The sequence below is a fragment of the Phyllostomus hastatus genome, unplaced genomic scaffold (genome assembly GCF_019186645.2).
Source record: "Phyllostomus hastatus isolate PE091 unplaced genomic scaffold, TTU_PhHast_1.1 phas_scaffold_78, whole genome shotgun sequence".
Taxonomy (NCBI): Eukaryota; Metazoa; Chordata; class Mammalia; order Chiroptera; family Phyllostomidae; genus Phyllostomus; species Phyllostomus hastatus.
In genome coordinates, this window is record NW_025334041.1 from 65518393 (window position 1) to 65579340 (window position 60948).

A 60948-nucleotide genomic window follows, 5' to 3' on the forward strand; every position below is an offset into this window, starting at 1 on the left:
GGTGGGGGGTGAGGTACTGGCCAGCCGCCCCTGCCAAACCTGGCCCTACTGCTGGTGGGCACCCTGCCTCATGTGGTGCCCTTGCAGGTGACCGGCCGCCGTCTCTGGAAGAACGTGTATGACGAGCTGGGGGGCAGCCCAGGCAGCACCAGTGCGGCCACGTGCACGCGCCGCCACTATGAGAGGTGCGGCTGGGGCAGTGCAGAACAGCTGGGCCCCTCCCTCCCGGGGGTGTGGGTGCAGGACCATACGCAGTTGTGTACAGAGGTGGGGTGGGATGAGCAGCAGTGTGCGGGGCATGCACTCTGCCGCCCACCATGGCCAGAGCACTGGCAGCCTCCTGGACAGGACGAGAAAGAGCGTGGCCCTGGCTACAGGCACTGCCCAGAGGTGTTTGCATTTGTGGGGAGGAGCAAGAGGAGTGGGGTGGAGGTGGGAGGGCTGCATGCGCCTGCTGGTCCTGGCCTCATGGTGGACATGCCACTCCCTCCTCAGGCTTGTCCTTCCATACGTGCGGCACCTGAAGGGAGAGGATGACAAGCCACTGCCTCCCTCCAAGCCCAGGAAGCAATACAAAATGGCCAAGGAGCCTCGGGGGGATGATGGGGCCACTGAGAGGCCAAAGAAGGCCAAGGAGGAGAAACCAGTGGGCCAGGTGAGCTCCAAGCCCAGCCAGGGCCACCGGCTGACCCTGGGCCTTCCTGTCCCCTGCATCTCGCAGCTGCCCCCACCTGCCTTCACTATGGCATGGCCGTGAACTCCCCACCCAGAACACCCAGAATCTGCTGGTGTCAGTTGTTCACCATTTGAGGGCCCATGTGGGACCTGAACTTCAGTCTGTACTCCGTTCCCCAGGCCCTGTGCCCTGACCCCAGGCTGTGTCCCTTCAGAGGACGGGGCTCCTTTCAAAAATGCACAAAGACACCAGGAAGGCTAGCAGAGGCTACCAGGTGCCCCTGGGGCCCTGTGTCACCACGTCCCCAGGTCAGGGTGCATGGCTGATGCATAGCTCTGAGGCCTGTCCCTTCCTTACTCTAGATGATGCCAGGAAAGAACAAGATGGACGTGGTCGATCTGGTGAGGCCCTCCAGCCAAGAGCACCCCCAGGATGGCACTGAACAGCCAAGCCCAGCTCTCGGGTCCTCTCTACCCTTCGTGGGTGTCAGCGGCTGCCCTGAGGCCTACAAACGGCTCCTGTCCAACTTTTACTGCAAAGGGACCCATGGGATCATGTCGCCACTGGCCAAAAAGAAGCTCCTGGCTCAGGTGAGCCGGGCAGAAGCCTTGCGGTGCCGGGAGGAGAGCTGCTGCCACGGGGCAGGCAGCCCTGATGGGGAGCCCCAGGTGTCCCCAGCTGCTTGCCCCCCAGAGAGTCCTCGGAGCCCAGGAGGGCCACCTGAGAACCACAGGCACCGGCTGGCCCCTCAGGAGGGACCACAGGCTTCTGGTGGCAGCCTCAGGGAGGAGGCTCAGGAGGGCCCCCACCCACCAGCCCCCATCTTCACTGGCTGTTTCCATGCCTATCCCACCAAGGTTCTGAAGCCCATCAGCCAGCACCCCCGGGACTTCTTTCCCCATCTCAAAGATGGGGTGCTCTTGGGGTCCCCTGGCAAAGAGGAGGGGCTGCCGGTGAAAGAGCCATCGTTGGTATGGGGTGGGGATGTCAACCGTCCCTCTGCATTCCACAAAGGTGACTCCAGAAAAGGCAGCCTCTATCCCAAGCCCAAAGCCTGCTGGGTGTCCCCCATGGCCAAGGTTCCTGCTGAGAGCCCCATGCCCCTTCCCACCTTCCCCGGCAGCCCAGGCCTCAGCAAGCGCGGCCAGGAGGAAGAGGGCTTTGCTCCTGGTGGCAAAAAACTGCGGGCAGTGTCTCCCTTTCTCAAGGAGGTGGATGCCAAGGAGTGTGGGGTCAAGCCCATGGGGCCGGGCTTGGCTGTCTCCTGCCTGCTTAGTCCAGCCCTGGGGCCTGCCCTCCCAGATGCCTGCAGGGGCACCATGCTGCGCTGCCCACTGAACTTCACCAGCACCCCGGACCCCTTAAAAGGCCAGGCTACGCTCCCCTTCAGCCCCCTGGTCATCCCAGCCTTCCCAGCTCACTTCCTGGCCACTACAGCACCCCCACCCATGGCCACTGGCCTTATGCACTTTCCTCCAGCATCCTTTGACAGTGCCCTCCGCCACAGACTTTGCCCAGCTTCGTCTGCATGGCACATGCCACCTGCCACAACCTATGCAGCACCCCACTTCTCTTTCCACCTTAACACCAAGCTATAGGTCAGAGTTTGCCATTCTGCAGAGGGTCTGACACAGCCCGAGATGGGCATACTGCCAGGGGACTCTGGGCTGGAAGCCCATTCTGCAAGAGAGCTTGGCTGTGCCCAATGCAGGAATGGGCCCTTGGCAGGGCAGCCTGACACAGGGAGGCAGTGGGAAAAATGGGTTTGTCTCCCAGTCACAGCCTGAGTCTGGGGGCTGGGATCCAGTTGTAGGAAGGCCTTGGGAAGAGACAGTGCAGGGTTGGCAGCTCCCAGCTGGGGCCCCCAGAGTGGAGGCCAGTAATGGGGTGAGGGGCTGAGAAGCCAGATAGCAGCTTGGGGCATCCAGGTGCCCACAGAAAATCCAATAAAATGCCAGTGTGAATCTACTTTCCCTGAGGTATGCACAGTGTGATCTTCCTGAGGGCTGGTGAGGCAGGGTCATGTTTGTGCATGGGGCTGCCAGTGGGACAACCTGGGGAACCAAGGAGAGGTACCTCCTAGCACCCACTCAGAGAGTGGGACCGAAAGCAAAATAGACTCCTGCTCCCACTTAAGCAGGCTGTGACATTCGTCCTATGCCTTCCATCTGCCTTCCTATTGGATCCTCAGGATAACTGCTTGTTACCTTCCTCACTGTACCTAAGGCCTGACGCCCAGAGAGGGCAGTGACTTTCCCAGGTTATCCCAGCAGGTGAGTGGTAGAACAGAGGGGTGACTCCAGCACGAATATAAGCTACAGGCCTCAGGCAGAGTGATGCACCCTGCAGCTATTAGTCTTCCTGAGGCCTGAGAATCCAGCCTGTCTGCCCTGGGGGTGCTGCAAACTCCCAAGGCCTTGCCGCTGGATCTTCCCTGAGCCCTCACCCATCCACCCCCACTTGCCTGCCACCCATAGGTGGGCCAGGAGGTTCCCACTGGAGGCACCTGTGGGGAAAGAGAAGAAGAGGGGCCAGGAGCTTGGCTTGGGTGTCCACACTGTTTCAGATGTGTTTGCTGCAGGGGCATTTCATACCCTACAGCCCAAGGCCTTCCTTCCTGTGGGCTCTGTGGGGCAGTAGGAGCCCCTGTCTCAGTGGGAAGGAGGAAGAGAGGGCCCCTTTCAATGCTGCCTATCCTCAGGAGCCGGCAGCCACCTGCAAACTGCACACATGTTCCTGGGTAGTCAGGGCCACTGTTAGGCAGTCAGGCACCAGGGTGGCAGGCATCTGACTTCTGGCCTCAGGTTTGTCAGAGGGTGGCCTTTGATAGCATCACTGGAACTCACCCTGCTCTCTAGGGTACTTGCAACTTCAGGCCATGGGAGAGGCAATTAGCGTGACCACCCCTTAGTTAACAGGTGAGCAGGCTGAGGCCAGGAACATGAGCCCATCACTGAGTACGACAGAACCCAGACCTGGGTGCACTAATGATGTCTGGCACCAGGGGGTGGGCTGCTGGGGCTGAAGGCTATCCTTCAGCCTGTCCAGCCTTCAACTCGAGCTAAAATGGGCACAGGTGAGGCAGCTGCCCTCCAAGCTGGGGCCAGTGATGGGGAAGTTGGAGGGCGATGGTCACTGCTGTTGGGAACCAGATCAGGCTCAGAAGGGGGGAAGTTTAATTCTCCATCCCCCTCCTGGGAGCTGCCCAATGCCAGTCCAAGTAGCTGTGTGGCCTCCAGCCCTGTGCTCCAGCTCCTGCACACACCCATGTACTGCCCACCTCTCTAAGCCTCTGCAGTCTCAGTGGTTGACAAAGAAGGGTGCTGGGTCAAATACCCTGGGTTGGAAGTGTGTGAGTCCCCTTCATCTGCAAAAGTGCAGCAGCAGCCTCCCCTGGCCAGGTGTACCTGGTGGTAGGACTTAGGCAAAGGCCACTCAGAGCTGTGGTGGTAGTGCCCTCTAGAGTCTGCTCTTGGGACTACCCCTGTGGGTTTAGGGCAGTTGCTCCCTGAGCTGGTCCCTGGGCATAGCACTATGGCCCTTGGTTGGGTGTCAGCAAACACTCAGGGCTTATTGTGAACATGCTTCCTTGAAAACCTCTGCGCACTGTGCCCTGCAGCTCTGCAGTGCTGGAAGCACAATTTTCTCATGGTTCCTGGAAAGGGGCAGTCCTCGTTTATAAATGGGAAAACAACTCTGAGATCTGGAACTTCAGGCGCCAAGCTGGGCTGAGCTGAGAGTAAGGGGGAACAGGGCTGACAGGGGACTGAGGCTGCATGTTTAGAGCCTTCCAGGTCTCAGAGTGAGCTGGGAGCAGAGAAGGGTTCTGGTCTTGGCTTAACAAGAGCCCTGAGCTTTTGGGTGGGACTAGATACTAGGGTTGGGGGCAGGGAGCCCACTTATAGTGGCACAGTCCCTGTGTGTGGGCTCAGGTGGGAAGGGTTGTGAACAGCAGGTGGGAACCAGAGGTTGGAGTTTTGAAGTGGGGGTGAAGGGGAACTAAAGATCTGGAGAGACGAAGAAGGCTGCACTGGGCAATGGCCTGGGTTAGGGGGAAGCACCAGTTCAACTTGAGTTTAGTGGCATAGTTTGTGGTGAGACTGGCAGCAAGTGATGAGACATTCTCCTTGCCACCTTCGGTGCAAAACTGTGGAGAAAGCTGGATACATGTGAGTGGGAGCTGTGCTGGGAGAGTCCAGGAAGCAGGAGAGGGACTGGGCACTAAGGTGGTACGAAAGTGACAATAGTGGGCCATGGGGTTGAAGCTGGCTGAGGGGCTATGAGGAGCAGAGGGAGTGAGGGACCCAGGCAGGGGGTGCGTGGGGGTGGGTGGGAGAGAATGTCAGTGGAGGAGAGGAGGTCAAGGACCAAGGGATCAGAATGTGGGAAGCCTTGAGATCAGCACAAGTAAGAGTTGTCTGCAAGAACGGGGGAAAGAGGAACTTGAAGGTCCGTGGTCGACAGCAGCAATGATAGAGGCAGGGATCTAGTCTCAGAGCATGATCTTCAGAATGGAAGCCACAGGCTCTGGATGCAGTGAGTGGCTGCCAGTCCCTGGAGGGACTGCAGGGGAGGGGTCTTGGTGGGCACTGCTGTGGCTGGCAGTGGGAGGGAGAGGAAGAGGTAGCTGGGACCCTCACAGGTAAGCGTCAAATTTCCATGGCTCATGAAGGATTTAGGCTCAAGACCGGAGTCTGTAGACAGTGGCCTGAAGATGTGTTTGGTTTGACCCATATATGATTTTTAAAAAATGCTTTTGTAACATTGCCAGCACTTAAAAATCTAAAGATCTCACATAAAAATTTAGAACCTGGGCTTATCTTTAAACACCAGAATTTCTGGCCTTGTGGGAACCACTGCTCGGAGCTGAGTGGTGGCTGCTACCCCTTGGGCAAGGTGTGCCTGATGGTCTTTTACAGTCCTCCCAGCCCCACTTGTCCCCAATCCTGAGGGACTCAGCCCCCTAGTCCTGGGCTGCTCAGGCATCAGGGTGCAGCCTTGTTTCTTGTTGTCATAGATAGGCCAAGGCCAGTTTTCTAAGCAAATGACTCCAAGGATGTCACTGCTGGAAAATTCAATGGGCTTCCAGACAGGAAGGCAGGGCAGACTTGGGTAATTGCCAGCTCGCCCATGCAGTGTCCCCTGGTTTACCAACCAGCAGGGGCAGAAGGTGGTGGGCTGGACAGTGGATGGAGTGGGCATTTCCGTCCCACCTCACTCTGGTATCCCAGAAGCTTCTGCCCCTCCCTGGGCCACATCCACAAATCTGTGGAATGAGTGTGGTCACTTCCAGGTTCTGCACTGTGACCCAGAATGAGGCGCAGATAGGGTCTAGTGTCTGGAAAGGGGTGTGTCACCTGTCCCCTGAACACACCCCTGGTCTCCAGAGGATATTCCCAGCTCCCCTGGGTTCCTGGCCGCTCCTGCAAAGCCAACATCATCTGCCCACAGCAAGTGGCAGCCACCACCCACAGGGAAGGAAGGAGCTCCTGGGTAGGGTCCTAGAAGGGTGCCTCCCACTTCCACTCCTCCCCAGTGGCTACTGACTTGTCTCCAGTTCTCAAGATTCCTCCCACCTGCCCACCATGTCACTGGAGGGGGCTGCAGGCTGTGGAGGAAAGATCAAGGAGCTGGGAGCCAGACACAGGCCCCAAGCCCAGGTACCCATGGGTTTAGGCCCAGGGGTGTCCAACCTTTTGGCATCTCTGGGCCACACTGGAAGAAGAGTTTTCTTGAGTCACACATAAAACACACAAACATTAATGAAAACTAATGAGCGAAAAAAAGGTTTTAAGTAAATTTATGATTTTGTGTTGAGCTGCATGTGACCCGAGGGTGGCAGGTTAGACGCCCTGGTAGGGGGAGTTTGCAGGTTGCAGGCCCCCCAGCCAGAGCCTGCACAGACCACAGATGTGGGGGGGGGGGTGGTGTGCAACCAGGTGCCCCTCTCTGGGTACTGCTGTCCTGAGCTGCAGCTGGATCCTGATGGCTTGTCTTCACTAACCCCACGGTTAGTGGTGCTGCTCTGGTAGCTTGAACTGGGCCAAAGCAAGGGCACTCACACCCCCAGAGAATCAGCAAATGCTGCAAATAAGACCCCTAGCTCATCCTGCTTCTGTCAGCACACCACACCACTGCCATCCACTCCCCTCCCACTGCTTTCCTCCCAGGCCTCAGCTAGAGGCTACACTTTCAGGAGAATATGATCTCCTGTCCTGTCTTACCCATGTTCCCAAGGCACCAGCCTGTACCTCAGAGGCAGTGTGTCCGCTAAGTGGACCACATGGTGACATCAGGCAAAGCACTTCCCTGGCTGCGACAAGAGCTACAGGCATTAGTGAGGGTGCTTGGCAAACTGGAGCCCTGGGCAAATAAGCATCATCAGCTTTGTCTTCCGTCCTGCATGGCCAGCCTGTCCCCTGCCTTTCCTCTCAGGGCTTCTGAAATTCCAGTGTGTGTGACTCCTGCTGCTGCCCTGTCTGGCTCTGACTCAGACTAATCCTGCCCTTTGGGTCCTATGTCTGGGTCAAGAATGGCAAGTCAGCTTCACCCAGGTACCAGCCCTGACTGATCATGTTTTCTGCAGCTCTGTGCCGAGTCAGTGTGAAAGCGGTGCAATTGATCGACAATGTCTGCTAAGGCCCTGGGCAGGGGGCATGCTCACCTGCCAGGGTTGCCATCCCTGGCTCTGTACATCGTGACGACTAGCTGGTGACCCCCCGGATCCTGGGCTCCCTGCCACATCTCAGCCACAGGTCCTGTGTAGAGATGCCATTTCCCTCCCACTGAGGAAGGGCTGTGGGCGGGCAGGACCTGGGCAGGGAGTCCAGTCCTAGAAGCTTGGGTGGGACATCACTTACCCATGAGTTCAATGCCTGGGTAGTGGTCAGGCAGGGAACTTCCTGGGAGAAATCCAGTAGGCCACCCCCCTCCCAACCACCACCACCACCACCACCACCACCAAAAAAGGTCTTTCCTCATGGGCTATGTGGACAGGGATAATCTGTGACCACCACTGAGAGTAGAGTGGAACAACTGCAGTCTCACTTGTAGAGTAACTGCAATGCTTTAGAGATGGGGCCTGTGGCCTTGGGTATGGAGAAATCTGTAGAGGATAAATTAAATCATCCCGAGTTCCCCTCCGTCCAGGCTAAGAGGATTCCAGCTGGGTCCACAGCACCATCCCAGGATTAGTATGGAACACGAATGGTTTAAGTCACTCTTAAGAATTCTGTTCCCTACTTCCCCAGCCTTTTGGCCTGGCTGCTGGGAGCTGCAACCAGCTTTGGCCACTGAGATCTGGTAGGGACTAAATTGTCACTTCTCCCCCAATTCATATGTTAAGCCCTATCCTCCCATGTGACTATATTTGGGTCTTCAGGAAGGTGATTAAAGTTAAATGAGATCATAAGGGTGGACACCCTAATCCCATATGACTGGTGTCCTTATAAGGGACATCCTTTGCCATAAGGGGACAAGAGGGCCATGAGAGCAGCCTTCTAAGTAACTTGCAAACTTGTTGACAAATGAGGCTGTGGAATGGTGTCCCAGTCTGCCTTTAGCTGAGTCCAGCCTCACTGCCAAGTGCCCACCACTGCAACCCAGCCCCCAGACTGCCGCCCTCTGCCACGTCTCCTGCCTGATTTCCTGGAGAGGCTGCTGGCAGCAGGATTCCAAGTGTAACGTCCTCAACCAATATCAGTTTCTGCCTGGCTTGATGTGAATTTGCATCTATCTTGTAGACTCCTAGATGTGCTCCCCGTCACATGCAGATGCCCAAGCCTTGGTCATGATGATTAAATGTTACGTTTGACAGTTGACATTCGTGTGCTTCCCCTAGACAGCTCATGGCCATCTCCAGAAAGATCCAGCACAACCTGTTTTCCTGTCAGGGCCAGACACTATCTAATTGGACTCATGGACCTGAATCAGGGTCATGGCTATGCTCCAGGGAGGCCCTGCATATCCTGGGGCACCCCAAATCTTGCTTGGAGTCTGAAGCATTCCCAGAATCCTCTCCATGAATTCCTCTTTGAGTATAAGCCAGCCAGACCACAATGTCTGCTGCTTGCCACTTGAACACCATCAGCCATCCAGGTGTCCTTCACGGTGAATGTCCAGGGGCCCCAGCCATAGTCCCAGGCAGCAAAGTCACATCAGTGATGCTGGGCTGAGCCTTGCTGCCCTGCCAAGTCAGCAATGACTGGGAGGACTCACTGGGCCTTGAGCAGAGCTGGGCTGCCTAACAGGTCAAACTAACAGCCCTCCATGGCCAGTGCAAGGATTTTGCCTAGGAACAGTTCTGAGTGCAAGGAGCTCACAGTGCCCTGAGCTTCCATTTCACTGGTAAGTGAAGGACTCTGTCCAGACAGGAAGTCAGGCCTCTAATCTGTAATAAGGGCAGGAAAGCTGGCTAGGTAGTGAATCTGAATCACTCCAACATTTTCAGGAAATAGAGTTTTGAGTTCAGCTACATTCAAGAACTGGGACCAAGAAGGAGGCCTGCTTAGTCTTCTCTGGGAAAAATCGAGCCATCATTTGTATGCACACAATGCCTGGAGTTCACAGGGCAGTCCTTGCAGGCTTCTTCACCCCACCTGGGGCCTTGTCAAGCTTATGCTTGTGCAAAAAGCAAGGGGAAGTCAAATCAGACACAGTGGAATCTGGATTCTAAGTGAGAGGGAGGGAGAGGGGAGAGAAAAACAGAGACAGGAGATCTGTCCTCCCTAGGAAAGCAGGTGTCCATTGACCTGCAGGAGGAATGAGGGAAGGTGATCATCATAAACACCCAGAGAGCGCTGCAGCATCTGTCGCTGATGACTACCCACGCTCATTTGGGCCCCTTCACTTTGGTCCTCTCTTACATTATGAACCATCTTCCCAAGGTACGAGATAGAAAAAGACCATATTCACAAGCTCCCTTGCTGTCCCAAGCAAGTACGTGACCTGGGTGCCATGACACATAGATTAGAAAGGGAGCCATGGGAGGAGGGGACCAAATGGATTTGGTTTATAGAGGTCTTGTTGCTACTGACGATGGAAAACCTAGTTTGTCACTCTTTTCTGTTTGTACATTGTGGGATTAAATCAATTTAAGAATTACTACCCACTAGGAAGAGAACAGCTCATTGATATGAAATGTTCAAAACTGAGTTTTGTTTTTCTGTGTCTTCTTCACATATGGCTAAAATTTTGTTAGAATCAAAGCTGTAAAGCCTGATTGTATGTTTGCATGTCTGAGTATATAGTATGTTCTTGCCGTCAGATGGTATTATCAAATCAGGTTAGATTACAGAGCTCTTAAAGGACCTCTATCCTGAGATTTATTCTAGAGAGAAGAATTTATATAAATTGAATATTCCTAAAATCATTGCAAATTAAGGAAATTGAACCTCTAATTCTTTCAATGTGGAAAGAAGGCATTTTTTGTACAAACTAACCCAAATGTTTTAGGAATTCAATATCCCATAATGTATATCCTTTACGAATGAGGTGAATTTACCAGTTTTGACAACAGCAATGTCCTCTGAGCTACCAGCATTAAGTACAGTACAGACCTACATTTTATTCTGTTTGCGTATGTTCTTTCTAAACTTCTACAGGGTTACTGATCAAATAAGCTAGCATCACTTCTACTTAATGTTTAAGATTATGAAAAATTGATGTTTAACTGAACTAAATCATTCTGACAGATTTAATTTCAACAGTATTCATACTTTGTGTGATTTTTTTTGTTCTTAGTATGGTTTTTTTGTTCTTAGTGTGGCTACCATTGCCTTAATCCACTCTTAGGTTCATATACTATCAGCTTCTTAGTATCTTTCCACAAGAGCTTCAGCCTGCTTTACATTTTCTTTCTGCCGCAGGAGAAAGAAAGAAAATGTCTTATCTTTTCTTACTGCCCCAGGCCCAATCATTAATATTATCTAAAATTTTAGTTCTAGATGGGGATACATTTTGTGCCTGACTTTTTTTTAAACAATAAACTTTAGAAAAATATTTAATCACCCTCACTTCTTGTATTTCTTGCTACTTGGTCTGGATTTATTTCTAAGTACTTCTAAATATTTCTGAGTCTTGGGTATGAGGCTTTTGAAGCCTTGCATGCCTGAGAACATTTTTATCACGCCCTCACATTTAAATTCTTTGCTTTTTTCCTTCAATATATAAAAAACATTAATGAACAACTTCTTGAACCCAAGGTTCATTCTGAGATGTCTCATGTCCATCTGATTCTGCTTCAAGCTCTGTGGTGAATCTGCATTTTCTCCAGGGGACCCTTTAAGATTTTGTCTCTGACTGTATGCCCAGATGTGGGCTTTCCTTATTGCTCCCTTTCGGCAGTCCATGTAAACCCTTTCAAACTGAAACCTATTTTCTCTTAATTCCTACAGCTTTTCTTCTTTTAAAATCATCTCCTTAGTTTTATTTTATTTATCTCCCCAAGACTGACTGACCAGTGTGGCTCAGTTGGCTGGGCATCATCCTGCAAAGTAAAAGGCTGCTGGTTCAATTCCCAGCCAGGGCACATGCCTGGGTTGCAGGTTCAGTCCCAGACACGGCACATGCGAGAGGCAACTGATAGATGTTTCTCTGCCTTTCTCCCTCCCTCTTTCTCTAAAAATAAATAAATAAAAGACTCTTAATTCTGTTGTACTATTTCTACTTCCAGTTTCCATATTTCTTGGCTTTTCCTGATGCCTTCTGGTAGAGTTCCTACTTATAACCTTCCAATTCACTAATTCTTTAGCCATCTCTCTTCTTTTATACCATCATTATCCTGTTTTATTTTTTCAGTAACTAATTTTTCTATCTGGTTCTTTTTTAGTTTTCTTATTGTTGTGTCATCTAATTTCTAACTTTAACTCCTTCCATACATTCACCATATATGAATATGTATGGACTTCTTGGTCCATCTCTTCCAATGATTCTGCTTCAGAAGGTATATGTTGTCCAGTGTGCTGCCTTTTTGAGGTGATTCTTTCTTTAAATGTCTAGTTATTTGGGGGTTGGTGTCAAAAAAGGCCAGTGGTCAAAGAAGAACCAAAACTTTCATTTCAATGAGTGGGAATGAGGCCTCCAACCCTTATTCCCACTGTATCATTGGAGAGCATATGATTAGCCTGGACACCCACCCCTACCTGGAGGTAACAAGGCACCCCTAACCCTAGATGGGATGTTGGCAGCAAAGACCTAATAGAAAGTCAGAACATTTACACTGCTCAGGAGTAACAAGGGCATGTAACCCCTGAAGTGTAAACTGAGGCAGGGTTAAGAACAATAACAAGGCATCCTTTCCCATTCCAGCCAGGCTGGTATTAGCAGAGGCCCAGTAGGGAGGTGAAACTCTCACCTCCACCCAGCAGCAAAGAGGAGCCTCTCTCTCACCACAGAATCAATGAAAACTATATGGGGATCCTAGACTTCCATCTCACCTGGCAGTACCAAAGCAGCTCCACCTTTATCCTGGCACAGAAGTCTCAAACAAGAGCTACTAAAGCATAAGACTTAAATAAGATCTATAGTTTCACAGGAGACATCCAAGATGTCCAGGTTTCAATTGAAACCTCTCAAAACATACCAAGAAGAGCATAATCTGCCCTGGTTGGGTGACTTGGTTGGTTGGAGCGTCATTCCACGCACCAAGGGGTTGTGGGCATGCCCTTCCCTAGTCAGGGCATGTACAGGAGGTAACCGATCAATATTTCTCTTTCACATCGATGTTCCCCCCAACCCACTTCCTCTCTCTCTAAAACATAAAAAAAATCAATAAACATATCCTCAGGTGAGGATTAAAAAAAAAAACACCATCAAAATCTGAGCTTGGATGAAAAAAAAAAATCAACAGATCATCAACACTGCAATGTCATAGATATCAGAATTGTCTAATGAGGATTTTAAAGCAGTTATGATAAAAAATGTTTCAGTGAGCAATTATGAACACACTTGAGACAAATGAAGGTGTCAGAAGTTATAAAGAACAGACTTCTGGCTAAGATGGAGGCATAAGTAGATATATTTTGCATCCTTGAACCAAAAGGACAACAACAAATTTAAAAACAACCAGAACTGCCAGAAAATCGAACTGTATGGAAGTCTGACAATGAAGGAGTTAAATAAAAAACATTCATCCACACTGGTAGGAGGGGCTCAGATGGACAGCCGGGTCAGAGAGTACTCTTGGCAAGGTGATGACTGGTGGTCCCACATTTGCGTGTGGGTAAACCAGAAAGGGCAGCTGGAGAGTGAGAGAAACCATGGAACCTAGGGTTCCAGCACAGGGAAAGAAAGCCTCAAAAGTCTCTGGTTGTAAAAACCTATGGGGGTTGTGGCGGTGGGAGAAACTCCCAGCCTCAAAGGACAATTTGTTGGAGAGAACCACAGGGTCCTAGAACACACACAAACCAACCCACCTGGGGAATCATCACCAGAAGGGCCCAATTTGCTTGTAGGTAGCAGGGGAAATGACTGAAAGCTGGACCAAAGTCCAACAAATGGCATTGTTCCCTCTCTGACCCTTCCCCCACATATATCACTACAACCCAGTGATGTGGGTTGCCCTGCCCTGGTGAATACCTAAGGCTCCACCCCTTACAACATAATAGATGTGCCCAGGGAAACAATATGGCCCAAGTGGAAGAACAGATCAAAACTCCAGAAAAATAACTAAGCGATGAAGAGATAGCCAACCTATCAGATGCAGAGTTCAAAACACTAGTAATCAGGATGCTCACTGAAATGGTTAAGTATGGTCACAAAATAAAGGAAAACGTGAAGGCTACGAAAAGTGAAATAAAGAAAAATATACAGGGATCCAGCAGTGAAGGGAAGGAAGCCGGAACTCAAATCAATGGTTTGGAGCAGAAGGAAAAAAAAAAAACAGTCAACCAGAACAGAATGAACACACAAGAATTCAAAAATATGAGGAGAGGCGTAGGAATCTTCAGGACAACTTTAAACATTCCAACATCTGAATCATAGGGGTGCCAGAAGGAGAAGCCAAAGAGCAAGACATTGAAAAGTCTTATTTGAAATTGAAAACTTATTTGAACAGATAATGAAGGAGAGCTTCTCCAATCTGGCAAATGAAATTGACTTCCAGGAAGTTCAGGAAGCCCAGAGAGTCCCAAAGAAATTGGACCAAAGGAAGCACACACCAAGACAAATTATAACTACATGATGTAAGAGTAAAGATAAGGAGAGAATCTTAAAAGCAACAAGGAGACTGTTAGCTACAAAGGAGTTCCCATCAGATTGCCAGCTGATTTCTCAAAAGAAACCTTACAGGCAGGAAGGGGCTGGAAAGAAGTATTCCAAGTCATGAAAGGCAAGGACCTACATCCGAGATTACTCTATCCAGCAAAGCTATCATTTAGAAGGGCCAATAAAGTGCTTCCCAGAGAAGGTCAGATTAAAGAAGTTAATCATCACCAAGCCCTTATTATATGAAATGTTAAAGGGACCTATTTAAGAAAAAGAAGAACATCAAAACTATGAACCATTGCCCTGGCTGGTGTGGCTCAGTGGATTGAGCATCAGTCTGCAAACCAAAGGGTCACTTGTTCGATTCCCAGTCAGGGCACATGCCTGGGTTACCAGCCAGGTTCCCAGGAGGGGGAGGCAACCACACATTGATGCTTCTCTCCCTCTCTTTCTCTCTCCCTTCCCCTCTCTCTAAAAATAAATAAATAAGATCTTAAAAAACTATGAACAGTAAAATGACAACAAAGTCACAAAGCCACTACTATCAACAGAACCTAAACAACCAAAAACAAAAATAAACTAAGCAAACAACTAGAATAGGAATAGAATCACAAAACTGGAAATCACATGGAGGGTTATCAGCAGGGAGGGAGTGGGGGAAGGACGAGAATGGGGAAAAAGGTACAGGGAATAAGAAACATAAATGGTAGGTACAAAATAGACAAGGGGAGGTTAAGAATAGTACTGGAAATGGAGAAGCCAAAGAACTTATATGTACAACCCATGGTCATGAACTAAGGGTGGGAGAGGGGAGAGGGAGGGAGGGGGGAGGGGGTGCAGGGCAGAGGGGAGTAAAGGGGGAAAAATGGGACAACTGCAATAGCATAATCAATAAAACATATTAAAAATAAGCCCTGGCTGGCGTGGCTCAGTGGATTGAGCGTGGACTGCGAACCAAAGTGTCGCAGGTTCAATTCCCAGTCAGGGCACATGCCTGGGTTGCAGGCCACAGCTTCCAGCAACCGCACATTGATGTTTCTCCCTCTCTCCCTCTCTCTCTCTCTCTCTCTCTCTCTCTCCCTCTCTCTCCCTCTCCCTCTCTCTCTCTCTCTCTCTCTCTCTCCCCCCCCTTCCTTCTTTAAAAATAAATAAAATTTAAAAAAAATAAAATAAAAATAAAAACATGGGTAAACACAATAGATTTTCCTTCTCTTGAGCTTTCTAAATTAACATTTGAAACAAAACTGATAACACTGTCTAACATGTTCCTCAACACATAGACAATTATATTAGAAATGGGGGAAGATAAAGGAATATAAAGAGAGACTTGGCTTCTACACTTCAACTAGTTGGTACCAGCAGGCTACAGTAAGTTTTGTGTATTCGTAATGCAACATCCACAGCAACCAGTAAAAGCTATCTGTACAAAGGCACACTTAAAAATACTACAGATAAATCAAAACGGCATTCTAAAAAAAAAAAAAAAAAAAAGGTTCAAGCAACCCCCTGAAGGCAGGAAAAAGCAGCACAAAGACAAACAGAAAACAAAAACTAAAACAGCTGACTTAAACCCTAATACATCTATAGGGTGAGGCAAAAGTAGGTTGTTCAGTTGTTCGTATAGAATAATAATACAGTAATTATTAAATAATGCAAGAACAAAGTGTTTTGTGTACTCACAACTGTAAACCTATCTTTGCTCTACCCTGTGTAATTACATTGAGTGGAGACAGTCTAAACACACCAATTAAATGGCAGAGATTGACATCAGAATGTCAGATGAAGTAAATTTCGGGGCCAAGAAAATTAGCAGGTAAAGAGAGACATTACATAATGACAACCCACCAAAAAGAGACACAGGGATCCTAAATGTCTATGCACCAGATGACAGAACTGCAAAATATGTGACACAAAAGTTGACAAAACTAATAGGAAACACAGACAATCCCATAATTAGTGTCAGAAATTTCAACACTACTCTCCAAGAACAACCGTCAAGAACAACTTGACGGAAAAGAATCAGCAAGAACCAAATGTAAGTGCGCTGAGGCAATCAGGGTCACTGGGTGCAAAATCTGAACTGGAAGATAGAGAGACCTGCCACCCACAAAAAAAACTGAAGCTTAAAAGTCCTGTAACAGGACCAAAGCTGGTTCCTAGTCAGTTGAGGTCAGGAGGCAAGTAGCAGAAACTGTCAGGTCCTGTCTGTGAGAGCACCTACGGGGAGAGGATTCCCTTTATGAATTACTGTATTTTGTCGTGTATAATGTGTTCCTGTGTAAGATGTGCACCCACACTTTGGCCCCAAACTTTCAGGAAAAATATCTTTTGTTTTAATTTTTTAATCATTTATATTTAGGCACTTTTTGGTATTATAAAGGAATTTTAGCATTTATTTCTGAACATATTATGGTACAAGAAATTTCATGTAGTGAATGACTACAAAACACAAGAACAGATACAAGGTATTTCAGGTACTACTCATGTATAATGTGCACCCTTATTTTTCCCTAAAAAGTGTGGGTAAAGTGCACATTAAAGATGGCAAAATACAGTAATTTGGGTGCTGAATGGTTTCTGCTTCCTGCAACCACCAATCCTAACATATGCTTTAAAAAGGGAGCTAATAAGGTACCAAAGATTTTTCTGCATTATAATTTGCCATGGCCCTGGATACTCCTGAAGTTTAAGACAGCTATCATCTGAACCACCTAATTCTAATTTCTCACTTCATCTGACTCCCAAGTCAGTGAGAGTAGAGTTGGAAGGGAGAGAAAGAGAAGGTCAAGTCTCCACTACAGATGGTGATAAATGAGCCCACTTGTACTCAAGCTGTCTATCACAACTATGGTTTCTACCCACATAGGGTTCCAGTATGAAGGATGGGGGCCTGGAAGTTAAGGATTGGAGGAAAGGTCCTCTTGAATAGTTCACAAATAATCTGGAGTTTCGAATTCATTCACTCACCTCTTTATTTATCATAGGGGGTGAAGATGTAGGATATATAATGGGATTTCAATTTCTCAGGACCTCACTTACTGACTCAGGCGAGTCCCACCATAGCAGCAGGAATCATGGTAGGCTGGGTGGGGCACAAACTGAAAAGGGTCACATGAAGGCCAAGCAACCATCTTCTCACCTCCTGGGTTAGTCTCCACTTCTGGTCTCCCACCGCAGAACCTCAGCAAGTGCAGAGTAAAACAACAGACGCTAGTATCAGGCTGCCTGGGTTCTAATCCTGTTTCTGCCATTTCTTATGGTGTGATATCTCTATACCTCAGTCCTTTCACCTATGAAAAGGGAATTACAGTACCTACCTCATGGCACCAGCATCAGAGATGAGCATAGGAATTACCACAGTATCTCAGCTTTTATTTTTTGAGCCACTTCACTGGGTGGTTACCAGAAAAAAACACGAGAAGTCAGCTGAAAATAAATTGGAGTGATGCAAAAGTTGCTTTTATTTTTCAATTGTTTTTGTTACGTAAAAACACAACCGTCACAGTGGCTCAGTCTCTAACCCATCCAGCCCAGGACTGTTCTTGTGGTGGGGCCAAGAACGGACAGGTCTTCCTCCATCTTCCCAAGGCATGAGGACATCTCCCAGAAGGACAAATCCATCAACACGTATTTGTCGTCCAAGAATTTAACTAAAGCCTTCTTTATCCCTCAACATTTTGGCCAGTAGTATCCCCGTCTGAGGTTCCAGACTCCAGGTCTGCTATGTGACAGAGGAAAGCTTCCTTTTACATTTCAAACAGTGTGGTTGGAGGAGACACGTGTAATTGGGCAACATGATTCTATGGACTTCAATGACATCCCCCTTTAGCCTGTCCCTCCGAAGTGAGGAATCCATGTTCTCACAACTCTCCTTCTCCAGTGTGGCATTCTTCAGGGTATACAACTCAAGCTTCAGGAAGTCATCCGTGGGAAGTACACTAGGATTTACATGAAAGCAGGAAGATGTGTTAGTTGTTCCTCTGGCTCCAGCACACACTGAGCCAGCATCTTTCGGGAGCAGCCCTGCCAGCACTGTCTAGGCTGCATTCCCAAGTTAGGAATGGCTGTTTAGGGCCCTCTGCCTGTCCCAAATGATTCTAAAAGCTTCACATAGTCTCACAGTCCACCCTTCCTCAGGTCCTGTTGTTATATTATTCTACCCATAAAGTTATCGATCCCCTGACCCACTGATACCTCTTTTAGATTTCATATCTTCTTCAAACTTACTAACTGCCTCCTGAATTTCAGAAAGCAGTTTACCCACCAGCTAATGTAAGAATACAGTGTAGAGGGGTGGGGAGTGTAAGGGGACTAAATGGTAATAGAAAAAAAATACAATAAAGGTTAAATAAAATAATAAAATATAAATCTGGGGGAAAAAAAGAATAAAGCGTAATTCTGTATCATCACCACTGAAACCAGCTCTGTAGCAGTCAGGGGGGAAGGGTATGTGTAAGACGTCATCTCCACTCTTGCCATACATATCCCCAGATCTGTCTCGTCTGAGACTCCTGCACACTGGGCACCCCTCCTAGCTGCTACTCAGACTGGAAGGTGAGGCTCCTGAACTGAATGCAGGTGGCCTGGTTTGGATATACACTGCACAAGGGTCAGGACCCTGGACCACAGTTGTGGCCATGGCATGCTATGGACCCTCCTGGCCTAGAGGTACTGAACTGAGTCCACTGGGTTGCCTGACTTATCACCACAGTTGGAAACATTCTAGAGTATGGAAGAGAAGGGAGGCTGCTGTGGATAACAGGTTCTAAGCCAAACCTAAAACTACCTTTGCACACAAGTATTGTGAGGAGGGAAAGAGGAACTCCAAGCTCCAGCGTCAGTGATCACTTCTTCAGGAACCTCCACCTCCCAGGCTCAGGGTGGCACCAAGAGCCCTGTGCAGTAGTGTTGGTACCAATGATTTTCCCACTTTGAAGCAAGCAGACAAGTCATATAGGAGAGAAGGAGAAACAATGAAGCATGACCTTCATCATCTTGATGCTTCAAGTTCCTGGAACGGCCCAGATGTTAACTTAGCTGGTTTTCCCTGTTATACCTTTAAGCACTGGAGGGAGAGATTTTAGGGGTGAGAGTTGCATCCCTCTGACCTTGCAAATTCTTCTCTTCACCAGTGGAAGAGCAATTCCTTAGGTACTAGACGCAAAGCCTCAAACCCAAACCATTTTCACTGCAGGACTTACTGATACATCCTCGAAGCTACTTCATTTGTTGTTCCATTGCTCTTCTTTAACCTTCCTGGACCAGCAGGTTTTCTGCCAACCATGATGGAAAAAAAAAAGGGGTGGTTCCAGTGCTCATCTCCTAGCAACTGCTGCTCTTCACATGTGCATGGCCAATGGGACCGAGAGATGACAGCTTGGTTAGTTCTCTTTTCTCTCTCATGGATTTGAAATCAGGAATTCTTGGTCTCAGCAGGCTACTCTGATGTGGTTCCGAAGAGGAAGCTGCATGAGGAGCACTCTCTCATGCTACTCGATGAAGGCAGCGGCAATGTCCAAAACAAGCCCTTTTCATACTGACCAGCTGACTGGTAGGCCAGGATGACCTCGGTCCTCAGCAAAGGGCTCTCAATCTGAACCCCAGCAGGCCTGGATCATGTGGATGTTTTCTCCAAACTTGGCATAGGGGCACCACACAGGTCCAAAAGGAGGTCCTTTATGAAATGCAATGAATGGTCCAACACTGCTACCTGGGCAAGTAATAGCTAGTGCTAGTAACCCATTAACCGCCAAATCTTCTGAGGAGCCTGGGAATTCTGGGAACCAGACCTGTAGATACTGGAGGAAGATGCTCCCCTTGCTGGCACCATATCACTTAGCCTAACAGTTTCATAAGACCAGAGGCCCAACCCCAAAGACGGTTGGCAGGGAGACAAAAATGAGTGTCTTAAAGATGTCTTCAGACAAGTGGACAGCTTAGTAGGACAGCATATGTACCCAGGGCTCACTGCAGCAGCCATCACCAATCTGGTAAAGGAAGACCATCACATGGCATCTTCAGGGCGCTGGAGGCAGGCGCTATGGCGGGAGAGGTAGTGAACAAGGGTCAGAACTTTGCCAGGTTAACACATCCAGATCCTCTGGCCCCTCCTCCCACTCCTGAGATTTATACCAAAGTAATTCTCAATAGGGAAAAAGCTGGGTGCGCAAGGATGTGTGTTCCAGCAGCCAAGTGGTTTCCAGAATGTGGATGCTATACTCAGAGACCCACCTCTACCATTTTCTAGGGCCAGTGGCTTCTGAGCTTCCTTTTCCTCATCTGTAAGATGATAGCATCTGTTTAACTACAAAGGTGAGCTCTTATTATGCATGAGGAAAGGGGAAATGTAGGAGAAGGAACCAGGTGAACGTTAAGGGTGACACTGTTGAAGGGAGGTTTTCCATACTTGTCTTAATGATGTCATTCTTTAGGTCTACCCATTTTTTAGGGGTTGTGGAGGGTGCCCTGAATTGCTGAGCCCTGCAGCTCAGGAAGAAGGAAGCAAGGTTGAGAGAGCTAGCCTTTTCTCACCAAGGTTCCCCCACTTCTAGATTTCACCTTTGGAAAACTCCTGAGGTCTGTGAGAATGCAGTAAAGAGAGGAGGATGGGGGGCCCAGGAGAGGAGGAATGAAGAGGGTCTGGCAATCAAAACTCAAAGGTGCTCCTCCCATGTGCTCACCCCACCCAAAGGCAGGCTGTGCACAGGTGCTTACTTTGTCCTGGTTAGGATTACACCTGACAATGAGCCTACTCCCCAGGGGCTGCTATAGGTGACCAAAGGCAAGGATCCGTTCTCAGGACCCTGACACAGGCAAAGCAGTCTCTGCCCCCACTTCCTCCTCAGCTTTTCCACTGTAAAGAGGACATGATAGTTCAGCTCCATAAAGGAAACACACAGCAAATACCCATCAATGCCAGAAAGAAAACAGGTTAATTAAGTGCTTGCACAGACCTCAAGAGATATCTTAGTTGGTATTCACAGATATTTTTATTTTTAAATTCATTCTATCCATAAATATTGTAATATGTAACCCAAAAATAGAAAGGAATTATTTTTTCAAACTTTTAAATACCATTATCACATGTAAGAAGGTTAATAATTCCTTAATATCAACAATTATCCAGTTAGTGTTCAAATTTCCAAATGTTTTACAAATGTTATAAACGGGAGGTTTGTTTCTCAACTTAAAGTTGAAAATTCATCTCCCAAAGCCTGCAGAGGTTCTGAGACAGCTCCTACTAATCCCACCACCACAAAAACTGCCAACTCACAAAACTAGGTGAGAAAACCAAAGCCCAGAGAGGCTGGGTGATTTGCCTGAAATGACACAGCTTGCTGAAAACAGAGGGCCTGACCATAGCCCAGTGCTTTCCATGGTATCATACTGTCTGGCAGTCTGAACACAGTAAGGTAACTGTTAGGTTTCAAGTCAGCAAGTCTTAATCTAATAATACCTCCTCTGTCTGTAAGAAAAGAACCACCACTAGAACCCTCCTAGTAATTACACACCTATTTTACTAGGATAAAAACCAAGCTCTCAAGTTAATTCCCTCAGGTAGAAGTCAGATACTATCTTTATTTTGTGCTTCCACTGAGCTAGGAAGGATTCTCGACGTCCTCTAATCTCTTCCCAGCACTAACCAGCTCGCCCAGGCCACAGCAGACCCAAAGGACCACTGAACACAGAGCAGGGTGCCATGTGGTGGGGACCTGGTTCTAGTTGTGCATCAGTGCACATCAGCAAGGTCACAACAGCCTGAAAATAGGCTGCTATGGCTTACAGGTCATTTCCATCAAACTGTCAAGGAACTGGTCATTCCGTGCTATATAAATGTTTCAGAATATGAGGAAAACATAAAATACTTCCCATCTCGTTCTATAGGGATAGAGTTATACAACTGGACAAGGAAAGCACACACCCACACAAAAGTAGGGGTGACTGAACGAAAACCACAGGCCAATCTCACTCATTAACATAAAAACCAAAATCCTAAGTGAAATAAAAGCAAATCAGAAGAGTGCTTTTCCTCTGAAACACTTGACTATGTGCATAGTAATCTAGAATGTGAGAGCAGCGATGGCAAATGAAGGAAGAATGAATGGATTTGACAGTTAGATCCTCATTTCACTTAGCACATAAAAATAAATTCCAAGTAGACTGAAAAGCAAGAGGTATATGAACAAACAAAAGCACTTCACAAAGCACAGTTTCAATACAGGATGAAGGGAAAGTTCTACACGTAGGTGGTGGTGATGGCTGTGTAACAATGTGAGTATGCTGTATTACACTGAATTGTAAGCATGAAAGGGTAAAAATGGTAAATTGTACATATGTATATTTTACCACAATTTAAAAAATAAAATATAAAAAAGAAAATGCAAAATGATTATACTCTTGCAGTGGGAAGGGCATACAGAAAAAGATTTGATGATTACACTGTATAAAATATTTTAATGTCTGTATGAAAAGGATACAGAAACAAAAGTTAAAAGACATACATTTAATACTTTGATGGAAAGGAAAAAAAGGCAACTGGAATAAAGTATATGTGACTTGACTATATATAAAGCTGCTTTAAAATAAACAGGTGCAGAACATAACAGGCAATTCATAAAAGATATACAACCTCATAAATAATCAGGAAAATGCACATTAAAACAAGTTCACTTTTCACCCATCAAATCAATAAAATTAAAAATACTGATTTTCACAATTGGCAATGGTACAAACAGATGTTCTCATCACTGTGGCTTGAACAGTAAATCAGCAAAACATTTTGAAGGACAATTAGTCAGCAGCTTCCAGGTGGCAGATTCATATACCCTTTACCTACTGGTCTCCAGCCTGCAGGAATCTCCCAGAGGTAAACAAAAATCATGACAAGGGTGTCCACTGCGCCATTATTTATGATATCAGAAAACAAAATGTAACCTAACTCACTATCCATCAGGAGGCAGGGAAAACCCACTTTCTCACACTGTCCCTTGTCAGGTAGTCACCAACAAGACATAGGTAGGTCTCTTTGTAACCAACAGAGAAACATCCACAACATATTTTCTAAACAAAGGCTAGTTACAAAAATCCATATTTTGTGATCCCATTTTTGTCAAAAAATAAGAAAAATCTAGAAGGATGCACTGGCAAGCCATTATCAGTACTTATCATCTCTGGGAGTGGTCTCATGGGAAATTTGTACTAAATTACATTATTTCTGTAATGTTTATATTACTGAAAATAAGCACAATCACTTTTGTAATTGAAAAAATAATGAACAAAATTTAAAAAATGAGAACACCTCCACCTCTCTGCAAAATGGCAAGGGGTGGGGCTATGACCCCCATGAGTGCCAAGAAACAACCCCTGTACAGAGGAGCTTCTGGGCCAGCCAGGAACTATCCTCTGTCAATCATGTCCAGCCCCCCATTCCCAGGTAAAGTTGGCAGTGGGAATGCCAGCACCAGGGCCAGCTTTGCGCCATAGTGACCAGCACAGCACCTTTCCTGCATGGAAGGCCTTGGCTGAAACAGTGGGTACTGAAGGAAAGCACACTCCATACTGGACACAAACGACTGTTTCCTTTAATCTCTGATCTCTGCATGGCTCTCAGATCACCATGTAAGATTAGAAACATTTCACTTCAAAAAATCATAAAGGAAATCAGATCAGCTGAGAGGAACTAAAGGTGACTCCTGAGTAAGAGCTATCAAAAACCTAGTTGTGCTCCAAAAAGATGGCACTGAGTGCCAAGATGTGGAAGGGCTCAATGCTGGAGAGCCTCTGCCACGACCTCTGCATGGTGATGCCGCAAAGGGGGGAGGAAAAGGGATGGAGAGGGAAAGTAAACAACACATCAAACACTAGGCACTGCGACACATAGGAACATTTTACCTAATTAATCCTCACAATAGCCCAGGGAGTGTGACAGAAAAAGAAGCTCAAAGAGGTCCATGACTTGCTAACAGATCCCAAACTACAAACCCTGAGTCTGGATTTGAATGTTATGCCTACAAACCCAGTGCACCAAAACTTCCCAATGCTGGAGCCTGTGTCCTTATCTTCCCCAGCAGACTCACCTGTGAGTTGGAGGGCAGCACCTGGGAGGTGGACTCCTCCGAGTGAGCTGCTCCTGGGCCCATGGGGCTCAGTGTGGTGATTCGGCTTGGTTGCCCACGTAGGGTCAGAGTAATGGTGGTGGGGACCTTCAAGCCTGAGAGAGAGAAAGAGCATGGGACAGAGGTTTTTTTGTCACATCTCCACTTTCCTTTCTTGGGAGTTTCTTCCCCACCTAACACACCTCCCTCCGCCCCGCTCCTTGGCCTCCTCCCCAGCTGGGTCATCTACGCCCTATCAGTCATTCTGAAAGGCCAAAAGGAAACAGCCCATGTTCTTTCAAACTCTCTAGGGGATGGACCCCCCACAAGCTGAATTACTGAAGGTCAATGCCAAGACCCTAGTTGGGTCCAGAGTCTTCCTGTGTGAGATGGGAAAGTTCTGGGGGAAGATCCTGTATCTGGGAGTCCTCATGGCTCTCAAGAAAGACTCACCTGATGCTTGGTTAGAGATCTGGGCCAGGCCAGGGAGGCTGCTTGCCAGCTTGGCGAGGCCCCCATTGGTCAGCAGCTGGTGGATGGCTGTGGGCTTCCCACCAGGAGTGGCACCCAAGGAGGAGAGTGTGGTGGCCACAGGAATGGTACGGACAATGGTGCTGGTGCCCGTGGTGATGGCACCCAGGCTCTGTATGGGGGTGGGCAACTTCACACTGGTGGCCTGTGGGACACACAAGCCCAGGTAATCAGAAGGTGTTGCCCAACAGCCACATTCAAGTGTGGAGGGCCCACAGCATGTTATTAAGAGCTGCCATGTATCGAGTGCCCACCACATGCAAGGTATTCTTCCAGGCACTTTCTACATATTATCTTACAGTGTCCTCAAAACAACTCTGTGAGGGAGGGACTATTATCCTCATTTCATAGACAAAGAAATAAAGATACAGAGAAGTCAAGAAACTTGTCCAGTGTCACACAGCAGTTAAGTGATGGAGCCTTAACCTTTGGTAGCTCCCCTCTGGGAAGTCAGAGGCTGTCTGTCCTTGACTCAGATTCCAGATTCCCTACCAAAACCAACCAAGCTGAAGAGGTCTCTTCCCCACACCTGCCTGGCCCAGAAGAGGGCAGATATGTACCTGTGGGGATGGTCCTGGGGAGGGATTTGCCGGGAGACCAGAGGTCTTGCTGCTGATATCCTGCAAGCTGAAGCTGAGGCCTTGGAGGAGGCTGCTGGCTGACGTGGCCCCTAGGAGGTGATGTGACAGACATCAGCACAAACTCAACCACTTATCCAAGAGCAGTCATGCCCATCCAACCTCAACAACCAGGTAAATGCCTGTGCTCTTGCCTTTGGACATTCCCAGCGCTCCTCGCGGAGGCCAGCCAGGGCTTCTTCCCAGCACACCTGCTGATCACCTACATATGGACGGGTCTACGCAGACCCACAGCCTTCAGTCTTTCTACACATCCCAACCTGCTGCAAACCACCCACCCTACATTCTTAAAACTTTAGGAAAACCAAAAAGAGCTTCAATCCCCCTTTTCAGAACTCTAAATTCCCTCACTTCTTTTCAGGGAAGAGGAAGAACTTTTTAAGCCAAGAGAATTCCAAGTACCTGATGTACACCTCACTTTGCACGTAGCCCAGGGGCCTCAAAGCAAAGAGAAAGGTCCTCTTGAAGAAGGGCATGTGCCTTGGCTCTGCTGGGCTCAGGCAACTAGCCTTTCCAGTGTCAGGTGTGGGTGGAGAAGGTGAGGAGACATGCATAGGCAGAAATGTCTCGCTTACTAACGTCCAGTATAGCACATTTCCGGTTTTATTCAATCAGATGTGTTTATAAACACCAAAATGAAACACTATACTCATATCTCCCATCAGTGATTTCTCGTCCTTAGAGTACATGATACACTACCCACAGACTGGGTTGTTTACTCACTGGACATATTAAGGCCAAGAACTTCATGCTCCTTGAAGCTAACTCCAGCTTCCCTGATAAGCCCAAGACCCCAAGGAGTTCCAAATACAGCTCCAGGCTGCTTTCCCATGACCACCCAACAGCAGCTTCCCAGATTCTGCTGAGGGGCCAGGATGCTGGCCCCCAGATACCTGGGAGGGAGCTGCTAGGGGAGGTGGCCACTAGGCGGCTCTGGAGCGTGTGCAAGGGACTGGGTGCGTTGCTGCTGGAGACCACGGCAGAGGCTGGGCTGGCTGACACACCCCCTTCAGAAGCACTGGACCTAGACACAAAGACAGGGCTCCATTATCTGAAGGCTGGAGGGCAGCAGACCCTGGCAACATAGGGAGGGTCCAGAGCAGGGCCCAGCAAGGTTTCAGCAATGGATGTAAGGCCAGAACCTTTGGTTTTTTTACCCCACCTTCTGAATCCAGCCTCTAGTCCTTCTAGAAGTCATGCCTAGAAGTAAAAACTTCAAACCTTGAAGCAAGAGCTATGGGATGCTTTGCAAACTTTAGGTAAAAATGAACTGAACTCTGAGTTTGTCCAAAAGAAAAATAAAGGTCCGACCCAAAAAGAAGTCACATTCCCCAAACTGACAGAATCCAGATTCTATCATCTTCCCAAAGCATTAAAGTGAACCAGGAAAAGAGGCGAAGAGAGAGAAGGGAAAACAGCCAGACCAAGAAATGGACTCACTTGGTTGTGGTGAGAAGCCCTGTGAGCTCCTTTGTCCCTGCTGACGACTGCCCCAGTGTCATCGTGATGGGCTTCCCTCCCATGGCTGCAAAACAAAACCCCAAGGCTTCCCGTTAGTCCTGCTGGGTGTCCCTTTCAGACCCCACAGCCAGGCTAAACGCAAAGTAGTACGGACAAAGATCAAAGAGGAAAAATGAAGAATAACTACATGAGAATAAGAAGAGCTAGAGTTATTGTTTTCCTTCTACTTTCTAAGCTTTCTGGAATATTTTATCTTTAATTGAAACGAACAATAAAACCCCAAATATATGATGCACTGAATGACCCCAGAGCTTCCTCTGATTTCCATCCTGCCTTCCTGATCCTGAATCAGATCAGGTCATTGCCCACCTTCCCCACCCACAGGCCACCTTGAGCCCTCTGATCCAGGCACCTCTTGCACTAAAGGAAAGGCGGAGCCCCCAGCAAGCAGCTTCAAGAGGGCAATGCTATATGCCCTGGGAGAGCTCAGTCAGTGTTTATTAAAACAGGCCAAGGAAACTCACCTTCTGGGGCTCCTCCTTGGGAAGGAGTACAAGACCCACTGGCTGGGTCCCCTTGGGAGATAAGGGACACCTTGATCTTGGGTCGCTTGGAGGTCTTACTGCCAGACAGAGGACTGGAGGGATGGTGCCGCTTCAGCTGGACCCTAACATCTTCTTTCTCTGCTTCCTCTGTTTGTTCTGATGAAATGGGAACTAAGAGATAGAGCTGGGGTAAGGTCCTCCACAGTCTCAACAGACAGTGAGACTTGGGACCAGTATAAGTATGGCTATGTATGGGGACACACAAGAATACCAGCCACGCATGGAGTCACACTTCAAAGATGATAGTCACTAGGTCAGTGCCACCTTGTTCAGCCCCACCTGTGGTAGAACTCCACTTCTTCCCTCTCAGAGAATGGCACCAAACTCATCCCTCATTCTATGCTGGAGTCAGGAAGAAGGGGGTTCTGAGTTGTAGGAACAAAAAAACCAAGACACCCAAACCCAGTCTAGCATAGGCCAACCAAAACAGAGGCCTCACCATAGTGGATCTCAACAGTGCTTCCCTGACTCAAATGATGTGATCATTTTCCTGTTCAAGCCCTCCCCCACATGACATAGCTGGAGGGAGGAAACATTCTAGCAAAAAGCAATGGAGGAGCAGGCTGCACAGTTTTCCCTACATAGGAGATTTTCACAGGGCTCTGAGTCTCCCTTGCCCTAGGAGCCCAGGGTTGAGGGTCTGCTTGCCACACAGGTGCAATGAGAAGGAACGCCACCAGGACTTCAGGCTAGCTTTAGGAGCTCCTAGGCAAGGGATGCTTCAGCCAAGGTGCCTTTACAGCTCCTGCCCCAAAGTAACAGGGCAACAGTGGCACATGTCACAACCTAGTCCCCAGGGCTCTTGTACTAAGTGCAGAGAAAGGCTGCCTGTTCACACATAGGCTTTACCCTCTGCTGAATTAAACAGACTCATCCTGTAAAAGGCCAAGCCTTGTTATCACTCAGGCTTCCTCATAAATCTCCTTCTCTTTACACCCAGAAACTCCTAGGCCCCAGTCCTTCTTGTTAGCATAAGCAATCAGGGGTGGGGTGGGCGGAAGGCAGCAGTCACATGAGAGTAGGGGCAGTTGGCATGGGCTACAGGGAGCTACTCTAGACCACACTGAGGGCATAATTAGTTGGAAGAATTGCTTAGGGCATAGAGGCATCGACTACAATCAGAATTAGAAAGAGGTAATAAAAGAGAAAGGAGTTAACAGTCTTATGCTGGTAAGTGGCTGCAGTGGCCAGGATGGAGGGGGGAAACCAGAGTCAAGGAGAAAAACACCAAGGAAACTCAGGCGCACAGGCAATGGCCACAGGCACACATGGAGAGGCAAAGAGAGAAAAACACCATGAGAGGCAAACAGAAAGAACAGAGAAAAAGCAAAGACAATGGAATAAGCAAAAGGAGTCAGAAAAACAAAAAGAATCAAAAGATAGAAAAAGGCAGAGACAAAAGAACAGGAGGAACCAAACAAGGACAAATGCGAGGCCGCGGTGGGGAAGCAGAAGAGAGCAATACTCACCAAAGAGACAGGAGGAGGTGCCGGGAGGAAGAGCTTTCCTCACCAGCATATTCTGTTTCAGAAAAGCAGCGAACTGTGCTGGAATGAATCAGAAAGAATTATAGAATCATAGCCAGCCAGAGAAAGGAGACAAAGGGAGTAAGAAAGAGATATGAAAATGTTCTAGAAAATGGTCAACAGGGGCTATTTCTGGAATTACTGAATTGACTTTGCTTTCAGCAGCCCCACGGAATCATCTATAAATTCAAAATAGAGATGCACCTGCCTCATGGGGCCACTACCAAGATTCACTTAGCCACAGCAAGTCAAGCACCAGAAAGAGACCCTAGCAGGTAGTAAGGGCTCCATAAATGTTAGCTATCATTGTCCCCTTTGCCTATGAGCTCGGGCAAAGCCAGGGGCTTTGGCTGCTGCTCCATGATTCTCTGGATCCCTTTTCAAACCAACTCACCAATCAGCCTTCCAGGTCTCCTTAGATTCTCAAGTAATTATCTCCTCTAGAGGCACTGCACACAGATGGCTCTTTCTTCATTAAAAGCCTAAGGGGACACCTCCCACGCAGAACTTGGCTCTGGCCACCACTTAAGAAAGCCTAAGTCACAAGGCATCCACATGGACCTTGAGGGCCTGGCCTCTTTTTTGCCTTCACCTTTCCACTTTTACCCTTTGGCTCCACTAAAAGAAACCCAGAGGAAATAAACAGGTCAGCCTCCTGTCACCTCCACCCTTTTCTACTTGACAGCCAGCTCTGGCTGCTGCCTCTCCCTGGACCTCAGGATACATGCTCCTGGACATATCATCAAATGTCCGTGCCCAGGAGACCTTGTCTTGGGGCTGCCCAACTGAATCAAAGTTGGAGGGAGAGATGTTTCTCCTCTCCCTACCCACCAAATTTTCCCTTTGCTGGAGCTTCTTATGTAGCAATCACTGACCTCCAAACTTCAATTTCAATCATACCAATGTATTTCCCAGCCTAATCTAAAAGCTATCTGCAGAGACCACAATAAATCTCGCCAAAAGTCCCAGTGTGGAAATTTTAACTCTTAAGAGCAAAACAAAGAGGCATGATGCTCGTTAAGTTGCCCTAGAATCGGATGAATACGCCAGTCACCCCACCCACGTGACCTGGAGAGCTCCCTGACTACAGGAGTGGCTAGGCAGGCCTGAAACAGAAGCTGTAGCTTCCCCAGTTGTGAGTTAGAAAAATATTTGAGGCCAGTATACATATAGTCAGCTTAGAGAGCCTAAATGCCCAGAACACCAAGACAAAGCGGTAACAAGTGGGATGCTACAGCCCCCTACACATAGACATCATGTGATGTTCTACTCTGAAAACAGCCCTTGGTATTCATCTCAAGCTAATTTTGCCTGGACAGAAGTGTGGGAAAGGTGCCTCTCACATGGCCCCTGTAAATGCCAGTACTTTCCAACTGCCACATGATGTCAACTGCAGAGGACGAATCCCGAGAGAGACCACTGAGCCAGGCACTTGTACCTTGAGCTTGTTTGTGGGTTAGCACAGCCTCTGTCCGCTGCACATGTCTCTTCAGCAGCTGAGAGCTCCCGGTCTGACTGGACTTCTGGACAGAGGCTACAGTGGTCACTTTGGTCTTAGGACTGGATGTAGGGCTGCTGGACACACTGGACAGATCCTGAGCAGGGTGAGGAGAACAGGAGCTGGGCCAATGTTGTCTGGATTTGACCACCAATCAGCATGTCCCCTAGAATTCCCTGGTCAGGAATTCTCTCCCTGTGGGAACTCAAAGGCCTACAGCACTGGCCCAACATAAAGGAGTCCTCAAGAAGCCAAGACACCAGCTCTATGATCCTCATTCCCCAGCAAAAGTGCCCCTTCCCTGCCCACATTACCTCAGAGCCTGAAGGGGAGGCAGGCAGCCTGGCAGCTGGTGAGGCGGGTCGACTGCCCCTCTCAGGAACCTCAAAGGCCAGGTCTCTGCGGGTCACATCCCGAGGCTTCTTCTTCTTCTCAGCATCCTGGTCCCGAGGCTCAGCGCCCACATGCCCCTCAGCACGAGTTAGCACGCCAGTTAGAAAGTCCACAATCTCATCCTGGTGTAAAGAGAGGCCCATGCCTGAGTCCTTGGCTGGAGAATAGGGATCTTGCCAACCGTTCCAACTAAGACTGAGTACCTTGGCTCTGGTGTCAGAGGTGCCAGGCCCTCCCAATGTGCACAAAACCTTGCACCAGTAACCAGTAGGAACCTCTGTGAGGTGGCACCCTGGGGTGGTCGTGTGCCACCATTCCCCCAGTGAACCCATTCACCCCAAAGCTTTCTACATCTTAGTTGATTACTCTCCTTTCCCTCTTTTCTCCCTTTCTTTTCTCTTTTTCTTTGCTTATGATAAAGGGTTACCAACCAGAGGCCCCAGAGTATAACTCCTCACCCTTTAGAGACAAAGAGGCTACTGCTGATAAGCCTAAGCCTAAAAGGCTGCAGAAAGGAAGCCTAGCTGAGCAAAAACACACAAAACAACTGTGTACCTGAATGCACCTGTCCACCATGCTCTGAGTCAATCCTTCTGATTTCTTCTTTGCTTTGCTTATTCTAAAAGACAAAAAGGAGGAAATCTTCTAAGTATTCCATGGCATCAAATGGAGATAAGAGTGAATTTCTCTTCTGCAGGTTACTTGCTAGGCCCGGGAAGGAAGACTATGTTAGCCCTCAGGCAGGTATTACAACCTCTCTGAACCTTAGTTTCCACATCTGCAAAATAGGGAACCATAATGCCTCATTTGTAGAGCTGGATGATCACACAAAAGAACATATGGGAAGTGCTGGAACTGCACATTCCAAAAGTCCTATACCTATGGCTTCAGAGGCTGAAGATTTCACAAGTCCCCCAACACAGGCCCAAACCCCAAGAAGTTGTCGAATAACCAAGACTAGAAGGAATTCTCTCAAACGTCTCTGGATAAGAAAACAATAAGGCAGATGTCAGCAAACACCCACTCTAAGCTGTCTAGTTAAATAAGCACACAAATGAATCTCTAAAAATGAACATATAAAAAAGGAGGCCCCATAAATAACACAACCTCTTTTTCAATACATTTCACAGAAATGTAACTAAAGGCCCTACAGGTAACCAGTCTTATAACAGAGGAGAGGCTGTCTCAATAAGTAATGCTGCCTTTATAAAACCTTCTCAAACTCTGGCTGTTTATACTCCAAAATATATACAAGGTGTTTAATACAAATAAGATGTATTCATATTCATCTATTTGTAAGGAACAAAATCTAAAGAAATGCCTACCCCAGTGAAACCATAATGACAGACACTGTATTTACAGGGTCTCAAAATGTCTCCTCCCCACAAGATAACTACTAATTACAAAGGGAAAATAGTAACTTTATGGTGGAAAAACCTGGTAGATGCCACCATAACCTGTGATCAAGGTCAACATCACCAGTGACAAGACAGGTCAACATCGTGTATCCTCTGAGGGGGTGCACTGACAGCACCTCACCTCTGTGGCATTCATTAATGTCAAAATACATATCTTCAACCTAATCATAAAAAAATGTCAACAACCTAAATTGAGGGACAGTCGACAAAATAACCGGCCAAAAGTCTTCAAAAGTGTCAAAGTGATGAAAGACAGTGATGGACTGAGCAGTATCAAATTAAGTAAGATAGAGAAGGCACAGCACCAATAGCAACATGTGATCCTGGACTGGATCCTGAACCAGAGACACTGATGAAATCTGAGTCTGTAGATTAGATAATAGGATCATATCAATGTTAATTTCCTGACTTTGATAATTATATGTTGATTATTTAAAATGTTAATATTTGGGAAATCCAGGTGAAGGGAATATGGGAATTTTTTGTAGTATTTTTGCAACACTCTATAAATCTGAATTAGTTAAAAGTAAAAAATATGTTTTTAATGCCCCTTTTCAGATTTTGTCTGAACCAGAGCAGCCTATAGCTAGCTGCCTCCCCATCACACAGGAATAGGCCTACCCACCTGAGATTATCATCAGCTCCCCCAACCACCACCAAACTGTTTTCAGCCCGAATCTTCTCCCGAAAGTCCTCCATGGTTTCAGGGTGACATTGCAGGGAATTCTGACCAATAACAAAGAGGACTGGAGTCTTCATATCCAAGAGGGGATCATCCACATCCTAAAACAGGTATAGGGTTTACAATCAGCTAGTTCATATTCACTGAGCACTGTGCCCTGGCCAGTCCGCTCAGGAGGTTGGCTGGGCCCCCACAGTCATTGCACACCAACTTGGGTGAGGCATGCACTCCCTACTCTCCCCTGCTCAGCAATCAGTGGCATCCCATACTTACTCCTCTGGGGCCATCCACAGTAAACAGAGGGAACCCAAGGCAGACAACTGCAGTGACATATTCCATCACCGACACCTAGAAAAAATGGAATGGTTTGTCTCAACATCAACTGCCCTCCTACCCAGAACCCACGGCTGGCCCAGATCTACCAGCCAGCCCCATCCACCCCGCAGGAATCCTAGCCATGGTGGCAGCAGTAAGAGTGCAGAACACAGATGTGCCTTCCACAAGCAGCTACCACCTGGAAAACTAGAACCCTGAGAGGACCCTAGCAGAGGCTGAACCACAGAATGGGAGATTTAATATTTTCATCCTGTCAATTCCCTAGATTAGAGGTCTCCTGCTCACTCCCCACCCCACCCCACTTACAGCAAATATCAGGATAACACAAATGCTCTTCTTCTCCCATAAGTGAAGAAAATCTCCCCATCCTGAACTTACTAGGTAGCTCCCAGACACCCCAAATTTCTTAAGAGAATTCACTGTCCTGGAACCAGGGCAATGAGATAATCTTTTCCTCTCATGGTCTGAGATGTCATATTTGACTAGACCACAGGAGGAGGCACAGACTTTACTTATTTGATCCACTTGAAAATGGGGGCTCTGGACAGGTCAGGGACACTTATGCAAACTAATATTCACACAAACAGTATGTAAAATGATAAAAAGATTCCTTGATGTCCTGGAAAGGGATAAAACATGAACACAACAGCAAATTCCAGAGTTATTAAAATTTTTGCTGCCCTGGCTGGTGTGGCTCAGTGGTTGGTCTACTGACCAAAGAAAGTGGTGCCAGCCTACAAACCAAAGGGTCATCGGTTCAATCCCCAGTCAGGGCACATGCCTGGGTTGCAGGCCAGGTTCCCCATTAGGGGGAGCTCAAAAGGCAACCACACAATGATGTTTCTCTTTTCTCTCCCTTTTTTTCTCTCTCCCTTCCCTCCTCTCTAAAAATAAATAAAATCTTTAAAAAGAACTTTAAAAAAATTTTGCCTACAAGAATTTTTTTGTTTTGCTTTAGGTGGGAGAAAGTATTTATGCTTGGAGGGAAAGAAAGGAATATTTTTCATAGATACATGCTGAAATAAACATGAATGAAGTGATATGATATTTGGGATTTTCTTCAAAATATCAGCAAAGAGAGAAAATGGGCAGGGATAACATGAAAGAAAGCCTAGCTGTGAGTTGATCACTGGTAAAGCTGAGTGAGGATCCTTTAAGTTTCTATTTAAAATTTCCCACAATGAATTTTAAAAATAAAGTTTGTATTTTACAGTATAAAATATAATTATGTAAGTCCAGCATCTAACACTGTGCTTGAAACATAAAAGAGGACCACACTGAGGCTATTAGCAGCAGCAGCAATGTCCTATCCCAGGATAACCTCCAAGTAAGGTGGGTTGTTACTTACATGACAAGCCACAAGAGCTCCTGTATTCCAGCCAATCAAGATAATGGGTTTGTGGGGGAAATGGCTATGAATCTTTGTGGAAAGAGAAAGACGACAGTTAGACAGGAGGCTAAAGATGGGTACAGAAAGAGCCCAGAAGGCTGGGTATACCCCAGTGAACTCAAGTAAGGGCAGTCTCACCTCTAGCACTTTGCTTCTCACTGCCCCAATCATATGCTCAAGACACTGCAGAACTCCTACCCCACTTCCATTGTTTAGCAGATGGGTAGCTATAGGGATGACCTAAAGGAAGGAAGTGGCAGCCATGCCAGCACAGATAAGTTTCAAGTTTTCTCTCACATCTGCATAACCTACCCTAGATTCCAACACATTGGATAAGCACTATTTGAATTCAAAATGAAAATAGAGCTGGGGAAGCTCCACATTTAAGTTCATTCACTTTGACCCCCTGCTGCATTCTGTCTATATTCCTACCCATGACAGAATTCCTCTTATCCCCGTACATACCTTGCCTAAGCAGGAGAGCTGAGATTGCCAGAAGCGGTGGCGGCGAGAGGTGGGAAATGCAGAGTTCGAGGGCCCAGAGGAGGCGATGAGAATGAGAGGAGAGCCAGGGAGCTTGCTCTGTGGAAAAAGAATGCCACCAAAGAACCAGGGAGTAAAATGTGTTTCTCTATAAAATCCGAAGTGTCCCCATACCTTTTTATCTCAAGCAATGCTGACTTGCCTGTGAAACTATGTTAGGCACTATATACAACCAATTATCAATTTAAAAAGTTAAACCAGCTACTTACTATCCTCTTGCCAAAGTTCTAAGACCAGATTCTAAAAATTTAATGGGCCACAGCTAAGTTCTGAGCCACCCAACTTACCGGTTTGTTATGAGAAAGCACTCCCACAGCAGGGTCCCAGGGCCTCTTCAGGAGGAGGGACAAGGCCTCAGCTCCTGCAGCCCCTGTCTTCGTGTTGGATGACACAAGCATCCGGTCAATCAAGGTAGGGATCTAGAAGGAAGAACAAAGGTGCTTCCAGTGTGAGGCAGGAGACCTGCCCACAAGTAGCAATCAGGTGGGCCACAGAGCCTCACTATGAGCCAGGCAGACTTCAACTATGCCTCTTGAACTTCACTCAGGAACAAAAATACAAAGTAGATGGCTAAAAAGTACACCTCCCACCATTAAAGGTAAATAGGTACAATCCTTTGGAAAGACACCTGGTGATGTGTACCAAAAAACTTAAATGTATTCCTATCCCTTAAGAACCTTTCCTAAAAATTTTATCAGTTATGCACGTGTGTGCAGCACTCATGCGTGCGCACACATATGCACACGGAATTGGGGTTAAACAAAAGACAATTCACTCTCAGTAACAATCAAAAAGCAGAAACAACTTAGACACATATATAAGAGAATAGTTAAGCAAATGATCTACATAATTCAATATTAAGGATTAGTTTTAAATGTTTTTAAAAATTTGTAATAACATAAGGAAATAATTTTGCCAAAATGTTAAAGATAAAGCAGAAAATGTAAAAATTGTTTCTACTCAGGAAAAATGTTAGTATGTCAAAATGTTAATAATGATCTTGAGGATGTGGAAAAAAGTATGCAAGTTCCTCAAAAAATTAAACAGAACTATTACATGATCCAGCAATTCCACTCCTGGGAATTTATCCAAAGAAATCCAAAACACAAACTCAAAAAGATATATACACCCCACCCCATGTTCACTGCAGCATTATTTAAAATAGCCAAGATATGGAAGCAAGCGAAGTGTCTACTGATAAACAAGAAGTTGTGCGTATATACAATGGAATATTACTCAGCCATAGAAAGAATGATATCTTGCCATTTGCAAAACATGGATGGACCTAGAAGGTATTGCGGTAAGTGAAAAAAGTCAGTCAGGAAAAGATAAAAACCATATGATTTCACTTATACGTGGAATCTAAAAAACACAAAGAATGAACAAACAAACCGGAAACAAACTCATAGATACAGAGAACAAACTGATGGTTCTCAGATGGAAGGATTGGGGATAGGTAAAAAAGGGGAAGAGATCAAAAAGTACACACTGACAGTTACAAAAACAGTACCAGGACATAAAGTACAGCATAGGAAATATAGTCAATAATATCATTAATGACTATGTATGGTGTCAGATGGGTAGTACTACACTTCTCAGGGTGATCACTTCAAAAAGTATATAAATGTCTAATTACTATATTGTATACCTGAAACTAATATGACATTGTAAGTCAACTATAATTTTTAAAAATAATAAAAAAACAGTTAACAGGAACAACAAAAAAGAATGTGAAAGGCTTATTTTAGGCACAGATGTCGAAGGAGGAGGATACAAGGCTAATAACAAAGGCTAGGGCTAAACTGAAAAGGATCTTCGCCCCAGACTGGCCATTTCTTTGTAACTTATAACTCTAAACCACTTAACACCTTGGGGCAGAGGATCTGATCTCATTAGACTTTAAAAGCTTTAACTTGGCAGTAAAATACACCCTTGAAACAACGAAGCCTTGAAATTCATTTTCTGTCAAAATAGAATGCTTAGAAGTGACTAATTAATGACCAACTTCTCTGATGGAAGCTGGCTGGCCAAGCTCCCCAGTCATTCCAGCACTGCATCTCTCTCAACAGATAATTCAGAGGCTGGGTCTATACCTTCTCTGCTGCTTTCATAAGGGATCTAATGGTGAAAGTAGCTGGGCCAAGAGTATATCATCCACCTACATTTTCATTCAGCAGGTAATGTGAAAGTCTGGGGAACAACCAAAGTATTTCTTGTGACTCTGGCAGTTATGGGAAAATATTATAAGAGTCTGGTGAAACCCCTGCTGAGAGCACAACCTGGATTGGACAGCAGCTCAGTCTGGGGCCCTTGAGGGCTGATGCACTACCATGTCCTCAGCCATTCCCACTAACCTGTACTATGACCTGGCAGCAGCAACTGTGCACGCCTGTGGAGTCTTCCCCAAAAGTCTGTCACACTCACAAAACCTGGACACTACCCCATTCAATTGGGAATTTCCAGACAGTGACTTGGTAAATAAGGAAGCAATGCAAACTTCCTTTTAAGGAATTACCCTGCAGTCACGCTAGCCACGTAGAATAAGGCAGAGTCATCAGAGAAGTGGGCCTCTGGGCACCGCCAGCACTCAGCTACAGAGCACATGCACCAGTGTTATACTTTTACCATGGGTAGAGTGCTGCAGACAACATTTAAAATACTCTCAGGCTGCCACTCTTTTCTGAGTCTATATTCACCCCATACCACCCACCACGCACCTCCTGGGCTCAGGATTCTGCTGCACAGCAGCAACAAAGGGGTAGTCTGGGGCTATCTTTCCATTGGTCTCTTTCTCCACTAGAAAATAGGTTCTATCTGAGAAAATAGGTTTTATCTGGAGGCATTGTGTTTTGTTCGCCCAGTACCTGGTACATTATAGGTACAAAATAAATTATTTGTTGAATAAATAAATTAATATCAAATTTCCTACCATGAATATCATTACTACATCTAATCTTAAATTTTATTTTTGCATTAAACCAGTCTGTTTTGCTTTCAAACAAACTCAGCATCCTTCAACTGAAAAACAGGTAGGAAACAATGAGTCTGAAAGTTTGGGGGTATGGCTGGGGGAAGCTGTTGGCCAGGCTAATTGTAGCAAAAAAATAGGCCATCTTCCCACAAAGAAGAAAGAAAAACTTAAGGAAAAAATAAAGTCAAGAACTGAATTAATCCAAATTGTCTAAGGATGTTTGTATTAGAGCAAAACCCTCTAAAAATTTCAAGAACCTATGAACTTATATAATTGTTAACAGTCACTGTGGGTTTACCTGGCCAAATTTTGTGCCAAGCATTCTATCTGGATTAACTAATTTAATTTTCACAAAAATCCTACATAGGTATTATTACTAGCTATGTATTACAGATGAGAAAAATGACATACTTATCTGAGATGACACAGCTCATTAGTGATCACGATGAGACGAGCCAGGCAGTATGCCCCCAGGGCTCTACTGTACCACACTGAACACAGCCCAGGGCAGTAACTGAATTCAAATAAATTAAAATAAACTGGAACCATGGTGGGGGGAAACAGTGTAGGGGGAGATTCCCAGTCAAGATGGTGGTGTAGGTAAACACAGCTTGCCTTCCCACACAACCACATCAAAATTATAACTAAACTATAGAACAACCATCATTCAGAACCATCAGAAATCGAGCTGAGCAGAAGTCCTACCACTACAAAATTAAAAAAGAAACCACACTGAGACTGGAGATGTGGTAGGGGCTGGTTCCACCCATGTAATGGCAGATAAAAATCAGGAGGGAGATCTCAGGAGTAAGGGATCTCAGCAGCATACTAGGCTCCCCAGCATAGGGTTCCAGTGCCAGAAGAAAAGTCCCCATAACTTCTGGCTTTAAAAAACTAGTGAGGATTGAGGCTTTGGAAGACAGAAACTGCTGGACTCTCAAGCAGTTCCTCTCAGAGGGCCGACACACAGGTTTACTTAGACTCCCTCTGAGGTCCGGCGTTGGGACAGCACATTGAAAGGCATCAGAGGCATACTGGGAGAAACTGAACTGTGCAGCATCAGGGCAAGAGCTGAGAGGTAGCTTTCTCCCAGACAGAAGTGGTAACAGAAGCCATTGTTCCTTTGGTGAGCCCTCCCCTACAGAACCAAAGAGCTGGCAGGCTGATGCCATATCTAAGATTCCATCAATCTGGCTCACATTGTTTGCTCCACCCCAATGATTCCCTGAGGCCCTGCCACCCAGCTTCCAGGCTCACCCAAGCTGTTTCCAGTAGCTTTTCCATATGAATGAATGGCTTACCTTGACCCACGCTTTAGAGTTTCCTAAATTCTCTCAAACAAGCAGCATCTGGCTTTAGTGAGCCCTGTACCTCTCAATAAGCTGCCCCAGACCCAGCACCAGCAGCTGCCAGCCTTGGTTCACAGCTTGGCTTTGTCTGGGCACCTCCAAATCCAGCATAAGTAATAGTCATCCGCAGATAGGTTTGTAGTTTATGCTGTGTAACACCAGAGAGAGCACAGGTGGTGGCTGACCTTGAATGTGCCAATAGCAATCCAGGCTCAACTACAACAGGAGGGTATACACCAAGCACATGGTAGGTACAATTTGAGTGTCCAGCTTGGGTAATAGAGGAGGCTGTGCCACTGGGCTCTACAGGACACCTACTACATTAGGCCATGCTACCAAGCCTGGGAGATGTGGCAGTTCTACCTAATACATAGAGACAAATACAGGGAGGCTGCCAAAATGAGGAGACAAAGAAACATGGTCCATATGAAAGAACAGAACAAAACTCCAGAACTAAACAAAATGGAGACAAGCAATCTACTAGATGCAGAATTCAAAACACTGGTTATAAGGTTGCTCAAGGAACCTAGTAAGGACCTCAATAGCATAAAAAAAATACCATCAGAAATGAAAGATACACTAACTGAAATAAAGAACAATTTATAGGGAATTAACAGTAGAGTTGATGAAGCTGAGAATCAAATTAGCAATTTGGAATATAAGGAAGCAAAAACAACCAATCCGAATAGCAAAAAGAAAAAAGAATCCAAAAACATGAGGATAATAATGTAAGGAGCCTCTGGGACAACTTCAAAAGTATCAACATTCACATCATGGGCATGCTGGAAGGAGAAGAGATGGAGCAAGAAAGTGGAAACTTATTTGAAAAAATGATAGAAAACTTCCCTAACTTGGTGAAGGAAATAGACATGTAAGTCTAATATGCACCAAGTCCCAAACAAGATGAACCCAAAGAGGCCCACACCAAGGCACATCATCATTAAAATGCCAAAGGTTAAAGACAAAGAGAGAATCTTAAAAATAGCCAGAGAAAAGCAGTTAGTTACCTACAAGAGAGCTCCCATAAGAATATCAAGTGATTTCTCAAAAGAAACTTTGCAGACCACAAGTGATTGGCAAGAAATATTCAAAGTGATGAAAAGCAGGGACCTACAGTCAAGATTGCTCTGCTTAGCAAAGCTGCCATTTAGAATTGAAGAGAAGATAAAGAGCTTCTCAGACAAGAAAAAGCTAAAGGAGTTCATCATCTCCAAACCAATATTATATGAAATGTTAATGGGTCTTCTTTAAGAAGATCAAAACTATGAACACTAAAATGGCAATAAATACATATAAAAAATTCTACCTAAAAAACAAAACAAACAAGTGGAACAGAAACACAATCATAGCTACAGAGAATGTATTGATGGTTGCCAGACTAGATGGGGGTTGGGGAGACATGCAAAAAGGTGAAGGGATTAAGAAGTACAAATTGGTAGTTACCGAATAGTCATGGTGATTAAAGTACAACATAGGGAATAGAGTAGCCAAAGAACTTATATGCATGATCCAAGGACTTGGACAACGGTGTGGGGATTGCCTAAGAGACTGGGCTGGTCTTGGGTAGAAGGGGACAAAGGGAGAAAAACTGGGACAACTATAATAGCATGAACAGTAAAATATAATGTAAAAAAAACCAAAAAGCAGATTAACTTTGTACAAAACTGTCTCAGTGAGGAAGCAGAAAAATGTAGATACATTTTTTACAGAATTATTAAAGTCAAAGTGTTGCTATTGAAGGCTCACTACAAGATGAGGAGAGACTGAGGCACAAATGCATACCTCCCCATCCCTCACCCCTGAACTCTGAGCTCACAGATCTGCTTCTGGCCACTTCTCAACACTGAGGCCTGGTAAACCTTTCATCTTCTCCCTGATAATTCAATTCCTTTCTCAGCTCACCTTAGAAATGACTCAAACCACAAGCTGCAGGGCTGCAGAAGTTACATGTATACTCTGGTTTTCAAGCCCACACCCCATCCTGGAGCCAGAGGCTGAAGACATTTAAACCAGATGAAAATGTGAAATGATACTATGTCTCCTATTTTAATAGCAAACTTGGCAGATTCAGTCATGCACTCCTGACCAAGCAATGACCTTGCCAAGTCCCACTTCCTGAACCCACAGCAGAGGCTGGCTATCCCATCACAAGGCAGACACCAATCACAGCTTTACCTTCCCTTTTAGTGTCTGCAAAGCATCCAGGTAGGCCGCCAGCATGGGCAGACTCAAGGTCTCCACCAGGGTGGTGTGTAGCCACTGGATCAGCTTGGTGTCCCAGCTCACACTTGCCAGGGCCTGCCGCACTCTCCTCGCACACTTGTCCACAGCAACGCGACGTAGCACTGGCTCATTGCAAGCCTGAAAGACAGACGTGGAATGATAAAACACGAGGTCCATTTTGTCAGCAACTGAGGGTTAGGGGGCACACATATGTGCACTGTGGGCAGCTTTGGGAGTCTTACCCCTTCATTGGCCAAGCGGGCGAGCCGGTCAGACTGCAGTGCTTTGAGGATCTTGTTGAACAGTTTGTTCTGGGCCATTGTCCAGCCTGTTCTGTAGAGGAAACTTCAAGGAATTAAAGTCAAACCCTAGTAATACTCCCCATGCATGTACACTATACAAAGATTATGCCATGTCTTTTGTTCCCACCGTAAAATGGCGTGACTCAAAGTAGCTTAGTCTAAGACCACTGAACTAAAGCACAAGACCAAGATTCTGGTCCCAGTTCTGCCATTGAGCCACCTCAGCATACAGTCATATTAATATATACACTACTAGTCAAAATCAGTCAAAATAAAGTCTTTTTAGTACTAGCCAAGCTAATTATTTACCTAGTAGTGGCTAAAATTATCCATTAGGACATAAAAGAATGGCTGCATTGCACAGACATATTTGAATTTCACAAGGTTAATATTTCACACAAAAAGGCAGACAAGATGAGCAAGCCTTTTTTAGTGTACTAGAACCTCAGACTAAGATAAGAAGCCTATTTAAATTAGCTTCAGGAAAAAAAATAGAACATAAATATAACAAATGAAGTGGCTGTTCTCCCACTCCCTGATCTTCTACCCTACACTAACCTCTCTCCCTTTCCACCACATATTATTTTTTCTGTATATCACACAATTAACAAATTTACTTTTGAATGTCTGTTCCATGTGAGTTAACACTGTGTCATCAGCACAGGACACAAGCATATACACTTCTACTCTGTTTGTGGATGGCGGGATGTGTCCTCCTCCAACTCAGCTGTGAACCCCTATAATTAGAAACCTGTCCCACTACCCTGTCCCCACCAGTCATACCCTGCACAGTGAAGTGGCACTTATTAAAGTCCTCCTCCACTCCAGTCGATCTTAATTATCTGATACCCCAACTCTGGGCAGTATTCTTCCTAAAGACCCTGAGAGAAATTAACAGAAGGTGCCCAATTAATATTTGTTTACCAAATCTCCTAGCCATAAAATAAACCAATAATAATATTACCTTAAAAAAATTTTAAAGCGGGTGCAGGAACCAAATAAGAACCTGGAATAAGACCAAGGTAGTAGTTCAAACCAGTGGGGATAAAGAAAGTGGGGCTGAGACAACTAGTAGTCAAATGGAAAAAGAAACACTGGAACCCTACATACAAAATAAATTTCAAGTGGAATAAAAAGTTAAATATCAAAAACATGCCCTGGCTCGTGTGGCTCAGTGGACTGAGTCCCGGCCTGTGAACCAGAGGGTTGCTGGTTCGTTTCCTAGTCAGGGCACATGCCTGGGTTGTGGGCCAGATCCCCAGAAGGGGGCGCATGAGAGGCAACTACACATTGATGTTTCTCTCCCTCCCTTCCCCCCTCTCTAAAAATAAATAAATATTTTAAAAAATAAAATTAGCGCCCTGGCTGGCATAGCTCAGTGGATTGAGCGCGAGCTGCAAACCAAAGTGTCGCAGGTTCGATTCCCAGTCAGGGTACATGCCTGGGTTGCAGGCCATGACCTCCAGCAACCGCACATTGATGTTTCTCTCTCTATCTCCCTCTCTTCCCTCTCTAAAAATAAATAAATAAAATCTTTAAAAAAAAATAAATAAATAAAATTAGCAAAGTACTAGAAGAAATGGTGACATCTATCTATCTATCTATCTACTGCAGAATAAGTAAAGCCTTTAAGTGCGACCTAAAACCTAGAAACCTTAAAAGAGAAATGTACTACATAAGTATTTCCAACTTCTGTAAATGAAAAAAGTGAAGTATCATAAAGTCAAAACACCTGCCATTTCTTTAAAATAGAAAAGGCCACTAGAAAACGAAGAAAAAGACAAAATACTCAAAACAAAAACGGGCAAAGAATATGAAAGGCAGTTCACACACAAAAAATATAGGCAACCCTGTTCAAAATCAAATATGCAAATTAAAATAAAAATATTATTTTTTGCCTATCAAATGAGTAAAAATTTAAAAGTTTAATAGTACTCTGTGCTGTGAGGATGTAAGAAGATAGCCCTCACCTTACTTTATTGATGGAAATATAAATTAGCGCAACCTTTTGGAAAGTCAATTTGGAAAATCATTTTTGGACAGAAATCAATCAGAAAACCTAAGTCAGATCATGTCACTCTGCTCAAAGCCTTTCAATGGCCCCATTTCATCTGTTAAAAGCCCAAGTTATTGCCATAGGCTATCTGGACCCCACTCCCTGCCTCCCAAGTCCCAAATCTCTGAATATCAAACTACAAGAAAATCTCACTAGACCCTGATGAAGTAGCAGGAATAAGCCACATCATCGTCCACAGCTGCCCCTGACTTCTGTGCTTCACTACACTGTTCCTCTGTCCCCCACTCTGCATGCTCCCATATCACTGCCAGGGCCCTGGTCATCCAGGCCCTCCCTCTTGAACAATGGTTTTGTTTCTACCTCCTTTAGGTCACTGCTCAGATGTAACCTCTATTGAGGCTTCCCTGACTCACCCCTATTTATGAAACTGCCAGTACCACACTCCCTGGCTTCCCTATGCCCCTTCCAACCATATCACACTCTCACATTCTATCCATTTTATTTCTTTAGTCTGTCTCCCTCTGCTAGAATGTAAAGGGCAAGATGGCAGGGACTTTTGTTGGTTTTGTTTAAGTGCTAGATCCCCAGCACATGAAACAGTATCTGACACACAGTAGGGACTTGACATCTGCTGAATAAATAAATGGATAAATTGTGTATATACAACATTCTGAGTCCTGTAAACAGCTGAGCGCAAACTCAAACCCTCACACTCCTCATCACACTAAGCACTTGGGGACTAAGCAGCAGAAGGCACTTAGTCCCCAAGTGCCTTCTTAGGTACAAATAATGTGAACCTTTCACCATACCAGGGTGGTCAAACAATTTCAAAACCTCTTACCTGACTGCACACCAGCATCCTTCCCATCACACCCCACCAAGAAGATACCCTATTTTGTACAGCTTATCTTTCTAAGAATACCAGTAACATGGCCCAGGCACTATGAAGAGGGAGAATAAATTATCTTTTGTAATTCCCTTTGTACATCTGTCCCACTGTCCTTGGAAGGAGTAAACACCTTCTAGAAAGGAAAAAAATAAGGTCCAACTTCTTTTCTTCTGTAAAATAAATCTCACCTGCATGTTTTACAACTGACCAGTCACACAATCCAGAACACTAACTTGGAGCCATGACTCTAACCAGCTCTGCAATGAAGAGTCAGATGTGTGGCTTCAGTCTCCTTGACTGTAAAACAGACATGGATCTCAGGTTTCTCTACCAATGAAAACTCAGGTTAGCTATAATTACTGATGGAAGCAACAGCTGTAAAGGAGCAGCAGAAGTCCACAATCACAGAATTGTTCAGAAGCTTTCCTTGCTACACTAACTCCCTTCTCAACCTCAAAACCTCCTTTTTAACACTCTTGTGGAATACCATAAGTAGTCTCAAGTTTCTGAGAAATGTCCTTTTACTTATTTCCCCCTAGTTCTCTTGACTCATTCCTGCTACTTCACTGGGTCTTGCCAGGTTTTGTTGTAGTTTCAGCTTCAGAAATTTTGGACTTAGGGAGTAGGCAGTGGGAGCTTCAATACAAGTAATGGAACACAGGACACTGTGTGATCTTCTGATCTTCTGCTTGTGGGAGCCAGCTGGTTCACATCATTTGAATGCACAAAACACTCACATGCATCTCTCATGTACAGTGAGTCCCAAGTGAGCACAGGGATCTGATGGTGGTGGCAGGAGATAGGGTGTTCACAAATAGTTTAAAAAGCTCTCTGGATATAGAACAAACATTTCAAAAATTTATATGGAACCATAAACGACCCTGAATAGCTGCAGCAATTTTGAGAAAGAAAAACAAAATAGGAAGGATCACAATACCTGACATCAAACTATATTACAAGGCCACAGTAATCAAAATAGTCTGGCACTGGCCCTGGCTGGTGTGGCTTGGTGGCTTGAATGCCAACCTGCGAACCAAAGGGTTGCTGGTTCGATTCCCAGCCAGGGTGCATGCCTGGGTTGTGGGCTGGGTCCCCAGTCGGTGGGGGGCATTCGAGAGGTAACCAAATGTTGTTTCTCTCCCTCTCTTTCTCCTTCCCTTCCTCTCTCTCTAAAAATAAATAAATAAAATCTTTGAAAAAATTTAAAAAGAAACAGTTTGGTACTGGCATGAGAACAGCCACACAGATCAATGGAACAGAATAGAGAACCCAGAAATAAACCCAAGTTTCTATGGTCAATTAATATTCGACAAAGGGGACAGAAGCATAAAATGGAGTAAAAACAGCCTCTTTAAGAAATGATATTGGGAGATCTGGACAGCTACAAGCAAAAAGTGACACTCCATCACCAACTTACACCATACACAAAAATAAACTCAAGATGGATAAAAGACTTAAATATTTAAGTTGCGACACCACAAAAGTCCTAGAGGAGAACATAGACAGGAAAATCTCAGATATTCCACGCAGCAATATTTTCACCAATATGTCCCCTAGAGCAAGGAACATAAAGGAAAGAATAAACAAATGAGACTTCGTCAAAATAAAAAGCTTCTGCATGGCTAAAGAAAACATCAGCAAAATGAACAGGAAAACAACCGTACGGGAAAATATATTTGCCAATGATATCTCAGACAAGGGTTTGATCTCCAAAATATATAAAGAACTCACACAACTCCACTCCGGGAAGATAAACAACCCAATTGTAAAAAGGGCAAAGGACCTGAATAGACACTTCTCCAAGGAGGACATATGAAAGGATGCTTAGCATCACTAGCCATCAAAGAGATGCAAATTAAAACCACAATGAGATACCACTTCACAGCGGTCAGAATGGCCATCGTAAACAAATCAACAAACAACAAGTGCTGGAGAGGTTGTGAAGAAAAGGGAACCCTAGTGCACTGTTGGTGGGAATGCAGACTGGTGCAGCCTATGTGGCAAACAGCATGAAATTTCCTCAGGAAACTAAAAATGAAACTGCCTTTTGACCCAGCTGCTCCACTGCTGGGATTATACCTGAAGAATCCCGAAACACCAAATCAAAAGAACCTATGCATCCCAATGTTCATAGCAGCACAACTGCTGGAAACAGCCTAAGTGCCCTTCAGTAAATGTGGATCAAAAACTGTGGTACATTCACACAATGGAATACTACACAGCAGAAAGAAAGAAGGAACTCCTAACCTTTGCAACACCATGGATGTAACTGGAGAGCATTATGCTAAGCGAAATAAGACAGGCGGTGAAAGACAAATACCTTATGATCTCGCCTATGAGTGGAACCTAATCAACAAAACAAACAAGCAAACAAAATATAACCAGAGATATTGAGATAAAGAACAAACTGACAGTTGGTTACTACCAGAGCAGAGGCTGGAGGGTATAACAGGGGGAAAAGGAGAAAGGGTTGTCAAGAACATGTATAAAGGACCCATGAAGCCAATGGGGGGTAGGATCAAGGGTGGAGGGTGGTTGAGGTCGGGGGGAGTGGTGAGGGAAAAATGGAGACAATTATACTTGAACAACAATAAAAAATAGAGAGAAAGAAAAGAATCTACTTTCAAAGAAGCAATTTAGAAAAGATATAGTACTATATACTTCTGTTTGCAAACATCACTAAATCAATAAAAACAGAGCTCTAGTTATGAATTAAAAAAAAAAGAAAAAAAGAAAAGCTCTCTGGACATACATGTATTTCCATGTGAATACATCTCTTTGTTTTTACTGACTGGTTCTGCCCTATTGGTAGGCATTTAGGTTATGCCCCTTTTACTGCTCTTACAAACACGTGCAGTGACCATCTCTCCTTTCCCCATAACACACACATGCACACATCTATCTCTGACTTTATATAGCTGTGTGAGTATTTCTGAAGAATAAATTTCTTAAGGTGGAAATGAAAGATCAAAGGCTATTCTGTGTTAAAATTTTTGTGAAAAAAATTTCCATTTCTGTGAAAAAATGTATAAGGAACCTGTGACATCTTGAAAGCAGTATTACACTGCAGCCTTATCTCCAGCAATAAAGCTCATTTATAAGTTAGGCAACAAATACAATTTCTTCATGTTCAACAATCTCTTAACCTTTCTCAAAGCAAACTGATCATGTTGCAAACTTTAATTCCAAGTACAGTGAATAAGGCATAATTTATGTATGAGGCACCAATAGCATTTCCAAAATTATTCTGGTTTTTTATTACATAATGGGATATTTTCTCCATTTGTTTTTCTTACTCTATTATGAAAGTTAAAATGATGGCAGCAAGGAAAATGAAATGAACAAAATGGGAAGGGGGTTAGAAAGCTATTTAGAAATTACTCCTATACATCAATGATAGCTAAAAACCACAATGGTGGGAGTCTAAAGTCCCAGAAAAAGTTCTTAGGATTGTTACTGGATATACAACAAAGTGATTCCAAGAACTGAAATATATTGTCTGTATTCTGTCAGCTTTGTGGAAGGCTGGAAAATTAAGTGGGCAGGGAAAAAAAGATCTAACCTAAGATTAAGAGCATGCAAAATATATAATTAAGGAAAATTTTAAAAACAGGAGACAGAATTTTAAATACTAGTCTAAACAGTTAAATAGCTGATGGGAACTGCAGTGAGTCAGCACAGTCCCCCACCTAAATCTATTCAATTTTCAAGAGCATGAAACACCTCTTCTTTTAGATGAGATCAGATAATCTTATGATTTCCATGCTCTAACTGAACCTGAATGATGTTCTGGCCTCTGGATCATCTTATCCAAAGGAGCCAAAAGTCACGTAGGCCCAAGAAAAGCCTAATATTTTTTTTAAGTTTTTTAAAGATTTTATTTATTTATTTTTTTTTTAGGGAAGGAGGGAGAAAGAGAGAGAGAGAGAGAGAGAGAGAGAGAGAGAGAGAGAGAGAGAGAGAGGGAGAGAGGAGAGAAACATCAATGTGCGGTTGCTGGGGGTCATGGCCTGCAACTCAGGCATGTACCCTGACTGGGAATCGAACCTGCAACACTTTGGTTCGCAGCCCGCGCTCAATCCACTGAGCTACGCCAGCCAGGGCCAATGCCTAATATTGTCAAAGGTAATTGTTCTTTCTCTGACAGAGACAAGTTTTTCAAGAGAGACTAATTCAATGTTAAAATGTGTAAAGGAATTTTTTTTTTAACCAGAAATCAAACAGGGAGAGACAAAGAACATCCAGAGAAATAAAATAGGTCACACTTACTTTTTCAGATTATAAAATTTTTTTTTGCTTAAACACCAAGAAAAAGGAAAGAAAGAATGAAGGTAAGAGAGAGGAGAAGGGTGAGACTAGGAGAGAGAGGAAATAAACAACACAAAGATTGTGGACTCAAAATTTCAGATATTCAATCTAAGATTAATACACAGACACATACAATATTGAGAGAGATCATTAGAGCATATTTAGAAAAGGAGAATGGTTTTCCTTTGGCTGAATTCAGAGAAGTTCTGATTTCTAAGATAAGACAACCTGCTTTAGGACACTAGACTCTTTTACTGAAATATTAGAAATGTCCTAAAATCCATTTGAGCAATGCTGAGACATATCGTGTATCAGTATTTTATTGAATGTCTTTCAAAAGTTGTGCATCTAATTAAACCTGACATCTGAGAAACATCTGAAGGAGAAAAACCTGATCCAACTTCTTTAGGACAACATTACTACTCCAGCAAAATGTAAGTCATTTTCTTTTTCTACATAAAGTTTTTTCTTTTTTAAAATTAATCTTGGAGAGAGAAAGTGAGAAACATAAATTTGTTGTTCCACTTATTTATCCATCCACTGGTTGTTTCTTGTATATGTCCTGACCAGGGATCGAACCCACAACCTTGGTGTATCAGTATGACACTCTAACCAACTGAACTACTTGGTCAATGAGTGAATCATTTTCAAAGATTCCTCAAGTCCCACAACTCTGGCAAGCAGACACAGGAAAACGATCTAGACTGGGGGTCAGCAAATGTTTCCCACAATGGACTCGGTAGTAAATATTTGAGTCTATGGGCCATATGATCTCTGTCACAACTATTAAACTCTGCAGTCACAATGCAAAAGTAGCCATGGACAATACCTAAAAGGCTGGGCATGACCTTGGTCCGATAAAATTGCATTTGCAGACACTGAAATCTGAGTTTCCATGTGTCTTCTTTATATATTTTTTTAACCACTTTAAAATGTGAAAACCATTCTCAGTTCACGGGTTTACAAAAACGAGCAATGGGCCTGATATAGAGCATGGGCCCTAGATTGCTAATCCCTGATCCAGATAATTCAATCAATCAGAGAAGGAGATTTAAACTATTTCACAAATTATCACACACTACTACAGAAAGTAAGAGTTGGTTGAGGGAGGAGGGGGCTTCATTTTCTATTACATAGAAAGTTATCTGAAGGCAGTTACTACTGAAAGAATTCAAGAGGGGAAACCAAAACACTAACAAAGAAAATCCAGTTTCTGACTCCACTGAAAGATCTCTGAGGAAAAACAAATCTCTAGTCCTATAGTCCATGAGTTTCTGATGTGGGAAACTAATTTTACATGATTTTATACAGAAAGAAAAGCAGCAATTTAATAATCAACTCAAGGAAAAGAATGGCAACAAGATGATTACAATCAAAGCAGAGAGAACTAACTGCAATCTCCAAACAGATTATGGATCCAGAGTTTGGGGACAAGGTCATAATATGGTGACCTGTGAAAGTGAAGCCAGTAAGTATCATCAAATAAAATTAGCTGTGTGCAAAAGTGACCTACCCGAAAAGATGGTTTGTAAGCCTGTTGCTAGTGAGGACACCTCCAAAATCTCATCAGACACTAAAAAACAAATAATCTGAGATAAACTGAGCGCTAATTTATCATATCAATCTATGGCAATGTCATAACAGAAAGATGGAGGTCCCCATGGAGAAAAGATAAGCTGCTGGCAGTGTTTCCCTGCAGGACTGGGCAAAGCTGCACCTGTGAGGCCTACTCTGTGAGCCCTTTTGCTGTGAGGAAAGATGGGTGCATCTAGCTACCTTGTTGAAGAAGGAAGCCTCCAGGGCAGACTCTGCACTTCTGGAATAAAATGGCTTCTCAGTCTCCTACTGAGAATCCACATTCTGGCCAGGCCGCCCCAGTGTCTCATCTACTTTACAATTACACCTGTCCTTGTAAATTAAGAAACTGGTATTCAAATGCATTATTAAGTTTCTGATGACTGTGTTAAGTAGAAGGATCCCCAAAAACCTCTTGATCATGAGCATAGGTAAATTGATTTAAAAACTTCGTGCAGCTCTCCCATCCAGTTTCTGCAACTGCACTGAGGATACCACAAAGGCTCATCTTATTCAGTCACCAATGGCCCTTTTTACTTCCCTTAAGAAGTGAGTAGAGGAGTTGAGGGACTTCCAGCCAAGATGGAGGTGTAGGTAGACACACTGTGCCTCCTCACATGACCAAAAGAAGGACAACAATAATTTAAAAACAAACAACCATAACTGACAGAAAATCGAACTGTATGGAAGTCCAACAATCAAGGAGTTAAAAAAGACATATTCATCCAGACTGGTAGAAGGGGTGGCTGGTAAACCCAATGAGAGGGTGGATTGTGGAGCCGGGCATGCAAGGCTGCAGCTGGCAGACCAGGCAGTCCCACATTCGCACACAGATAAACCAGGCAAAATGGGGGGGCAGGAACTCCCATACTCACAGGAAAATTCACTGGAGAGACCCACAGGGTTCTAGAACATACACAAGTCCACCCACATGAGAATCAGAACCAGAAGGGCCCCATTTGCTTATGGGAAGCACGGGAAGTGACTGAAATCCGGCAGAGAATGGAGCAAACGCCATTGTTCCCTCCCAGACTCCTTCCCCACACACAGTGTCACAACCCAGCGACACGGGTTACCAAGCCCTGGTGAACACATAAGGTTCCACTCCTCACTATATAACAGGCACATCAAGACAAAAAAAAAATGGCCCAAAAGAAAGAACAGATCAAAGCTCCAGAACAAATACAATTAAGTAATGAAGAGATAGCCAACCTAGTAGTTGCAGAGTTCAAAACACTGGTAATCAGGATGCTCACAGAATTGGTTGAATTTGGTAGCAAATTAGAGGAAAAAATGAAGGCTGTGCCAAGTAAAATAAATGAAAATGTACAGGGAATCAATAGTGATGAGAAGGAAACTGGGACTCGAAGGTGCAGTCCAGAAGGCAGAAAGAAACATCCAATCAGAAAAGAATAAAGAAATAAGAATTAAAAAAAAATGAGGAGAGGCTTAGGAACCTCCAGGACATCTTTAAACGTTCCAACAACCAAATTATAGGGGTACCAGAAGGAGAAGAGGAAGAGCAACAAATTGAAAACTTATCTGAAAACATAGTGAAGGAGAACTTCCCTAATCTGTGAAGGAAACAGACTTCCAAGAAGTCCAGGAAGCTCAGAAAGTCCCAAAGAAGTCTGACCCAAGGAGGAACACACCAAGGCACATCATAATTACATTACCCAAGGTTAAAAATAAGGAGAGAATCTTAAAGGCAGCAAGAGAAAAGAACACAGTTACCTACAGAGAAGTTCCCGTAAGACCGTCAGCTGATTTCTCAAAAGAGACCTTACAGACAAGAAGGGGCTGGAAAGAAGTATTCCAAGTCATGAAAGGCAAGGACCTACATCCAAGATTACTCTATCCAGCAAAGCTTTCATTTAGAATGGAAGGGCAGATAAAGTGCTTTCCAGAGAAGGTCAGATTAAAGGAGTTCATCATTACCAAGCCCTTATTATATGAAAAGTTAAAGGGACTTATCTAAGGAAAAGAAGATAAAAATATATGAATGGTAAAATGACAACTAACTCACAACTATGAACTACTGAAACTAAAAAAATAAAAACAAACTAAGCAAACAAGCAGAACAGGAACAGAATCACAGAAATGGAGATCAAATGGAGGGTTATCAGCAGGGGAGTGGAAGGGGAGAGGAAGGAAAAGGTACAGAGAATAAGTAGCATAGATGGTAGGTAGAAAATAGACAGGGGGAGAGTAAGAATAGTGTAGGAAATGTAGAAGCCAAAGAACTTATATGTATGAACCATGGACATGAACTAAGGGAGGGAATGTCGGTGGGAGGGGGTATGCAGGGTAGAGGGGGGTGAAGGGGGGGAAATAGGACAATTGTAATAGCATAATCAATAAAATAAATTTTTTTAAAAAAGGAGTAGAGGAGTTGAGAACACTGGGCTCAGGATGTGGACTGCCTGCTTTGAACAAATCCCTGTTCCATCACTTCCTAACTAAGACTTCTTAACCATCCTGAGATCAGTTTCTCCACCCTGTAAAATAGGGATGAAGAAAGGGTATACCTCGAAGAGTTGCCTGGAGGATAAGAGATCACGCACATGAAGAGCTTGGCAAAATGCTTGGCACCTAGAAAGCACCTGACAAATGGTGGTTCTTTTTTGTTACTACCACTGATTACTATTTTTTATTAACTATAACAACAATGATAAACCATTTTGCTGAATCCACTGACTCCGGTAATATACCAGTAGTTGATCTTCACTAACCGCAGTTTTTCCTCTTTATCCAAAGCTCTGGAGAGCATTTCCCTTTCTTAGAGCACAATGTTAATTCCAATTCAAGATCCCAAACAATTTCTTCACAAGCTATTCAATCAAAGTGCAGAGCTGTTCCACTTTTAACAACCACCACTTTGATCACACAAGCACATCTGTTCAATATCATTTCCAACTTTTGACCAGGCTCGTAAATCATAACAATCGCCTCAAACTTTCCTACCCTTCTTCCTACCAAATGTCTCCTTTCTCTTCCATTATTATAAAATAAGATCTCTCCAACATTATGGCAAGTGTACCAGCTACCAACTCCTGTGTAAGATTTTAACATGCTCCTACAAATGGCATGTAAATAACCAAGAGAGCCATCAGAGAAATGCAAATTAAAAACACATTGAGATGTCACTTCCCAACCTCTAGAATGTTGACAAGAAAGAAAAAGACAGGTAATAAATGTTGGCAAAGATGTAGAGAAATTGGAACTCTCTTACACTGCTGGGAACATAAAATGGTGTAGTACCTTTGGAAATCAGCCTAGAAAGTCCTCAAAAGTTAAACATGGAGTTACCATATGACCCAGCCATCCCAATCCTAGGTAAATATGCAAGAAAACTGAAATCATATGTCCACACAATAACAACATGACTATTCACAGCAGCATATTCCTAACAGCCAGTAAGTAGTGGCAACCACAATATCCATAGATAAACAAAATGTGGTACATCCACACAATGCAACATCTTTGGGCAATAAAATGAAGTACTGATTCATGCTATAATATGCATGAGCCTTGAAAACATTACACTAAGTGAGAGAAGACAGATACAAAAGCCACATATTGTATGATTCCATTTCTATACTCAGAACAGGCAAATTTAAAGAGACAGAAACTGGTGGTTGCCAGGGGTTTGGAGGGATTAGGAGGTAATGAGAAGTGACTATTAATGGACATGAAGTTTCTTTTGGGGGTGATAAAAATGTTCATCAAATTGACTATGGTGATGAATATATTAAAATGTACACATGAAATAGGTGAATTGTATGGTATGTAAATTTTATCTTCATAAGGTTGTTATACAATAAGTAAAAGATAAATGTTCTCTGAACAAATGACCTGGAGAGAAGAGTGGAGTCCGTGGGTCAGTGAGAAGCATAGCAGCAAGTCAGCCAACTCATGAAAATGGGCTGAAGTAATCCCTCAAAACCACGGACTGCAAATCTATATTTAAAAGCCACTCAAATCAAACATCTATTAGCTTTTCATGTGACTCCAAAATATTTTCATGACCCCAGTTACAGACCACATAAAACAGTATCTTACAAATTTATATCTAATGTTTTTGAGTTTTGGGTTGGTTTTTTTTGTAGTCTGGATAACTCCTATATCAGATCTTGTACTATATAAGCTACAGAGTTAGTCATACCTATTAAATTTAATTAATTTATTTATTTGATTAATGTTTATCATATGCCTACTATGTGCCAGGTATTTTCCTGGGTGTCAGTGACGCAAAGAGACTGAAATGCAAGCCCTTGTCTTGAGGAGCTCACTGCAGAGTGAGCTAAGACTTATAATGCAGAATTAGGAGAACAGGTGTGTGGATGCTAATGAATAAGCAGCTAATAAATGTGTTTCAATGCAGATGATACAAAATATTTACAGTGCAGTAAACATTAATGCTGTAGTGACCTGTCCTCCTGAGAAGTGGCCTACCTGTTGACATGCTCCTCCCAGTCCTCTGGTGGGGGAGGGGCATCTGCATCAGTCCTGGCAAAGATGACATGTCTTTCACACTCATTCATCACACTGCGTGCCTTCTGATTGTCGTAGAGTGGCACAGGGGTTGATGTGACTGTCTCCACATCTATTGGAACATCTGATTCACTGTAAATGGGTGAGAAGATAGGACCAGGACACATGTACTTTACACAACACAGGTGTTAAACAATCATCTAGTTGCCAAAAATGCCTCTTTAATATAACCAGCTTTAAAGTATTCACAAGCACATTAAATTCACAATAAAATTATGATCTAAAATCATCTTTCCAACACTTGTTGAGACCTCTGCCCTCTGACACACTCTTATATGCTAGGGGACACAAAGTCATTTTGGAATGACTGTATGCAAAAAATGAAAAATGGCTTATTTTTTAAAAAGACAAATATATTCCACAAGCAAATAGTTGGTTGCCTATCTGTAATTTCCAATACAAAAGTGATAGGTCACATGAAATTATTTACATTAAGAAGAATTAGAATTAAAAATTCAGTTCTTCAGTCACACTAGCCACATTTCAAGTGCACAACAGACACATGTGACTGGTGGCTACCATACTGGATGCACAGGTATAGAGCATTTCTGTCACTGCAGAGAGTTCTGTCGGACAGTACTGATCCTGAGTTTTAACTATTCATACAAACCTTCCCTGTCACTAGCAAGTCAACTAGTAGTCAATTAAAGCTTCTGATTATCTAAAATGGATTGCATGGAATGTAGACACCTTAGCTATTTAACTCACTGTGAAAAGAACCTAGAACAGGAACAAATAGAAATGGACATCTGAAGAATCTTTCGTATTTTAAAGTGTTAAGAAAATCCTAGTGCCATAAGGATACTGCACCAACTGTCACCCCAAATACTATGATAATCAAACTGGTCTACTGGTTGTCTACCAAACATCACTTTAACTTTCTGACCTCAGTGATTTTATTGCAACCATTCCCAATGTCTGGAATAATAAGATCATTCTGAAATGTAGTGAAATCATATGTAGCTAGATTGGGTGGTGAGTGAAAGTGCTGATTATCTTCTCTGGACCAGACACTGGGTGAGGCACTTAACCTGTGTACCTAAAAGAGAAGTCTTGATTTCATCATTCTAACATATCCTCCCCAAGTCTTCCCTAACTCACAGCACCAACCAGCTGCTCAAGCCAGAAATCTAAGGAGTCATCCTAGTTTCACCTATCCCTTACTCCCGGGCCCTTTCTAATTCACTGCAGCAGGTCCTGTTGACTCTACCTACAAAATATATCTTGAGGCCATACATTTTTCTCCATTTGTACCACTCCCATCCCTATGCAAGTTATCGTCATCTCTGACCTCCACAACAACATGGCCCCTAGCAGATCTTCTCTATTCCACTCCTGTACTATAATCTATTCAACAAAAATTCAAAATGACCTTTTAAAAATATAAATCCAATCTCTAGCTTAAAATCTTTCAATGATTTTTCATAACTCAGAATCAAATTCTTCTATGAAGCCTCACCCACTTCTCTCCTAGCTCCCACTTACATCCCCATCACAACCACAGTCCAGACACAATAGACTAAAATAAGTTCATAGAACACGCCAAACTCCCACTTTGGCTTATAAACCGTCCCACAAATGGAGATGGTTTATAAGAGGAAATAATTTCCTAAGGACTGTCTACAGAATCTCACATTTAAAAAATGTGAGATACAAACACAGGAGTTTCAATATTAGCAAGAAGCTATTACATAGCTAGAGAAAAAGATCTCAAATTCTATATTTAAGGAGCTCATCAGTTATGCCCTAGGCCAGAGGCATCAAGATTATGTTGGATAATTCCCTAAAGTCAGAGATCCTGTGCCCTGTACAAACAAAAAAAGACAACAAAATGCTGTCCTCCTTAGGAAATGAAATAAAAACCACTATTCTGTATGTTTTTAAAATAATGTATATCACGGTACCTCTAGTTCATTAAGGGGGATCTAAGAAACAAAACATAAGATCTCAATTACTCAACAAACCTATAACCCATGCTAGAGGAAATATTAAACATTAGGTCATATTAAAACAAACAAACAAAAAGCCTCCTCCCCAAAGCAGTTTATTAAGTTACCTAAGGGTTTGATTTGGTCATCAAAATAGAATATATCAACAAATCTTGAAATATAAGTAATTATAACACCTTAAAGCTTGAAAGAATTGCTCAACAGTTTTACTTAAGTCAAATGTAATTGTATCACCTATTACATACTAAATTTATTTTTTTAAATCCTTACCCTATAATGTAGACTGGCTGAAAATATGATCAGACCTAAGAAGGATTTAGATCACCCATGGGTGAGTTCTGAAACAAGCTAAGGCAGAAGGAAAGAAAGGTCTTGTGGATATGCTCCTGAGTTTTGCAGGTAAAGCCAGTAAAAGGTTATTGTTGCCAGTGTTTGGGCAAGCCAGAACACTAGACTAAAGGAAAGAGTCTAAACCTGTGTGGCAGTTTTTAAGTCAACTCTTCAGTCTTTTTCTTCACCAGTTAAATAATCCTCTTCCATTTCCTCTTTCCATACAAGTCCTGTTACCTATATGGAATAGTTTGTTTGGTTTCTTTTGAACATCCTTCCTTTCCTAACTTGTCAGATGTCTTGAATGTTGATGTCCATATAGACCTGATATCCTCACACTGCTTACCAGAGATGCCCGAAGTAAACATCCAAGCCACCCACCCCCACACAATCCTCCATAGTCATCTGGAATCCCCACCATGTAATCACTGCATGGTTAGGGCAACCACAGCCCTTAGGAACGGAGCCCAAACTCACATGGTACTTTCATGCTGCCTTCGGGGAGTAACAAAGAGCATGCGGGTGGGTCGGGCGCTACTGGCATCTGGGTGGGCACTCCATGGCTTGGCATAGCTATGGTCCAGAAAAACCAGATCCAGCTCCCGTTCATGCACTGAAAGCTGAAAGAGTAGTGAGGTGCCCATGCGCCGTGCTGAAGTCTGGAAGTCCCTCTCCACACCCCGGTGGGCCATGTCACTGGTGGGGCAGCAAGTCAGAGAACAGGTGTCTGCATGCTAGTTACCTGCAGTGGAAAGTTTTCAATTCAAATATTCTAAATTTCTTCCAACGTGAAACATCTCATATACTTCTCACTTTTGTGATCTTTCTATTATTCACAATTGAAACTCCATTTCACTGCACAACCTCATCCACCGCAGGGAGGGTTCCTGAAATCTCATCACCCTCCAAAAAGGCTCTAGCACCATGACTTCTTTCATACTCAATCTCTACAAAATTCGTTCATCGGAGAGCTGAATGACTCCCCTGGCCGCAAAGGCCTCCCTCAGACGAATACTAACTTGCTTGGCCGGCGCCTCGATTTCCTACGTGGGCCAGAAGGCTTTTGGCGATCACAAGTTTTAATTCTTCTCAAGCTAAGTAAGGATCTCTACTGCTGCTCACCATTCCCTGAAACACTGTAGCGGCAGGGCAACGTAGGCCTCTAGGAGGCCCTTTAAGTCTCTAGTTTGATGTTAAATGAAAGTTTTGCACCGACTTCCTAACAGTCTGCAGTTTTCAAACATACAAATGAGGGCCCTTCTCCAACCGGTAACAAAACACCACCCCAGGAGGACATCCTTCCTTACACGGAGTGGGCGGTCCCCACAAACCGCCGGGGACTCCCACCACCCCTGAGGGTCTCACAGCCGGACCACCAATCGGCCCCATCCAGAAGGCGGGGCTTATCGTTCGCACTTTACAGAAGGCTCCAGTTCGAGGATGGGGAAGGGATGAAGCGACTAGGCTAAGGCCTCCAAGAGTTCGCAACCAAGAGGCCCAGCCTCATACCCGCCACCCGCCGCCCGCCGGTCCGCGGCCCAACACGTCCGGGGCGGCCAAAACTCCAGCCCCTAGTCCCTGGATGCCGGTGAGCCCGGAGGCCCTCGCTAAGCATGCCCCCAACCCGTCCCAGCCCCGGGCCGCTACCCCCACGGTCCGCTACCCCAGAGGGCCTACTCTCCCTTACCCACAATCCGCTGGCCGCGCGCTCTGCCCGGACGGCCTCCCAGGGCGCGTGCGCGTTAACGCCCCCAGGTCCGCCTCTCAGGGCTCCAAACAAAATGCGGAAGCGGTCAACAGCCTGGGAAGGAAGGGGTGGGAAGCGATAAAACCCGGAGTGGATTACCCTGCGCCACAGAGGCGGAAGCGGAGTGTCGGAAATGCGTGGATCTTGGAGGCAGTTGAGTGCTGAGTCTGGGATCCCCCTCCTGCATTTTCAGCGGGAGTACGAGGGCCAAGGAGGACTCTGGCTCCTGCAGCGCCCGTCTTGCTGTCCGCATCCCTTTCGTTGTTCCTTCTCCCTCCACCTCTGCCAGAACCCTGAATGGGCTCGTCGGGAATTTTACTCCTAAGAAATAACACGATAAAAATAAATCGAAAAAGTTCTTGTGAGCCTGAAACTGCTCTAAAAAAATAGTCTATTAAAAATAAAAGGCCCTAACTGGTGTGGCTCAGTTGGTTGGGCACCGTCCCACAAATCAAAAGGTCACCGGTTTGATTCCTGGTCAGGGTACATGCCTGGGGATACTGGTTTGGCCTGGTGGAGGCACATAAGAGAAGCAACAGATAGATTTTTCTCTCCTCTTTTACCCTTCCTTCCCCTCACTCTAAAAAGTAAATAAATACAATATTTTAAAAAATAAAGAAAAGAAACACCTATCTAGAGTACTGTTGAAACAGCATAATAACGATTCCTGGAAAGGACACAAATAGACTTCAATGGTAATTACCATAAGGGACCTTAGAATGTGACAGAAGTAGAAACATTTCCTGATGAAGGGATTGGGGATGTCATGAAAAGGAAGTCACTGGAGGCTGGGCTCGGTAGGACCAGGCCATTGCAGAGGGACTGGGAAGGTTGTTGAGGCCCGTGTAGAATTACCAATGGGCCAAATACTACCCAACCCCGTGTCTTTGGCCTTCATATTACTTTCTTAAAATTATTTATCTACAAACATTTTAAATTTTGGAGGTTTCATGTAAACATCCAAACTTCCAATTCTCTTGAAAAATTGGAGTCTATGGCAGCACTGGACTCACCTTCTGGTTTGGCAGGCATGGGGACTGCATATGACTTCCCTCCGGGCAGCCTCACTGGGCTTTGTGGCCCCTGGGGGATTCTATTTATCACCCACTCCTGCACACATACACACTCTCACTCAACATCCCTGGGCTAGAATTAAATGCAGATGTCCCTGGGATGGCAAACACCATCAGCAGTTAAGTGCATCATTTTAGGGTGATTAGTGGATTGATTCATTTTGGTCACCCAACTAGGGCAGGAGTGAAACTCATGACTTGTAATGCTGATGGAGCTAGGGTGAAGAAACTAGCCCAAAGGAAGAGACACAGTGCCCTAGACAGCCTGTGCAATGCCACCAGGAGTCCTGAGTGTCTGGAGGAAAGATGAGAGGTGAGAGTCAGGTTAGGAAGTATAGAGAAAGGAGGCAAATTGTCACTTTACAACTCTAGACTATTTCCAACATGACAGAAAGTCTTATATATAGCAGGAGTGTTAAAACTGTAGTGCTTGTCCTGAAGTTTTTCTTTACCTATGCCCATGGCAGACATGATTAATTAATAACAGCCCACTTTCCCTCTGAACCCACATGCAACTTCACAATCATTTACTCCATCCAAGATATCCAATAGATTAGAGTTAGCCATCTCTTCTCTATATCACCTCTCTTTACTCTGATATCCTGCAAGATACATTTGGCCTTCATTTATTCACAATATTTATTTTTTAGTATATTTTATTGTTATG

General features: G+C 44.8%; 2 protein-coding genes across 17 annotated transcripts in view; one reads left to right on the plus strand and one right to left on the minus strand.

Moving 5' to 3' along the window:
* Positions 1-2644, plus strand: part of ARID5A (AT-rich interaction domain 5A) — a 12043-nt gene extending 9399 nt beyond the window's left edge. For 3 of the 4 annotated variants that reach the window (XM_045827581.1, XM_045827582.1, XM_045827583.1), the window contains 3 exons: positions 88-185; positions 496-655; positions 1039-2644. In XM_045827581.1, the coding sequence (XP_045683537.1) occupies positions 88-185; positions 496-655; positions 1039-2274 (1494 nt within the window). In that variant the 3' untranslated portion in view covers positions 2275-2644. The remainder of the gene's footprint in view (positions 1-87; positions 186-495; positions 656-1038) is intronic. The other variant, XM_045827584.1, reaches the window with a different exon arrangement.
* A 14668-nt stretch (positions 2645-17312) lies between these two features.
* Positions 17313-59208, minus strand: KANSL3 (KAT8 regulatory NSL complex subunit 3). Of its 13 annotated transcripts, none has more exons than XR_006784380.1 (23): positions 58481-59138; positions 57939-58203; positions 55084-55254; positions 41780-41882; positions 41490-41675; positions 35282-35413; positions 34917-35033; positions 34590-34691; positions 34410-34481; positions 32999-33073; positions 32669-32826; positions 31181-31244; positions 30547-30747; positions 30173-30329; positions 28678-28755; positions 27128-27319; positions 26583-26667; positions 26036-26166; positions 25065-25174; positions 24427-24649; positions 23956-24089; positions 19081-19917; positions 17313-17817 (listed from the first exon to the last, which is right to left on the minus strand). XR_006784380.1 is itself a non-coding variant. In XM_045827352.1 (22 exons), the coding sequence occupies exons 2-22, from the start codon at positions 58151-58153 to the stop codon at positions 19897-19899; spliced, it is 2727 nt and encodes a 908-aa protein (XP_045683308.1). In that variant the 5' UTR covers positions 58154-58203; positions 59149-59208; the 3' UTR covers positions 17313-19896. The 13 variants fall into 13 exon arrangements, 9 of the variants coding, with proteins under 9 accessions (XP_045683308.1, XP_045683311.1, XP_045683310.1 ...); XR_006784379.1 differs by having other exon boundaries at positions 17313-18808; XR_006784378.1 differs by having other exon boundaries at positions 17313-18944.
* Between the last annotated feature and the right edge of the window lie 1740 nt (positions 59209-60948).

What these genes read in the sequence shown, in the direction of transcription:
- KANSL3 (XM_045827352.1), bottom strand. Translation starts at nt 58,153, where the DNA reads ATGGCCCACCGGGGTGTGGAGAGGGACTTCCAGACTTCAGCACGGCGC. An exon ending in CCCTAGCAGCTCCCTCCCAG is followed by an intron (nt 25,175 to 26,035) that starts GTATCTGGGGGC and finishes ATCACCTCCTAG; the next exon opens with GGGCCACGTCAGCCAGCAGC. An exon ending in TGCTGCCCTCCAACTCACAG is followed by an intron (nt 19,918 to 23,955) that starts GTGAGTCTGCTG and finishes CTCCCGCCATAG; the next exon opens with CGCCTGCCTCCAGCGCCCTG.